We start from the raw sequence: 72089 nt of genomic DNA on the forward strand, positions 1-72089 counted from the left end.
AGAATATAGAGTCCGTTCATCAGAGGTGCACTACAATAGAACATATCGTTTAAATAGACAGAACAACATTTGTTCTTTATTATAAACGAGAATCCTTTCTTGTCCAAACAAGAAACTGATATAATGTTCTTAGTCAATGCAGGCACATATCAACAATCGTCTAACTCTAGTATAAGCCCCGAGGGCAGAGATAGAAAATAAGTCCCTACAGCAACAGCAGCAACCCGTGCTCCATTGCCTACTCGTAGGTCTATCTCGCCTTTTGTCAATGCTCTGCTATTTCTCAGTGCTTGTACATTAGTACAAATGTGCGAAGCACATCCGGTATCTAATACCCACGACGAAGAAATAGAGAGGTTGACTTCTATAACATTTATACCTGAAGTAGAAATCTTATTTCTCTTCTTCTTAAGATCTTCCAGGTATCCTGTGAAGTTCCTCTTCCAGTGCCCTGCTTGTCCTTGATATAGTTGACGAAGATGTGCAACCATGTCGTAAGCACCCATCAACTCATGTTGCTTCTGAAGCTCAGAGTTCATGGTCGCGAGCATAAGATAGGACACATCTAATGCGTCATCTTGATGCTTTTTGTAAGCATCCCGGTCAGCTCGCGTGGAAGTGGCAGGAGGAGCCTCCGGAATGGGCTGCTCCAGAACGTACAGTTTACGTTCCTGAGTGAGAACTATTCTCAGGTTCCTGTACCAGTCCAGGAAATTTGCTCCGTTGAGCTTGTCCTTCTTAAGGACAGAACGCAGGGAGAAGGAATTCGTGTTCGACGTCATGGTTATCTACAACAGAAAATTTGCAGAAATAAATATCATATTCTTTAAAAATCATTTAATTAGGCCTTTAATTAAATGATGCTCCCACTGAATTCTATAATTCTTGTGGGACAAGATCCACATCATACTAACCCTTGAGTTAGCTTTGGCTAATACGCCCAAGGCTTAGTATGATCGGTAGGTAACGATTACCAATTACATCTCTATGCAACTCTTGTTTATAGAATCAATATCCGCATTTATATTAAAACTCGAGTTAGCTTTGGCTAATACGCCCGAGAGTTAATATAAACGTGATTTTGTCCTACCTTTCCAACTATTGGAAGAATGCCTATAGTTGACTCGATCCAACCGAGTAACTAGGAATACTCAATCTAATTGAGTTTGTATTCACCCATGCGTTGATAGGTGGAACCAAGATTGTCCCTCCGTATCCTACCAAGATAATATGTATTGCTCTGCTTTGGCAGATTCAACAATACATGTGATCGAGGTAGTGATAGGTATCACGGCACGATTAGGCATTTAGAGTTGGTTCGATCTAGATCTAATCTAATCGAGAAGGATGCATCTTGTGCACGACTTAGATCTAATCTAATCGCAAGGGTGCATCATGTGCACGACTTAGATCTAATCTAATCGTTAAGGCACTAATTAATTAATTAATTATTAAACATGCATCAAATACATAACAATTAATTAATTAATCTATTTGTGATTTAGTCATGGCCCTACTACGATATTCTCAAGCCAATGAGAAGATCGAATGGTCAACCTAGGGTCAACAGCTTAAGCTCCTTGTGTTGCTCGTGCCCGCCTCGAAACTCCGTCTCGTGTGGACCCTCCACCGCTCCAATTTGTACATTACAATTTGAAACTCGAGTTACATTCGAGTCTAAATCTAATTTACAACCAGAATAAGAGAAAGACACGACGCGCAGGCCGTGGAAAAAATAAAAATACAGCACACACAATCATATGACGGCACGCAGGTCGTATTATGAATTACAACACAAATCCAATCTTATTGGGTATTTTGGGCCATGACTATCACAAATTAATATATAATTCAAAATTATATATTTTTCATAATTTTTCTGTAATTTTAAAATATTTTTTTTTACAATTTTTATGAGTAAAATTTCCCGGCGATCCCGTTTAACGGTTTCGGGCGCAATCGCGGAACGGATCCTCTTGCGGGGCCCAGGGGCAGCGCCCCTACCCGCGATCTAACCATCGCGAGAGTTCCTTTGCGATCCAACAGCGCCTAAACCCATTGTCCCAAAACGATTTGGGTCGAGACATTGCCGTTTCAGAAAAATCTTCCCGGCGAGTTCGTTTTTAGCGATTTCGGGTGCAATCGCGAAGCAAATTCCCTTGCGGGGTTAGGGGCAATGCCCCTACCCATGATCTAACCATCGTGAGTTGCTCCTTTGCGAACTAATGGCACCCGACCCCGCTGTCCCAAACGGATTTGGGGCAAAACGAAGCCGTTTAAAAGAAAACTTTCCGGTAGCCGAAGCCTACAAGTGCCGAGACACTTGTGCTTCGCTTCTACGGAAAAATTACTCATAAAAATTCTAAAAACTCAATTTTTACAGAAAATCACAGAAGGTATATTTTTCATAAAAATACAAACGAACTCGTACAAGTCTTTGCACGTGGCTCTGATACCTTTGTTGGGTTCTTGGTTGCAAAGCTTTTTCGTCATGAACCCCGAGTCACCTAAAGCCATGGATCTCGTGCAAAGATTCGTAAACAAAATTATCGAAAAACCTTTTTTTTGTACGAGTTTGTAAAAACTTTAGATCTACACTAAAGTTAAGATCATTACCCTTGTAGCGAAGCCCTTCGCGTTCCCGCTTGTCCAAGATGTCGTCGGATCTCTAGTTGTCAAAGTAGACAACCTCTATATGTATCCACACGGACACAAGTAGAAGGAGATGACCAAAACACAAGGTGTGCTAGAACCGATGGAGTGTTCGGCCAAGGAATGGGAGAAGGAGAAGAGAGAGCACCCAAGGGAGAAGAAGAGTGAAATGAAATCAATGAGAGGAAATTCAAAAAAAAACCCATTAGCCATCAAGTGGCCGGCCACTCTAGGAGGTGTAACCCCCACATTAATTCCAATTAATGTGGAGACCATTAAGAGTTGTAACCCCCATGAGGTGGCACTCTAGGATGATGTGGATCAACACTATTGGTCCACATCTTGCCACCTCACTAAATGACATGGCAACAAGTGTAACCTCCTCATTTAATGTGGGCCGGCCACATTAAATGCTATGGAGGCTTGTAACCTCCATGAGGTGGCACACATTGATGATGTGGAGCAATCCTATTGGTCCACATCTTGCCAACTCACTAGTGATGTGGCAAAAAGTCAAGTCAAACATGACTTTTTCTCTTCCTCTCAAATCAAGTCAAACTTGATCAAATCTCTCTCATGATTGATCTAATCCAACCATATGATTCAAGCCAACTTAATATAATGAATCTAATTCATTAAATTAAGTTGATTTAATGAGTCATAATCTAAATTAGACTCATTGAATACATGAATCAACTTGAGTCCAACTCAATTAGCCCAACTTGGATTACTCTTAATCCAATATGATTCATCAAATGAATCTAATCCTCTTGGTTCATCATATGAACCAAATCTCCATCTAATTGTCCTTAGTGTGTGACCCTATAGGTTCTTGTAACGTTGGCAATGCCCTAAACACATTTAGGAGCATAAGTAATGAGCGGTATCTAGCAACACATCATTACTACCCAAGTTACAAGAATATCGAGATCCGACATCACCTTGTGACTACCAATTGTGACTCCTCACAAAATATGTCAAATGTCCTTCTATCCTTGACATCTAGATTGATCAATGTGAGGCATAGACCGTGTCATCCTCTAATCAATCTAAATCTTGAACTCCAAGTAGACTCACTCGATCAAATGAGCTCAACATCTCATGTTGACTCATTTGGGCATGGCCATGCACTTCGTGGTCTAACTCTATCAAGAATATTGATGTCGCTCCCGTCATATGGGAGGGATAGATCCCATCTACATCACTCACATCCCTCTGCATAATTTATTACATACCCAGTAATCGCCTTTATAGTCCACCCTGTTACGGGTGACGTTTGATGAAACCAAAGTACATAACTCCTTATGTAGGGATCCATGGTGACTTCAGGTCAAAGGACTAATAGTCATACTAATAGCCACATGAGAAAATATATGACACTCATATAACGATCCATGATACTTTCTCATGGCGGGTCATTCAGTATACATTCTCTAATGCATACCCATGTGTCAGCTTGATATCTCTATATCCATGACTTGTGAGATCAAGTCATCGAGCTGACCTACATGCTAGTCTTATTGTATTAACATTGTCCCTGAATGTTAATACTCGACTAGGAATGATTTAGAGTAGTGTTCCCTATATCATCTCACTATCGATTCAACCAATCGATTGATATAGGTAAGAACCTTCTACTCTAGGACGTTACTATACTTATTTTATCTGGCACTAATACAAATAAGCATAATAATCAAAAACCAAATGCCTTAATATATATACATGAATATGATATACATGAGTCCATACAATCATCAAATGATTGGCTCTAGGGCTCTAACTAACAAGATTGCCTGAGGGCTACAGGGATCCGTCGATCGGGGAGTATGACGGGAGCAAAGACCCGGAAGAGCATTTATGCAAGTTTAAAAATTCAACCCTGTTGCACCAATACAGTGATGTTGTCAAGTGTCGAGTTTTCTTGAATACTCTAGCTGGTTCGGCATTAAATTGGTTTGATGGGTTACCACAAGGATCCATCACCTGTTTCTTGGACTTCAAGACGACCTTCCTGCGTCGTTTTGCCAGTAGTAAAAAATATCAAAAGACGGATCACTGTCTTTTCGCTCTTAAGCAAGGGTCGACCGATCCCTTAAGAAGTTATATCAACCGCTTCAATCAAGTGGCCCCGGATGTCCCAACTGTCACTTCAGAGATTTTGATGAGCGCTTTCTCTCATGGATTAGGAGAGGGAGAATTCTTCAGAGATCTCATCAAAAATCCTGCTCGGAATTTTGATGAGATGGTGGAAAAAGCTGCTTGCTACATCAAAGTAGAAGAAGCACAGGCGGCCCGGAGGAAAGCCGAAAGACCACCTCCCTCTACCAATAAGCCGGAAAGAAGGGTGCCTCAACCACCTCCTCAACCTCTACCGCGCGCTCGGGAAGCCCGACCTGCCTTCCATCCCGGGCCGAAGGTTAGACCAGCCCCCCGAGTCGCAGCTGTGCATGCTCCCCGACCTGGACCATGGAACACTCAGTACTGCACCTATTATCGATCTCGTACTTATGATACTAATCATTGTTTCCAGTTTGCTCGGGACTCCAAGCGGGCTGCAGAGTTAGGCTTACCGCCACCCGAGCTAGCGAAGAGCAATGAGCTGCAGTTGGACAGGCCGGGCAACCCCGCCCCGACCTAGCAGGACCCAGTACTCATCAACCTGGTCGGGGGAAAGAGCCAGAAGGAGTGCCAATTCTTCTGACTCCCCTGCTTTCCATCTCCATTTTCTTGAATGGAGTTCAGCCAATTCTGTCTGGTATGGCATCGATCTAAAACTCTGTAATTGTTTTTTTTTTATTTATGGACGATTAATGTAAAGTGTTCATGAGAATGGATTGGGTGATGCAGGAGTTGCTATTGGAAGTGGGTGGCAAGCCATAGTGGCTTATGTAAATGTGAGTGCTTATTACCTGATTGGACTCCCCATCGCCATTGTTCTTGGATTCAAGACTGGTTTAGCTGCGGCTGTAAGTGAAAACTAAAGATTTAATTTTTTTTTTTTTTTGATCTGTTTTGCTTTGGAAAAATACTGAACAGTTGTTTGTGATGCTACCCTGGCTCAGGGAATATGGTGGGGGTTGATAATTGGAGTCTTTGTTCAAACGGTCTCTCTCATCGTTTTAACTGTCAGGACAAACTGGAACAGAGAAGTACACAAACTGATGCTCATCCATGAAACACTTTTTCTCAAAAAAAAAAAAACAAAATCAAAATTTTAATTGTCTGAAAATGGAGATAGAAATTTTTTGTTTCCTTCTCTTTCAGCCTATGTGAGAATGGCTTCTTTTTGCAGGTGGACAAGGCGATCAAGCGCTTGAAGCATACTGCCGATGAAGACACTTTAGCAATAGTCGACGACATTGAGTGACTAGTAGTTAAGTTTTGTGAAGATTTAGTATTCCCAACAATTTTGATAGAACAAGAAGCATTGAGTTCTGTGGTTCTATTTCTTGAAGAGGGAGTTCTTCAGTCTACTCCAATCATTCACAGTCCTCTCTCTAAAGCTAAAGGATTTGTATGTTTGAATTTCTAAAGCATGAACTTGATCGAATTTTGGCTCGTAATGTTCATTACATGGAGAATCAAAGATACAACATATGATGAACATATATTTGAAATAAAAATAAGATTTTAGTAAACATAGAAACTAGAAAGAGGTCATCAAAACATGTTTTGAGGTTCAAGAATAAACACTAGAAAAGACTAAGACAATCATAAGCAGAGGCTACCTACCAAGACATGCCTATAAGTTTGGTATACTAGATGGTTTCATCTCTTGTTACCTTTTCTTAAGATCATAAGGTAGTAGTGCATTGCAAGGTATTCATTCAAGTCTCTTGTTGTTGATGGTGATCCAAGCCAAAATATTTTAATTCGAAACAAGTCACATAATAAGATTAAACAAAGATAGTTATACATGTCTTACCTCTATATATGCGTGTTACATATACTTTCATCATTCAATTCCTATCGACCAACCATTTCACTGATTGATACTTGGTTCACGGACACTAACTCTCGATTACTAACATCTGAACTTACAGATGATAGTCTTGCAATAAAAAAGTATATATGACATAATATGAAAAATAAAAATATTGATGATTCAAATTGTTTATGCTCACTAGGTTCCGACGACTCTTTTGGTAATTGATACGGATTCATCTCCTCCAAATGTCCTAGTCATGCCAAAATCAAATATTTTTGGATTCATATCATTGTCGAGCAGAATATTACTAGCTTTAAGGTCCCTATGAATGATCCTTAATCTTGAATCATGATGAAGATAAAGTAGACCTCGAGCGACGCCAAGAATGATGTTGTATCTTGCTCTCCAATCCAGTAATACAGTTTGAACTTCATCTGAACACGACAAGCAGTTATTTAAATCTAATTAATCTACCATTTCAGATAGTTTTAGATTATCTAAATTGACTGAGATCTAGATCAGCCAACCAAATAGGAAGGTGCCCAAGCTTCCATTGGACATGTATTCATAGATCAAGAGTCTTTCCCCTCCTCGGATGCAACAGCCAAGAAGCTTAACAAGATTTCGATGTTGCAGCTTAACAAGAATTCATCGGTATTATTTAGACAGTCCAAAGGCTTCGTCCTCATGCAGCCGGCTACTCCGTCCAGCATGTCCCAGTTATGTTGATTCCTCGGATGAAACCCACGCAAGCATGTGCACGGCGGCGAGATGTTGGAGCTGCAATAACTGTTGGGGCCGCACGGGAACATTTGATCGCAGTGGTCCTTGGGTATGTACCAACTGACACTCCAGCCCTGTTCAGCCTCGATCCACACGAGGAGTTGTAGCTGGCCGGAGGAGTTCATGGTCCACCTCACGATGGTCGAAGACTGGTGGATTGGCTGGCAGATGATCTGATTTTTATCCACGTTGAAATTGATGAATCCGGCGGCGCCGTCCTTCACCTCTGCGAGACCACTGAAAAAGCGTCCATTTCATGTGCCTCCGCGCCAGTAGGGTCGTGTGTCTGACAAGATGACAATTTGGGGGTCGCCTCGCACGTCTAATCCGAAGGTATATTGGCCTGGAGCGGGGTCCGTGGAGCTCATGCAGGCCATGATCATGATGTTGAGGATGACCCTTGTGCTAAGTTGCTTCTGTCCTTTGTTTCCGTTCCTAACCGTGGGATAACAATATGAAACTAAAATACTTCCCTTTGACAATTGTCTAATAAAGTTTTTTTTTTACTGTTTCTTTGCTTCATCTGATCCCCACTTGATCTTGATTCGGGGTAAAAGGTAACTCGCTGGGGTGCTCCTCACATCAGCCCCACGAGATAAAGGAAGTGAGTGAATCATGATGATCGAGAGGAAGGATTTATTTTCTATGTGATTTTTCCTCTAGATTGGATCCCTACTTTTACGTGGCCCACCTTGATCTTGACTCGAAGAACAACCGAGTGGAGTGTGGAGGATTAAGGTGACCTAGTAGGGGTTTAATAAGTCCAACAATCAAACCATTCGGTTAATGCTTATCATTTTGAATTAAAATAAAAAAAATCTGATTCAGTAAACTTAGCACTTTGGTGGATCCAATGACCTATCAATCATGCAAATACAGAATTTTACTGGTTTCCCTTACTGATGTACATCAACTGTAAGCAGACTTTCACCTTTCAACTTTCTTGTTATTGATGGTGATGATGGTACACTCAACAGACGCTAAGGACATGCCCTTTCTCTCAGGATTTGATGGGAAAAGCATCAACAACTTTATCGTGGTAAAAAGTGAATACATTCGCTCCAAGTGTCTCCATCAATTCGTCCCAGGATCAACATGGAGGAGGTAAATTATAGGCGACTACTAACTTTTGGAATAGTAACTAACACATAAGGGAAGTATTTATCTCGACTTTATTAAGATTCGAACCCCAGACCTCATTGTAACAACAAGTATCAACAGCTTTATGAAACTAGATATGTTGCATGTATTTTCATCACTCAATTCCTATCAACTAGCTATTTCGGTGATTGATACTTTCATGGACACTCAATTCCTAGAAATTAGCTATTTCAGTGATACTTGGTTCATGGACAGTGGCTTTGGGTCACTGTAATATAGGGTTATTGATGATAATCTTATGATTTTCATAAAATAGATCACTGAAATTTTTATCAACTAAATCTAAGCATTTCCTTCTTTCCACATGATCCACATCTGAAAAAACAATTGCAAAATGAACCTGACCAAAGAGAAATGTATGCTTTGTAAAGAAATAATTATGCTTACATCTAGGAAAGAAATGTATAATTGACGTTAAATAGAATAACGATTATCTTATAAGTTGGGAGATCCTCCAAAATTTCTCAAAAATAAGAGAAAAAATTATTTAATAATATAGTATAATTTCTCAAACAACTAATCAGATGTTTATATAACGTCTAAACCCTACGATATAGATAAAGAAAATAAATCTCAAACCATAACTCCTGAATAAAGGAAAGAAATCCTAAAAAAAAAATGAAAAAGATCTCAATCCTTAAATCCTTAAACGGAATCAAAATAAAAAAATATAATATGATAGAAATTACTAAAAATACCTTAAATACTTAAAAAAAATTAAAACTTATAAAAAAATTATCAAAAATAGTAATAAAAATGTTGGAATCCTTTTGTATCACCACCTCGGGTTAAAAAAACTTGTCCTTGAATTTAGAATAATATCATGTGCTAGTCCAAGAAGAATATCTTCTAATACTAATGATATAGTGCATGATTGTTTGGTCAGTAAGATGATGTGGTTAGGAGTCAAGACCACAAGATGGTCAGAAGTCAAGCTTAGGTGGAGGTCAGAAGTCCAGTCTCCGTGGCTGGTCAGAAGTCAAACTTATGTGGCTGGTCAGAAGTCAAGCTTACGTGGAGGTCAGAAGTCAAGCTTACGTGGCCAGGGTCAAAGTCTCAGCTGACGGGAGGGTCAAAGGAGAGGATCACAAGTCGAACAAAAACCAACCTCGATAGCAATCAAGAACTGGGCCCACAGGTCAGGCACAGCTGAGGACTGAGCCCACAAACCACGCAAAGGCTAGGCAAAGAAGGCCTCTGAAGTAGGTCAGGATACAGACCCGACGTACAGGTCGTGACGTACAAGCTATGGATAATAGTAGAACAGATACAGGTCGGGATACAGACCTGGCGTACAGGTCGGGACGTACGTGCCATGGATAATAGTAGAACAGATGCAGGTCGGGATACAGACCTGGCGTACAGGTCAGGACATACAAGCCATGGATAGCAGTAGACAAATACAGAACGGGATATGAACTTGGCGTATAGGTCGGGATGTACAAGCCATGGATAACAGTAGACAAATGCAGGTCGGGAAACAGACCTGGCGTACAGGTCGGGACATACCAGCCATGGATAACAGTAGACGAATGCAGGTCGGGAAACAGACCGGTCGTGCAGGTCGGAATGTACATGCCATGGATAACAGTGGACATAAGCAGGTCGAGGAATAGACCAGTCGTGCAGGTCGGAACGTACATGTTAGGATCTTTCGTACGGCTAGAGAGGGGGGTGTGAATAGCCGCCCCAAATCGCTCTCGTTTCTTCCTACAATTAGGTTAGTCGCAGCGGAAAATACAAAGAAACGAAAGAGAAGAAAACCAAACCTTAACACGAGGATGTAACGAGGTTCGGAGATTAGGGCTCCTACTCCTCGGCGTGTCCGTAAGGTGGACGAGTCCGGTCAATCCGTCGGTGGATGAGTCCCCGGAGAACCGGCTAATACAATATACTCCTTGTGGGTGGAGAAACCTCGCCCTGGCGTTTGCAACAAACAGAAGTACAAGAGCGATGAAAAGCAATACAATATGAACACAATCGCACTCTACCAATTGCTTGCTTTCTTGTCGATTGGAGGTGAAGCAGCAACTTCACGCGACGCCTACAACAGCGGGAACCCAGGAAGCTCACGCGAAGCTTTGGAGGAGCTCAACAAAGCTCAAGCACACTTAGAGAAGAAGGAAGAAGAGTCATCAGCGGCGACCTCGACCCTTTATACTGCGAAGAAGCGGTGAAGAAACTGGCGTTGCGTCAGCAGCTAGAACCTGATCGGTCTGGACCGATCAGGCTAACAGAAGGCTTCTGTTTGTCACCGATCGGTCCCGGACCGATCAGGTGTCCCACGACCGATCGAGGCGTGGACGCGATCAACCTCTGATCGGTCCATGGACCGATCGGGGCTTCAACTCCTCACGCCATCTATTCTCGATCGGTGCGACCGATCAGGGGTGGATCGGTCGCGACCGATCCACGGTTTTCTTCTCGCGAGGTTCCCGATCGGTCTCGGACCGATCGATGAGCCGCGATCGATTACGATCGGTCACCGCACCGATCGAGCAACGCAGATATCCGGATCGGTCACGGCATCGATCCAACTCGGTTTAGAGTGCCCTCTCTAACCTAGTTCGGAGAACGAGCTACCGAGCCCTCTCCGACTCCATATGCCAAGCTTCACTCACTTGGACTTCTCAACACCAGATGTCCGATCACCCTTGATCGATCTGGATTTTCCCTTGCCCGGCTTCACTCACCAGGACTTTCCACCTGGCTTCACTCACCAGGATTTCACACTGCCTAACATCCCAGTTAGGACTTTCTCATTCACCTAGCTTCACTCACTAGGATTTTCACCTGGCTTCACTCACCAGGATTTCCAATCTGCCTGGCTTCACTCACCAGGACTTTTCCGTCTGCCTGGCTTCACTCACCAGGACTTTCCCTTGCCTGGCTTCACTCACCAGGACTTCCCAACTGCCTAACATCCCAGTTAGGACTTTCCACTGCCTGGCTTCACTCACCAGGACTTTCCAACTGCCTAACATCCCAGTTAGGACTTTCCACTGCCTGGCTTCACTCACCAGGACTTTCCAACTGCCTAACATCCCAGTTAGGACTTTCCACTGCCTGGCTTCACTCACCAGGACTTTCCCACTGCCTGGCTTCACTCACCGGGACTTTCCCATTCACCTAGCTTCACTCACTAGGATTTTCCCGAATGCCTGGCTTCACTCACCGGGACTTTCACCTTCACCTAGCTTCACTCACTAGGATTTTCACCGTGCCAAACTCCCTGTTTGGACTTTCCCCGTGCCAACTCCTGTTTGGACTTTCCCCGTGCCAAGTCTCCATACTTGGACTTTTCACGTGCCAAGCTCCCTGCTTGGACTTTTCCAGTGCCAAGTCTCCATACTTGGACTTTTCCAGTGCCAAGCTCCCTGCTTGGACTTTTCCGTGCCAAGTCTTCATACTTGGACTTTTCCCGAATCAGATCAACCAGGTCAACCTTGACCTACGGTTGCACCAATAATCTCCCAAACATCTATTCTTGTCCCATAACAAGAATAGAACTCTCTCACAAGAGTCAAACATCAACATGCAACTCAACTAGGTCAATCTTGACCTAAAGTTGCATCAACAATCTTCCCAAGTCAAACATCAAAATACAACTCGAGTCAAGTCAACTCGAGTCGGGTCAACCTTGACCTAAGGTTGCACCAACAATCTCCCCCTTTTTGATGTTTGACAAAATCATAATCAAGTTAGGTTAACCCGATAACCTAACTTAGGTTTTCCAACCATCTTCCAATGTCCAATGTTCTTTCCTTGAACATTCTCTGGACATTTTCCCCTTAGGTTAACCCGATAACCTAACTTGGGTTCTCCAATAATTCTCCCCCTTTTTGACACACATCAAAAGGTATTCCAATGTTCTTCCTCGAACATTCCTTGACATTCTTTCCCTAGCTTAGGTTAAACCGATAACCTAACTTGGGTTCTCTAATAATTCTCCAATGAACACTCTCCCCTTTTTGACACACATCAAAAAGAAAAAGGAGGGTATCAAGGTCAAGAGTTTCTTCCTAATGAAAGTCCCATACCTTTCATTGAAACTCTTATTTTCCCTTTGATACTAAGTTCAACAATCCACTTAATGATAATCTCATATCACTAATCCTCAAGGAGTAAAAACTCCCCCTAAAAGCCAACTCCCCCTTGACCATTGCACCAACAATGTCTTGGAGAGTTTCAAACCTTTATAAATCTAAAAACCAACTGTCAGCCGAAATTTCAGACATGCAGTCGAATTTCAGCACATTGGCACGCTATCAGACCTCACTGGATCGGTCACCAGACCGATCCACACTCTGGATCGGTCCGATGACCGATCAGCTTCCCTGGATCGGTCCACGGACCGATCCAGCCACTGAAATCAGAATTTCTGATTTCCCCTTCCGGAAATTCAGAAACTCCTAGAAAATTTCAGAAAATTCGAAAAATTGTGAAATTTTGAGGATACATTCCTCATAACATACATTATCATGGAAAAATAGTTTTCTATGAAAATAGTTTCCATTTTCAAATCTTGATACAAAATTCGAAAACTTTGAAATAGTTCAAAGTTAAGTCATCTTTGTATCATCTTGCTCAATGAAGAATGCTATCACTAGGAAAGCTTCATCAAGGTTTTTCAAATCAATTTTAAAATGCTTTTAAAACCATTTGAATTTAGGACCATAATCTTAGGGCTAAATGTACATGACTTGTACACAAGCTTTCCCTATGATCCCTATTTTCTTGAATTAGGCTCATCTAGGTACAAAACCTATGCACCTTGATCCTAACTCATGATCCTAATATCTCACACACATCTAAAGTGTATCAAACACATCCAAGTCAATTTTGATGTGAGATATGGGTTAAGGTCAACTTAGGCTAAGTTCTCATGCATTTTCTAAACACCAATTTGATCTCAATATCAAATTATATGTTTGTCCTTAAATCAATTCAATTGATTATTAATGCAAGAGATGATGACATGGCATAAAATGGTATCATAAATGAAAACATGTGCCAATGTCATGATGTCATGGCATAAAGTTTGAAACTAAACTAACACATGACATATAGATAACCTAAGCATTATCATGACATTTCAAATGATAATAAGATAAATATGATGTCATGGCATGGCATATGGCAACCAATCATGGTAAGTTAGCATAGATAAATATACCTAGATTACCTATCTAAGTATCCTTAACCACTTTGCTAACTTAAAATCTAACCCTAGATTGCCCAAAGTGCTCCAAGAAAATGTCAAAACCCAAATTGGCATTTCTTGATCTCTTGTTTGATTTATACCATTTAAGATTTTACAAGAGTAGCACTTCTAAGTTAAGGCCCGGACCTTAAGAGAATATCAAAATCCCAATTCGATATTTCTCTAGGTTTTTCCAAATTGTGTCAATTTAAAGTAAGATTAATATATTCTTACTTTGGCACAACTTACTCTTCCAAGGAGTGAATGATAAAGATTATTCCATTTCATTTTCAAAGGTTCCCAAAAACCTTGAAAATGCTCCTTGAGTGTCAATTTCCTCAAAGTTGGGTTAACTACCCTTCTAATTGGAGTTGACACTCTCTAACCCATCTATGGGATAGAGAAGATGCTCTTAGGAACCCAATACCTATTTGAGCTCATTGGGTTCACTAAAAATTCACTAGGGATAACTTCCCTAGCAACCCTCCTAATGACCCTCTTAGGCTTTAAAGCCTTGGTCATTTGGGTCTCATCAAGGTCAACTATAGGGGTGACTTCCCTTGTGACCTTGGTGGTGGTCTTCCTAGCCCTAGGTTTTGTTCCATAATCGAATGGAACACTATGATAAGTGGGCTTGACCACTTGGGACTTAGGTTTGTGACCCAAACCTTTCTTGTCCTTGAACATTTGACCCTTAGGCCCTAGAGTTGACTTCTCTAAATTTTTAAGGGCCTTTTCTAGGGTATCAAGCCTTGACCTCAAGACTTGATTCTCCGTTTCTAATACCTCAATTTTTGATTTATCACTCTTCCTTGAGGTATTCCTAGGCATATGTCTAGTCTTCTTGGGATTTCTACCTAGGTTTTCCTTAACTTTAGAAGCGTTAATCCTAGGGTTGGTATTTCTAGTGTTATCCTTACCTAGACTAACATGCTTGGCACCTAAGCACATATATCGATTCCTAAGATTATCATGCTTATCATTCTTGACAATTGCAATAAAACTACTAGCATGTGTTCTATTTGAATTGCAAGAATGAGACTTAAATGTTACCTTAGGGTTTGCCTTAGCTCCCCCTATCGATGTGCCCGGTCTCTTGCCCTTGTGAGGTTGCCTCCCCCTTGGACATTGACTCCGATAGTGTCCCCGTTGCTTGCATTGAAAGCACACGATGTGCTCCTTGCCCTTGCGTTTCGGGACTCCGGCTTCCTTGACCTTTGGCGCCGGTGGAGTCTTTCTTACCCTCTTTGGACACTTACTCTTGTAATGTCCATGTTCCCTACACTCAAAGCACATAATATGTAATTTAATTGAACTTAAATTGCTTGAGTTACCTAGGGTTGAGGGTGGATGCGAGCTCTCTTCTTCATCCCTCCCGGAGGTAGAAGCTTCTTCTTCTTGCTCCGAACTTGAAGAAGAACTCTCCTCCTCTTCTTCCTTGGATGTTGAGTAGCCCTCAACTCCCAATTCGCTTCTTCCATGATGTGAGCTACTTGACTCACTAGGCTCCTCTTCATGGCTTGAAGTGGAGCTCTCCTCATGGAGTTTGGCCAAGTTGTTCCACAACTCCTTGGCATTGTTGTACCTATCTATCTTGCACAAAACATTATTAGGTAAAGCAAATTCAATAATTTTTGTTACCTCGTCATTGATTTCGGATTGTCGGATTTGCTCTTTCGTCCACTCCTTCTTCTTGATAGGTTTTCCTTCCTCATCCATCGGAGGGGAAAACCCTTCTTGTACACAAAACCAATTTAACATATTAGTTCTAAGAAAATACATCATCCTTACCTTCCAATATGTGAAGTTGTCGTGAGACTCGTAGAAGGGTTGAATGGTGATGTCTTCTCCATAGAGATCCATCTCTAGCCCGTGCTCCCCCGGGTGTTGATCCGTCGAAGAGCGGCCTCGCTCTGATACCACTTGTTAGGATCTTTCGTACGGCTAGAGAGGGGGGTGTGAATAGCCGCCCCAAATCGCTCTCGTTTCTTCCTACAATTAGGTTAGTCGCAGCGGAAAATACAAAGAAACGAAAGAGAAGAAAACCAAACCTTAACACGAGGATGTAACGAGGTTCGGAGATTAGGGCTCCTACTCCTCGGCGTGTCCGTAAGGTGGACGAGTCCGGTCAATCCGTCGGTGGATGAGTCCCCGGAGAACCGGCTAATACAATATACTCCTTGTGGGTGGAGAAACCTCGCCACAAACGTTTGCAACAGCAAACAAAGAGTACAAGAGCAGTAAGAAAAGCAATACAATATGAACACAATCGCACTCTACCAATTGCTTGCTTTCTTGTCGATTGGAGGTGAAGCGGCAACTTCACGGCCCAACGAAAAAGATAGGAAGCTCACGCGAAGCTTTGGAGGAGCTCAACAAAGCTCAAGCACGACACTTAGAACAGCAAGAAGGAAGAAGAGTCATCGCGCAGCCTCGACCCCTTTATACTGCGAAGAAGATAAGCGAAGAAACTAGCCGTTGCGTCGCAGCTAGAACCTGATCGGTCAGGGACCGATCGGCCTAAGCGCATGAGGCTTCGTTTGTCACTGATCGGTCCCGGACCGATCAGGTGTCGCTGATCACGCCCGATCGGTCGTGGACCGATCGGGAACCTCTCTGATCGGTCCATAGACCGATCGAACTCCCTTCCCTTCCGCGATATTCTGTGCGCGCCGATCGCAAATGGATCGGTCGGCGGACCGATCCACGGCTTTCTCCGGAGGTTCTGATCGGTCTCCGGACCGATCAGATTATAGCAATCAGCACGCCCGATCGGTCACCGGACCGATCGAGGGAAGATCGATCGGTCTGGATGGTCACCGGACCGATCCAACTCCTCGGTTTAGAGTGCCCTCTAACCTAGTTCGGAGAACGAGCTCACCGAGCCCTCTCCGACTCCATATGCCAAGCTTCACTCACTTGGACTTCTCAACACGGATGTCCGATCACCCTTGATCGATCTGGATTTTCCCTGCCGGCTTCACTCACCAGGGACTTTCCACGCTTCACTCACCAGTCACACTGCCTAACATCCCGGTTAGGACTTTCTCATTCACCTAGCTTCACTCACTAGGATTTTCACCGGCTTCACTCACCAGATCTGTCTGCCTTCACTCACGGGACTTTTACATGGCTTCACTCACGGGACTTTCCTTCCAGCTTCACTCACCAGGACTTCCAACCGCCTAACATCCAGTTAGGACTTTCCTTTGCTTCACTCACGGGACTTTCCAACCCTAACATCCAGTTAGGACTTTCTCCTCGCTTCACTCACCAGGACTTCCACACGCCTAACATCCAGTTAGGACTTTCTCCTGCTTCACTCACCGGGACTTCTCTTCTGCCTTCACTCACGGGACTTTCCATTCACCTAGCTTCACTCACTAGGATTTTCCCAATCCCGGCTTCACTCACGGGACTTTCACCTTCACCTAGCTTCACTCACTAGGATTTTCACTGAATTCACTCACCGAGATTTCCACCGCCTAGCTTCACTCACGGGACTTTTCCCGTGCAAACTCCCTGTTTGGACTTTCCCGTGCAAGTCTCCATACTTGGACTTTTCACGTGCCAAGCTCCCTGCTTGGACTTTTCCAGTGCCAAGTCTCCATACTTGGACTTTTCCAGTGCCAAGCTCCCTGCTTGGACTTTTCCGTGCCAAGTCTTCATACTTGGACTTTTCCCGAATCAGATCAACCAGGTCAACCTTGACCTACGGTTGCACCAATAATCTCCCAAACATCTATTCTTGTCCCATAACAAGAATAGAACTCTCTCACAAGAGTCAAACATCAACATGCAACTCAACTAGGTCAATCTTGACCTAAAGTTGCATCAACAATCTTCCCAAGTCAAACATCAAAATACAACTCGAGTCAAGTCAACTCGAGTCGGGTCAACCTTGACCTAAGGTTGCACCAACAGTACATGCCATGGATAATAGCGGACATAAGCAGGTCGGGGAACAAACCGGTCTTGCAGGTCATGATGTACAAGCCATAGATAACAGTAGATAAATGCAGGTTGGAGAACAGACCTGGCGTATAGGTCGGGACATACCAGCCATGGATAACAGTAGACGAATGCAGGTTGGGAAACAGACTGGTCGTGCAGGTCGGAACGTACATGCCATGGATAACAGCGGACATAAGCAGGTCGGGGAACAAACCGGTCGTGCAGGTCGGAACGTACATGTCATGGATAACAGCGGACATAAGCAGGTCGGGGAACAGACCGGTTGTGCAAGTCATAACGTACAATCCATGGATAACAGTACACAGATGTAGGTCGGGATACGAACCGGTCATGTAGGTCGTAACGTACAATCTATGGATAACAGTAAACAGATGCAGGTCGGGATACGGACCGATCGTGCAGGTCGGAACGTACAGGCCAGGGATAATAACGGACATAAGCAGGTGGATACAGACCGGTCGTGCAGGTCGGAACGTACAAGCCAGGGATATCAGCGGATCGAAGCAGGTCGGGATGCAGACCTAGCGTCCAGGCACTACAGGACAAACAAGCCAGGGAATCGTAATTGCTCGTCAGAGAATGTCAGAGAATAATTAGTGTGTCAGGAAATATACTAACAGTCGGGGCTCATTCCCCCTTTGGTTCTGTCGCCAGCCTATCAGGAGAAGTCACGTGTCATTCACCGTCATACAAAGCCTGACAGCCGACATTCCCTGACACCTGCCAGGTCCCAAAAATATCCGTTGCAATATAAAAAAGGATGCTTTGTCCCTTATACAGGTACACTCACTCGTCATTTCTCACTAGTCTTTACTTTTCGTCCTTTCTCTGTGCTTTCTAGGGAAAAGTACCTGACTTGAGCGTCGGAGGGCCTGACCCGGGGACTTTTTTCTTGGTTTCTGGTCTCTAACAACTCGTGGGCTCGTCTGAGTGTGCACAGAGCCGCAGTGTCATTGTCCCGGTCATCTTCCTTCGTCAGCCGCCCGTGCGAACCTTTCCGCGGGGTGCCAGGTAGATTCGACGCTGCAGCGACTTTCCGTCAACTTCCAGTACATCAAGGCCCGCCTTCATCCGACTCAGCTTCCGGACGGGATCAAATTTGGCGCTGTCTGTGGGAACACAATCACCTGTTCCAGAACGTGAAGATGGAGGAGTCTGGTCGCATCAATGTCACCATGACTGCCAGAGAATACGAACTCTTCAAGGAGGCCAAGAGGCGAGTAGCCTCCGAGAAGCAAGCAACTGTCTCGCGACCCCGTCAAGCTCCTATTGAAGCTTCTAAGGAACCCGTCCCTGTTTCGGATCGAGGTTATAAGAGAAAACAGCCCGAGGGGTTTCCTCAGGTTCTTAGATGGGGTATTATCAGCCAGGACCCCATGACCTCAGCCTTAAGAAAGAGCAGCCTCAGGCCTCCATGGCTGAGAGTTTCTTGCCCCGAGACTCAAAGAAAGGGAAGACTCTCATCATACTAGAAGTATTCCCGGAAGATCCGGACGAGAGAGTACCTTTCTCGGCCAGGATCTTGAATGAAAGATTGCCTAAGGGCTACAGGGCTCCGTCGATCGGGGAGTATGACGGGAGCAAAGACCCGGAAGAGCATTTATGCAAGTTTAAAAATGCAACCATGTTGCACCAATACAGTGATGTTGTCAAGTGTCGACTTTTCTTGAATACTCTAGCTGGTTCGGCATTAAAGTGGTTTGATGGGTTACCACAAGGATCCATCACCTGTTTCTTGGACTTCAAGATGGCCTTCCTGCGTCATTTTGCCAGCAGTAAAAAATATCAAAAGACGGATCACTGTCTTTTCGCTCTTAAGCAAGGGTCGACCGAGCCCTTAAGAAGTTATATCAACCGCTTCAATCAAGTGGTCCCGGATGCCCCCACTGTCACTTCAGAGATTCTGATGAGCGCTTTCTCTCATGGATTAGGAGAGGGAGAATTTTTCAGAGATCTCATCAAAAATCCCGCTCGAAATTTTGATGAGATGGTGGAAAAAGCTGCTTGCTACATCAAAGTAGAAGAAGCACAGGCGGCCCGGAGGAAAGCCGAAAGACCACCTCCCTCTACCAATAAACCGGAAAGAAGGGTGCCTCAACCACCTCCTCAACCTCTACCGCACACTCGGGAAGCCCGACCTGCCTTCCATCCCGGGCCGAAGGTTAGACCAGCCCCCCGAGTCGCAGCTGTGCATGCTCCCCGACCTGGACCATGGAACACTCAGTACTGCACCTATTATCGATCTCGTACTTATGATACTAATCATTGTTTCCAGTTTGCTCGGGACTCCAAGCGGGCTGCAGAGTTAGGCTTACCGCCACCCGAGCTAGCGAAGAGCAATGAGCTGCAATTGGACAGGGCGGGCAACCCCGCCCCGACCTAGCAGGACCCAGTACTCATCAACTTGGTCGGGAGAAAGAGCCAGAAGGAGAGCCAATTCTTCTGACTCCCTTGCTTTCCATCTCCATTTTCTTGAATGGAGTTCAGCCAATTCTGTCTGGTATGGCATCGATCTAAAACTTCGTAATTGTTTTTTTATTTTTATTTATGGACGATTAATGTAAAGTGTTCATGAGAATGGATTGGGTGATGCAGGAGTTGCTATTGGAAGTGGGTGGCAAGCCATAGTGGCTTATGTAAATGTGGGTGCTTATCACCTGATTGGACTCCCCATCGCCATTGTTCTTGGATTCAAGACTGGTTTAGCTGCGGCTGTAAGTGAAAACTAAAGATTTTTTTTTTTTGATCTGTTTTGCTTTGGAAAAATACTGAACAGTTGTTTGTGATGCTACCCTGGCTCAGGGAATATGGTGGGGGTTGATAATTGGAGTCTTTGTTCAAACGGTCTCTCTCATCGTTTTAACTGCCAGGACAAACTGGAACAGAGAAGTACACAAACTGATGCTCATCCATGAAACACTTTTTCTCCAAAAAAAAAAAAACAAAATCAAAATTTTAATTGTCTGAAAATGGAGATAGAAATTTTTTGTTTCCTTCTCTTTCAGCCTATGTGAGAATGGCTTCTTTTTGCAGGTGGACAAGGCGATCAAGCGCTTGAAGCATACTGCCGATGAAGACACTTTAGCGATAGTCGACGACATTGAGTGACTAGTCAGCAAAGTTAAGTTTTGTGAAGATTTAGTGTAGTATTTCCAATAATTTTGATAGAACAAGAAGCATTGAGTTCTGTGGTTTTATTTCAATTGAAGAGGGTGTTCTTCAGTCTACTCCAATCATTCACAGTCCTCTGAATTCAACAGTTTGAATCTCTAAAGCTAAAGGATTTGTATGTTTGAATTTCTAAAGCATGAACTTGATCGAATTTTGGCTCGTAATGTTCATTACATGGAGAATCAAAGATACAACATATAATGAACATATATTTTAAATAAAAATAAGATTTTAGTAAACATAGAAACTAGAAAGAGGTCATCAAAACATGTTTTGAGGTTCAAGAATAAACACTAGAAAAGACTAAGACAATCATAAGCAGAGGCTACCTACCAAGACATGCCTATAAGTTTGGTATACTAGAGAACCCAATGCGAGATGGTTTCATCTCTTGTTACCTTTTCTTAAGATCATAAGGTAGTAGTGCATTGCAAGGAATTCATTCAAGTGTCTTGTTGTTGATGGTGATCCAAGCTAAAATATTTTAATTCGAAACAAGTCACATAATAAGATTAAACAAAGATAGTTATACATGTTTTACCTTTATATATTCGTGTTACATATACTTTAATCATTCAATTCCTATCGACCAACCATTTCAGTGATTGATACTTGGTTCACGGACACTAACTCTCGATTACTAACATCTGAGCTTACAGATGATAGTCTTGCAATAAAAAAGCCTGGTTGTTTAGGTTCTGGTAGGAGAGAAATATTATCGACACTCACCAACATTGCTAACACCGAAGACATTGTAGGTCTATCTTCTGGATGCTTTTGGACACATAAAAGGCCAACTTTTACACACCTTAGCACTTGATTTTTGGATAAAGGATAGCTGAAATTTTTATCGACTAAATCTAAGCATTTGTCTTCTTTCCACATGATCCACATCTGAAAAAACAATTGCAAAATGGATCATGATCTAAAAGAGAACCATATAACATGTGAAATGAGAATGACCGAATAGATAATTATGCTTACGTTTCCTAGAAGGTTCAATTGTTCCATCGACTGGTCAACATCTCTGTTCCTTTTACCACTTATTATCTCAAGTACCAGTACTCCAAAACTAAATACATCAGATTTTATTGAAAAAATACCATTTATGATATATTCAGGAGACATATAGCCACTGTCATATTCGTAGAAATATAAAATAAGTATATATGACATAATATGAAAAATAAAAATATTGATGATTCAAATTGTTTATGCTCACTAGGTTCCGACGACTCTTTTGGTAATTGATACGGATTCATCTCCTCCAAATATCCTAGCCATGCCAAAATCAGATATTTTGGGATTCATATCTTTGTCAAGCAAAATATTGCTTGCCTTAAGATCCCTATGAACAATCCTTAATCTTGAATCATGATGAAGATAAAGTAGACCTCGAGCGACACCGAGAATGATGTTGTACCTTGCTCTCCAATCCAGGATTACAGTTTGAGCTTCACCTAAACACAACAAGCATTCATTTAAATCTGATCTATCCTTTCAGATAGTTTCAGAGTATGTAAATTGACAGAGATCTAGATCAGCTAACCAAATAGGAAGGTGTCCAAGCTTCCATTAGACATGTATTCATAGATCAAGAGTCTTTCCCCTCCTTGGATGCAACAGCCAAGAAGCTTAACGAGATTTCGATGTTGCAGCTTCGCGATCAATGTGATCTCATTTTTGAATTCATCCACTCCTTGTGACGATGTCTTAGATAATCTTTTCACTGCTATCTCTTGATCGTCTCCCAATTTACCCTGCAGACATTCAAATGTCTCAAACAATTATGTGCTAGTTAGTATTAAACCCAAAATACACTATTCTGTACCTTGTATACAGGGCCAAAGCCCCCTTGACCTAGCTTGTTGTCTGGTGAGAAGTCATCGGTGGCATCTTTAATCGTATTCAAGTCAAACAATGGCAATTCCATGTCCTTTTCTTCTGCTTCATAGTCAATATGAGAACCTACATGTGCCACAAATTAATGACTTTTAGAATATATACAAGCCAATTAAAAGTAGATAGGCTGAGAATGAATGATACTTCTCTTCTTCCTCCTCCAAATCGAATAAACAACACAAGCAACGAACAGAATTGCCAGAGGAAGAACCACAATCATTAAGATATTACGATTAGAATGACTGCGTAAAGCTTCAGATACTGCTGATGCTGAAAGATTACAACAGATTATAACTGAGTAAATATATAAAAAGGTTCCAACATGTATAAATTTTGATATATTCAGTTTTGGTTAGTTGCTCACGAATATTTGCAGTTCCATATTTGACATAAAGATCTTGTCCTAGCCCGCTCCCATACACGGTGATATCAGTGAGATCGTCTGTCCATATCAAGCAGCCACTGCCACTGCCACTCCCACTTATGTTCAATGCAGCATATGCTCTGCATGCGCAGTTGCTCAAGCACAAAGCCCTGCACTCCCCAAAGCTCCAGTTTGCATTGAGTACTGTCGATTTGGACGTGTCGGGCAACTTTGTGTCACTCTGTGTGAAGAATCTATCGGTATCATCTTGACAGTCCAGAGGCGTCGTCCTCATGCAGCCGTCTGACCAGTCCAGCAAATCCCAATTACGTTGGTTCCTTGGATGAAACGCCGGCAAGCATGTGCACGGTGGCCAGACGTTGGAGCTGCAGTAACTGTTGGGACCGCACGAGGACATGTGATCGCAGTGGTCCTTGGGTAGGGACCAACTGAGAATCCAGAATTGTTCAGCCTCGATCCACACGAGTAGTTGTAGGTAGCCTGAGGGGTCCAATTTCCACATTACGATGGTCCAAGACTGGTTTATTGGCCGGTAGCTGATCTGATTTTTATCCACCTTGAAATCTATGACGCTGTCGGATCTGTTCATCATCTCCGCGAGACCACTGAACAAGCGGCCATTCCATGGGCCTCCGCGCCAGTAGGGTTGTGTATCTGACCAGATGAATATTTGGGGGTCGCCTTGCACGTCGAATCCGAAGGCATATCGGCTTGGAGCCGGATCCGTGGAGCTATTCCAGGCCGTGATGTTGATGTTGAGGATGGCCCCTGTGCTGAGCTCCTTCTTCCCCAGCCCCATGCCGGGCAAGAACGTGTCCGTCGGGAAGTCGAAGCTCTGCCATGCGAAGCTGTTTGGGTCGACGTTGCCGTTGCTGCTTGCCTCTTGGACCACAAAGTTGCCATCGTCGAGTAGCCGTGCGACTGGATTCCTGAGGGCCGAGGCCGACGACGACTCGGAAGACCAAATGAGGGCGGAGGTGTTTTCGCCGGTGAGGATAAGTGTGCCGTTTCTGGTCAAAGAGAGGTTGCCAGAGCGGGCGGTGATTGGCTGCCGACGGTTGGCGACCCACACGACGGTTTGGTGGGGGATGTTGTTGTACCATATTCCGACGTAGCGGTTGGTGGAACCGTTGGGGCTGAAGAAGCCCAGCCGGAAGCTGCCGCCGGAGGAGACCAAAGCGGTTACTCCGTCATCGAGGAGAGGCCCATCAGGCGATAAGGTGTCTGCCCCACTGGAGACGGAGAAGGCAGGCCGGCTGAAGATAAGGAGGAAGAGGAGAGCGGAGGAAGAACAGCAGATCCTTCTCCCCATTGTCGATTAATCAATAACAACAAAGGCAATTAAATGAAGGCAACACGTTGACTTGAGTCATACATCTTAAATATGTTTTCTGGAAAAGAAGAAGAAGAAGTTGAAGAAATCATGCACCTTGAATTTTCTCTTCTCGTTAGAACATTTGCGGGCACCCAACGAACTGTACACTGCCGTGTTGAGAATTCAGCGTAAACTATGCGTTATATTGACTTATTTAGAAACACAATTATAGTTTACTATTTTTTTTTGTCCTTTGTTTCCGTTCCTAACCGTGGGATAACAATATGAAAGTTCTTAATTTCCATAAAAGACAAAAAGTGTCTAGCTTTATCAAACTAAAATACTTCCCTTTGACTTCTCTAATAAAGTTTTTTTTTTTACTGTTTCTTTGCTTCATCTGATCCCCACTTGATCTTGATTCGGGGTAAAAGGTAACTCGCTGGGGTGCTCCTCACATCAGCCCCACGAGATAAAGGAAGTGAGTGAATCATGATGATCGAGCCGAAGGATTTTATTTTCTATGTGATTTTTCCTCTGGATTGGATCCCTACTTTTATGTGGCCCACCTTGATCTTGACTCGAAGAACAACGGAGTGGAGTGTGGAGGATTAAGGTGACCTAGTAGGGGTTTAATAAGTCCAACAATCAAACCATTCGGTCAATGCTTATCATTTTGAATTAAAATAAAATCTGATTCAGTAAACTTAGCACTTTGGTGGATCCAATGACCATCAATCATGCAAATACAGAATGTTACTGGTTTCCCTTACTGATGTACTTCAACTGTAAGCTGACTTTCACCTTTCAACTATCAATAATGATGGTACACTCACAACCTGAGGATTTCAACAGACGCTCAGGATATGCCCTTTCTCTCAGGATTTGATGGGAAAAGTATCAACAGCTTTATCTGTTCCAAAAAGTGAAATCTCTCGTCTCTAGTATTCCCATCGCACATAATCTTAAATCATCACGAGGGAGGTAAATTACAATAACTGAGAGGACAAGTGGTGGGTGAGGTGAGATACATAGGATCCGAAGATTTACATCTTGAAATCCCTATGATTTGACCCTGTGTTCTCAATTATAAACGTAATCATTACTTACCATCTCCGTGGGATTAAGTATCAACAGCTTTATGCAACTAGATATGTTGCGTGTATTTTCATCACTCAATTCCTATCAACTAGCTATTTCGGTGATTGATACTTGATTCATGGACACTCGATTCCTATAAACTAGCTATTTCAGTGATTGATACTCGATTCATCCACAGTGGCTTTGGGTCACTGTAATCTAGGGTTATGGATGATAATCATATATGATTCTGTTTGAAATCTGAGTCAGATGAAGACCTGGTGAGCTGGTGCGGATGCTGACACGAGGAGGGGGGGGGTTGCGCCTGAGACACTCTTCTTGTATCTTCTTCCAAAAAGGGACTCTCACATGGTACTGACGGGCGAGGACGCTGGAGCCGACGGTACCTGAGCTCTGCGCACACTCAGATAAACACACGGGCGTTAGAGGCCAGAAACTAGGGGGAAAGTCCCCGGAGTAGACTCTCCGACGCTCAAGTCAGGTACTTTTTCCCCAGAAGAACAGTGTACGAAGTGAAAAGGAAGTAGAAAATAAGTACGAATATGCGAGAGAGCATACCTGCATGTGGGAGAGGACCTCCCTTTTATATGACAGTGCGTACCTTCTAGAGTCTGACCGATGTCAGAAAATGTCGGGTGTCAAGCCTTGTCGAGTGATAAAGGACACGTGGCATCCTCCTATAGCTTGAAGGAAGATTCCATTCGTAGGTGACTGCAGACCATTGGAATATTTCCTGACACTTGACAGTTATTCTCTGACAGGTAGTTACGATTCTCTGACCTTGTTATCCTGTAGCGCTCTTTGTCTCGACCAAGAAGGGGTAGAATAGCATGAGATGATCAGTCGTGTATAACACCTGGTCTACACCTTGGGAGGCCGAGGTTGTGGAGGGCTAGTCCCGGAGCTGGTCGAGAGTTGGCTGACCGAGAACTTTAACTTACTAGGAGCATCGGGTTTACGTACTGCCAGGCCATGAGAGCCTAACCCGTTAAATCCTGGTCAGGTGTCATCCGACTATCTTCCCGGGTGTCTCAGATTTGGAATATTGGTCTATCGGAACCTGACCGGGAATCAGGTTGCTGACCTCGTTCTCTATCTATTGATTGTCCTGCCCCCTTGACTTCTGATTGTCACGTCCTCTTGATTTCTGATTGCCACGTCCTCTTGACTTCTGATTGCCATGTCCTCTTGACTTCTGATCGTCATGTCCTCTTGACTTTTGACTATTATATCTCCTTGACTTCTGACTATTCCATTTTTATCGGACCCTATCATCATGCACCATATTAATATAGAAACGAAAGCTGGTTTTTTAGGCTATGCTAGGATAAAAATATCATTAACACTCACCAACATTGCTAGCACTAAGGACATTGTTGGTTTTCTCCTGGCTACCCTTGGACACACAAAAGTCCAACCTTTACTAACGTGAACACTTGATTTGCATAAAAACAGATCACTGAAATTTTTATCAACTAAATCTAAGCATTTCCTTCTTTCCACGTGATCCACGTCTGGAAAAACAATTGCAAAATGAAACTGACCAAAGAGACATGTATACATTACAAAGAAATAATTATGCTTACATCTAACAAAGAAATGTATAATTGACGTCAAATAGAATAATGATTACCTTACAAATTGAGAGAAATTGAGGAAAAAAAAAATTCACTGTTCTCCAAAATTTCTCAAAAAAAAAAGAGAAAATTTTATTTAAGAATATAATATAATTTTTCAAACAACTAAATGTTTATATAAAGTCTAAATCCTAAGATATACATAAATAAAATAAATCCTAAATCATAATTTTTAACTCTTAAATAAAGAAAAGAAATCCTAAAAAAAAAACTCACAATCCTGAAATCTCTAAACGAAATCAAAATCAAAAAATATAATAAGATAGAAATTACTAAAAAAATCCTAAATACTTAAAAAAAATTAAAAATTATAAAAAAAATAATAAAAATGTTCTAATCCTTCTCCTTGAATTTAGAATAATATCATATGTTAGTCCAAGAAGAAGATCTTCTAATACTAAACTGGGACTATTAGACTTTGGAAATCCTAGGCAATCTAAATGCAACTTTATTTTCAAACTTGAGAAACTCTTAAACTGTTCTCTCTTTATGTCCAATAAAGCTGTGTCTGAATATGTGGATTTCAGCCAGTTAGCATCATCACGTAAGTAATTTGTGAAGTTCATGCAAGCCTCCATGTATGAGTTTAGATCCATGTTTAATTGAACATACTGATTTATATAGTTGTCATGTTACTGCAGTTGAGAAATTTGAGTTTGTTGTGGCTGTAATAAGTTGTAACGATCAACCTCTCTGTGATAACATTGCTGCTTTCACTGTTTTCCTCCGTCTCATTGCCACACAGATGTAGATCATCATCTTCTTTTGAGACCTCTGCAGAAGGTGCAGCAACTGAGACTGCATTTTGGCTTCCAATTTTAACTCCAAGAGCTTCACCTGGAAATCTTGGTGAAAGAACTTCAGAAACGCTCGCATACTAGATGGGAATCCTTTGAGAGTTCTAAGATCGGTTTCGGTGTGCAGATCTATGAAGGAGATCGCCATCTCAACCGCTAGTATGTCAACTTCATTCTCCGACCTCAATCTTTCTTCATCACAGCAAATCACAGCCTCCAATGAGGACATGTACGAAGCTTCAATTTCCCTCAAAGGTGTTATATATCCATATGCTCAGGAATAGGAAACTCCTTGCATCCATTAGCTGTAAGAAAAGTCGGCTTCCCACAACCATCTTCTGATTCATGGTTACTTTACTTCTGCTTTGTAGCTTGTGTTGTGGCACCTACTGGAACAAATGCCATCTGGTACTAAGTATGTCTGGAATTTTCAGAAAGGCTTTGTAAAATGACATGATTCTTCGTGTTCTATTTCTGTTGTACTTTGTTGATAGAGTAGTTGCTTATTACCTTGACCTTTAAGTTTAAATACAACCAATTTTACTTTCTCTAATCAGGTACTTCCAATGGATCCCTTGGTCTGTGATGGACTAAAAAATTTAGGCAGATCAACTGGAACCGATATCTCCGTCTATTCCTCTCACCACAATTTTCCCAACACTAAGCATGACTGTAATGTGAAAGCGGAACCAGAAACAGGACAATAGAACTTATGATCTTTAAGATCTCAGGCACTTGCCTCCGGGGTGCAGTGCAGACGGTGAGCACATGATATTTCTGGTGTAATGGTCAGAAGTCGATTCTCATGAACTGACGACCTGAGGTTTACCCCGTCATACGTCTATGACCTGTGTACCTGCATGAACTTTCCTCCATATCCGTGAGGCCGACACTAGAGGGACCGTTCAAGTAACGGATCTATCTTTTTTTTAGATCTCAGACACTACTATTACAGTGTGATGCTTCCTTAGCCGAAACCTGCTTCTCACAACCTCAACCACGTATCTCATGATTTTCAAGGTCTTACATCATTAGATATTGAGTTAAATCTGTAATTTGCCTCTGTAAATTCTTAATATGATCTTAGGTGTTACAACCACGATGTGAGGTTTTCTCAGTTGGAACTTGCTTGGCACAACCACAATCACGACCACGATGATCTTCCATTGCATTCAATGCTTGGTTTCCTCAACTGGAATATGTCGGCTCTGATACCAATTGACGCTGGACAAGATAACAATTATCATGCGAGCTAATGAGAAGGGGGGAATTGAAGGGGAGCCTTGGCGCAACGGTAAAGTTATTGCCATGTGACTAAAAGGTCACAGATTCGAATCCTGGAAACAGCCTCTTGCAAAAAACAGGGTAAGGCTGCATAAAATGAATCTTCCTCGGGACCCCGCATGACGGGAGCTTCGTGCACTGGGTTGCTCTTAATGAGAAGCGGGGAATTGACGAGGAGATAAGAACAGAACCCGTCGTCCTCCAATTTTTTTCAAAAAAACTATTATTTAATAATTGAGGATAATTTCTCAAACAACTAAATAAATGTTTATATAGAATTTAAGCATTAAAAAAAAGAAAGGAAAGAAATGCTAACCTATAAACCTCAATTTCTAACTATGAAGAAGGTAAATCATATAACTCAGGAATCCAGTGGATGGGGGTGAGTTATTCTAGGGTACATGGATTTAAGTAGAACTAAAGTGTTCGTAAACAAGTTTGGTGTTCATCTTGGTACGAGCTTATTTATGTTCATTTAATATACATAAGATTAATTAAACAAACAAGCTTGAACAACTCGTTAAGTTAAATAAACAAGTTTGAATACATATGTGTTTAGCTCGTTAACGTTCGTGAACAACGTTCATGAATAATATTCGTGAACAACGTTCATGAATAATGTTCGTGAACAACGTTCATGAACAATGTTCACAAACTGTAACGCCCACCCTTCTTACCTAAGGGCGGCGCTACGTTCTTATACTACTTACGTACATGTTTTACTATAACAGCGGAAGAATAAAAACTTTAAAGAATTTAATTTATTCCTTTACTTTAAATAAGCATGATATCACATATTCTGATTAGTTCGAATGTGCATATATCGATCATATAACTAAAAATATTAATTTGTCCGAATCGTTCTTGCCGAGCCACCACCACACACATCACTATCTGCTCCTCCTACTGCTCCGTCGTTCCGAATACCCGTCCCCCATATCTGCGGTACAAGGAAAGTAAGCTATGAGCACTCATGGCTCAGTAAGTTCCTTTCCTACTCACTAAAACCGAATTCATATCATTGCATATCAATATCATGCGAGGTATCATAAGTATACGACATACAAGGGTATTATATTCATATTCATATCATAATATCACATGACATTATATCTAATCATCAGATAATTCAAGCACATATGTAGGCAATGCATCATGAATTTGAAAACTTATATTTATAAGTACTTGAAATTAATATCATCATCATTTGGGATCCCGGTTTGTACCACATACTTAATGCGTAGGTCCAAGGTAGCAAGTCTTGAGCCCTACCATGCATACATACTAGGCCCGAGTCTTACTCCATCGACCTAGGGCACTCAAAGGCCCATTACTGACGAGGCCCGAGTCTTACTCGACCTCGGGGCGTTTACGGAGCCCACCCTTGGTACAAACCATAAAATAACTTATCATGCATAACTATCATATCATGTCCTTAACAATCTTTCATGCATTTATTCTTTTCATTTCTTTTCATTATGTATAGCATTTTCTATGCTATCACATATCATAACATAACTTCATTTCTTTTCATTATGTATAGCATTTTCTATGCTATCACATATCATAACATAACTTCATTTCTTTTCATTATGTATAGCATTTTCTATGCTATAACACATCATGGCATATTTCATAATATAACTTCATTATGCATATCATTTCGTAACTAAAGCAATCATGCATTCTAACTTATTATCATATCATTTTCATACAGCATGGCATAGACATATTTAATTTTTGTTCTAGGGTTTCTAGGGCATCTATCCCTTCATGGCCGAACACATAATGATTCATTTAGGTCATACAAACATGTATCACATTCACACATTATCAAGTTTTCATAAGAAGTACTTTTAACCCCTTAGGTTTCATTTCCAAGGCCTCTAGGTCCTTTAAACCTTACTTGGCCGAAATTCATAGAATATAAACTTTCTTTAAGTAGCCTAAAGCATGGGAAACCTAAGTAAATTTCATAGCAAGATTTACTAAGAACATCATACACAAAGTTGGATCATAAACAAGGTAGGACTCTTGTGATCTTACATGTCATAAATCATGTAACTAATTTTCTACATTCCAATTAAACATGAGAGCATTAATCATCTTTCATAACATAATATCACAGAGGTCATTGAGCATATTAGAATTTTGTTTAAGCTTCTCTAAACCATCACCTTACCATGGCCGAAATATTAAGAGTAAGGTTCATGAGTTTCTTTCAACATACAAGTATACAACTCTTAAGAACTTTATATCATGTCATATAAGCATAGTTATTTTAAATTCAAGGTCCTCCTAACCCTAAATTCTTTCTTGGCCGAAACATGAGAGTGGGGTTCTTTTGGTTCCAATCAACTTCCAAGCAAGAAAACCATAGGAAGGTCCTTAGCATTTCATAGAGGGAACCTTGCACTAGTTTGGTTAGACAATAATTTTCCTAACCTATTTACAATATTTTTGATTGAAATTCTAGGGTTATATACACCTCTGATCATGCATCATATATGTATAAAAACATAGGGGAAAACTTTCTTTCAAGGCATAGAAAAAGAATCCGAAAATCACATGAAAGCCTTGTACCGCAGGTGAGGGGAAGCTTACCTTCTTTGCTTAAGTTTCCTAGGTTGAGAACTTGCTTGTGGACCTTTCTTCCTTGCTTGCTTTGCTCGGCACCAATGGAGGAAGAAGTGGCTAGGTCTTTTGGTGGAGAGGAGGAGGAAGAAGAGGAGGCTTCTTCCTCTTGTGTTGCTCGGCAACAAAAAGAAAGAAAGAAGGGGGAGAGTTGTTGCTCTCGGCAACAAGAGGAAAGAGGGAGGGAGAGTGCTCGGCACAAATGGAGGAGAGGAGGAGAGTGAGTTGAGGATGAAGCCCCCCCCCCCCCATGCCTATTTATACTAAAGTGAGGGGAGGAAAACTTGTCTTGATTCATCCTCCTCATTTACTTCTCCTCTTAATGAGAAAGAATATGCTAGAGAAATGCTTCTTGAGTTTCTCTCTTTTCTTTCTCTTAATTTCTCTCCTTTCTTTCCTTTAATTATAATTCCCATCTCTCCTCTTACAATATTCACTCCTATCACACTTGGTTAACACATGCATGCATCCATAAGAGAACCAAGGATCAAATCCTTCTCCTAACATATTTTTGTACAAAATAATTCATGTATATGCATTATGCATAAATATTTCATACATGCATATATAATATCTCATATTTCTTTTGTTTACATTAATTCCTTGCATTATAAATCATGTATAGAACTTTATATTCTCAACTTTATTTTCTTTCATAAAGTTTTTAATCATCTAAATCCTTCCCATCGTAACATTCAACGTAGACTATCTACACATTCTTTTCATTACATTCGTACTCTCATTGCCCTTACTTTATCTAGGCTTTCTAGGGGTGTTACACAAACCATATTCATTAATAAAACTCTTTTCAATATGCTAAATAAACAATAAAATAAAATAAAATAAATAAATAAATTTAAATTATCAAGCTTAATAACCAATTAAACAAGTTTGAATTGAGAGCTTGATAACATCTGAATGAACCAAGCTCGAACCAAGCTTAAGCCAAGCTTGAATTGAGAGCTTGATAACATCTAAACAAACCAAGCTCAAGCTCATAAAAAATAAATCAAACCAAGTTTGAACACTCATTTCAAAAGCTTGGTTCATTTTAAGCTCGGCTCGACTCGACTTGGTTACACAATCTAATTCATTCCAAGGTCAATAACTGGGACTTCTGATCATGCTCGCCCTGAATAGTGTAGCAAGGTTCAAGGATTTTTGTACTAGCTAATCGCATCAATCTCCATGAATCATCCACTAACAACTAGAGGATGTTTGTTGCAGTGTCAGGATAGGGAACAAGTTGGAGGCTGCTCATCCCCGAGTCTCCAAGTTTGCAATCCTTGTCGTGGTGACGATCAGCTTGATCTGTCAGTAGAAGAATAGGAAGAGCAAGAAATAATATGAGAGCAATAAAATTTATTGTTCATTGATATTTGTCCTAAAGATAGTACAATATATAATGTTCATTGAAGCGCGTCTGCGCATGCGATCGGTGGCGACAGTGACGGATGGCTTGCGCAATGTGGATTCAGCCCCTCTTAAAAAAAATTTCTAGTTCCGCCCTTGATCATCGGAGTTTTTGTTCAAACAACATCTCTCATCATTTTAACTGCCAGAACAACTTGGAATAGAAAAGTACACAAACTGCTGCTCATCCATGAAACACTTTTTCTCATTAAAAAATAAAATCAAAATTTTCTGTCTGAAGATGGAGATAGTATTTTTTTTTTCCAGGCGAACACTTGAAGCATAGTACTGCTGATGAAGATACTTTAGGGATAGTCGACGACATTGAGTGGCTAGTCAACAAAGTTACGTTTTGTGAAGATTTAGTGTAGTATTTCCAATAATTTTGATAAAACAAGATCCATTGAGTTCTGTGGTTCTATTTCAATTGAAGAGGGAGTTCTACAGTCTACTACAATCGTTAACAGTCCTATGAATCCAACAATTTGAATCTCTAAGGCTGAAGGATTTGTATGCTTGAATTCAGAATTCAACAGTTTGAACTTCTAAAGCATCAACTTGATCGAATTTTGGCTCGTAATGCTCATTAAATGGAGAATCAAAGATACAACATATAATGAACATATATTTGAAATAAAAAATAAGATTTTAGTGAACATAGAAAGAGGTCATCAAAACATATTTAGAGGTTTGCCATTTAGATGAAAACTAGTGAAGGCCAAAGGGAAACCTAAAGTTTGCAAGGTATTCATTCAAGTTTCTCGTTGTCAACAGATATCCTTGTCAAAATATTTGCACTTGAAACAAGTCAAATAATAAGATTAACAAGGATAGTTATACATATTTTGTCTCTACATACATATGTTACATGCGCTTTCATCACTCAATTCCTATCGACCAGCTATTTCAGTGATTGAAACGTGATTCACAGACACTAACTCTTGATTACTAAAATCTGAGCTTAAAGATGATAGTCCTGGATTAAAAAAACCTGGTTGTTTAGGTTCTGGTAGCAAAGATATATTATCGACACTCACCAACATTGCTAACACCGAAGACATTGTTGGTCTATCTTCAGGTTGCTTTTGGACACATAAAAGTCCAACTTTTACACACCTTAGCACTTCATTTTCGGATAACAGATGGCCGAATTTTGTATCGACTAAATCTAAGCATTTTCCTTCTTTCGACATGATCCACATCTGAAAAAAAAACAATTGCAAACTGAATTATTATATGGAAGAAAATCATGTAGTATGTAACCAAAAGAGAAATGTATAATTTGCAAAGAAATAATTGTGCTTACATTTCCTAGAAGATTTGATTGTTCCATCGATTGTCCAACATTTCTATTCCTTTTACCACTTATTATCTCAAGTACTAGTACTCCAAAACTAAATACATCGGACTTTATTGAAAAAATTCCATCCATGACATATTCGGGAGACATATAGCCACTGTCATTATCATGGAAATATAAAATAAGTGTAAATTAAAAATAATAATAATGATGATTAAAATTGTTTATGCTCACTAGGTTCCGACGACTCTCTTGGTAATTGATTCAGATTCATCTCCTCCAAATATCCTGGCCATGCCAAAATCAGATATTTTGGGATTCATATCTTTGTCAAGCAAAATATTGCTTGCCTTAAGATCCCTATGAACGATCCTTAATCTTGAATCATGGTGAAGATAAAGTAGACCTCGAGCGACACCGAGAATGATGTTGTACCTCGCTCTCCAATCCAGGAATACAGTTTGAGCTTCACCTGAATACAACAAGCATTCATTTAAATCTGATCTATCCTTTCAGATATATAGTTTCAGATTATGTAAATTGACAGAGAAGATCAACTAACCAAACAGAAAGTTGTCCAAGCTTCCATTGGACATGTATTCGTAGATCAAGAGTCTTTCCTCTCCTTGGATGCAACAGCCTAGAAGCTTAACAAGATTTCGATGTTGCAGTTTCGCGATCAATGTGATCTCATTTTTGAACTCATCGACTCCCTGTGTGGATGTCTTTGATAATCTTTTCACTGCTATCTCTTGTTCCTCACCCAATTTACCCTGCACACAATCAAGCGCGCGTCAAACTTGCTCAAACAATTATGTGCCACTAGTATTATAAACTCCCGAGACAGTATGTTGTACCTTGTACACAGGGCCAAAGCCTCCTTCACCAAGCTTGTTGTCAGGCGAGAAGTCATCGGTGGCGTCTTTAATTGTATTCAAGTCAAACAATGGCAATTCCATGTCCTTGTCTTCTGCTTCATAGTGAATCTGAGAAACTATAATTGCAACAAATTAATGAGTTTAGAATATAATTGCAACAAGCAAAGTAAAAGTAAAAGTAGTGAGGATGAGGATAGGATGAACAATACATCTCTTCTTCCACCTCCAAATCGAGTAAGCAACACAAGCAAGGAACAGAAGAATTGCCAGAGGAAGAACCACAGTCAGTAAGATATTCCGGCCAGAATGATGGTGCGAAGATTCAGATGCTGAAGCTGATGCTGAAAGATTAGAACAACATTTATAAATGTTGATGATCGATATATTCAGTTTTGATTAACTAGCTGCATGCTCACCTAAATCTGCCGCTGCCAATCTGACATAAAGATCTTGTCCTAGCCCACGCTGATACACAGTCATATCAGTGAGATCCTCTGTCCAGATCAAGCAGCCACTCGCAGTTCTTATGTCCAGTTCAGCATACGCTCTGCAGGAGCAGTTGCTCAAGCACAAAGCCCTGCACCCCTCCAAGCTCAAGTTTGCAACTACTGTCGATCTGGACGTGTCGGGCAACTTGGTGTCACTCTGTGTGAAGAATCCATCGGTGTTGTTCAGGCAGTCCAGAGGCGTCGTCCTCGTGCAGCCGTCTGACCCATCCAACATATTCCAATTACGTTGGTTCCTTGGATGAAACGCCGGCAAACATGTGCACGGCGGCGAGATGTTGGATCTGCAGTAACTGTTGGGGCCGCACAGGAAAATTTGATCGCAGCGGTCCTTGGGTATGTACCAACTGACAATCCAGCTCTGTTCAGCCCACACGAGGAGTTGTAGCTGGCCGGAGGAGTTCATGGTCCACCTCACGATGGTCGAAGACTGGGAGACAGGCCTGTAGCTGAGATGATCTTTGTTAAAGTTGAAACTGATGACTCCGTCGGCGCCGTCCCTCACCTCTGGGACGCCACTGAACCAGCGGCCGTTCCATGGGCCTCCGCGCCAGTAGGGTCGTGTATCGGACCAGATGAATAGTTGGGGGTCGCCTCGCACGTCTAATCCGAAGACATATTGGCCTGGAGCGGGGTCCGTGGAGCTCATCCAGGCCGTGAGGTTGATGTTGAGGATGGCCCCTGTGCGTAGCTGCTTTTGCCCCAACGCCATGCCCGGCAAGAGCGTGTCCGTCGGGAAGTCGAAGCTCTGCCATGCGAAGCTGTTAGAGTCGTTGCCGTTGCTGCCAGCTTCTTGGACCACGAAGTTGCCATCGTCGAGGATCCGCGCGACTGGATTCCTGAGGCCTGAGGCTGGCGACCCCGAAGACCAGATGGCGGTGGTATTGTCTTCGCCGGTGATAGTGAGTGTGCCGTTGGTGGTCAAAGAGAGGTTGCCGGAGAGGGTGGTGAGTGGGTGTCGACGGTTGGCGACCCACACGACGGTTTGGTCGGGGATGTTGTTGTACCATATGCCGACGTAGCGGTTGGTGGAACCGTTGGGGCCGAAGAATCCCAGCCGGAAGCGGCCGCCGGAGGAAACCAAGGCGGTTACTCCGTCATCGAGGAGAGGTCGATCAGGAGATAAGGTATCCGCCCCACTGGAGACGGAGCAGGCAGGCCAGCTGAGGAGGAGGAAGACGAAGAAGAGAGCTGAGGAGGAAGAGCAGCTGATCCTTCTCTCCATTGTTGATCGATTAATAACAACAAAAATATGGATCTCAAAGAACAATGGGATGGTGATATGCTGCGCGGCCATGAGCGGCGGCCCCCATGCGGTGTTGACTTGGATCATGCATTTTAAATATAGTTTGACTTTCTTTCCTTTGACTTTCAATGCAACTAAGGGCTCGTATAATAAATTTTAATATAGTCTGACTCCAGCTAAGGCGGCGTATAATAATAGATTTTAATATAGTCTAGGTCCAACTCTTCCTCCCATCTGGAAACATTGGCCGAAGTTTTGTCAAATGTCTTAACATTTTGAATTAATTTAAGATATGATTAAGTCATTATTTAACGATAGAATTATAATTTTATTAATAATTTAGTCGTTAAGTCATAATTTTCTTACAATACACTTAGAAATAAATCGATCTCTACAATATTTATCTTTATTAAAATTCAACCTCATCTTAGTATTTATCCTTCTAAATTCTTTACTACTCCATCACTCTTGTGAAAGTCCAACTTTTATACATCTTAGCACTATTTTTAAAAAACAGATGACTAAAATTTGCAGAGACTAAGGAGGTATTTGGTTGGATGATGGAATAAGAATGGGGAATAAAAAAGGAATTGAAAGTAGGTTTTTGATTTGGGAGATTAGTAGTAGGTTATACGGATTTATTATCCTAAATATCAGAATGAACTATTACCTAGTAAAAGGAGGAGAATGAAAAAAAATATACTATTCAGGTTCCAATCATACCTATATCTATTCTCCACTTCTATTAATCTCATTCCCTTTTACGAATCAAGCGCCCCCCTAAATCTAAGCATTCCCTTCTTTCCCCATGATCCCCATCTGGAAAAACAATTGCAAAATAAATAAAATGAAAGTGACAAGAAATTTACCAATTGTAAACAAATAATCATGTTTATATTTTATAAAAGGTTCAATTGTATCATAAGTGTGTCTATTCATTTTACTATTTATTATCCCCAAATTAAATATATCAACTTAATTGAAAAGATACCATCCATGCAAGGCTGTCTCAATTATTTGTGAGGTCCTAAAAAAAATATTTAGATCTTTAATAATTTTTTTAAAAAATAATATAAATTTTTTATATAAAATTTAATTTTGAAATGAAAAATTACTAAATAAATTTTTATATTCAATGTTTTGATAATAATTATTTTTTCAATGTATAAAATTGTTAAATTATTTAAATCTTTCTTGACAAATATTGAAGTTAAATAAAATTTTATTAATTTTAATTTTAAAAAACTTATGGAAGCTATTCTATCCATTTATTAGGAAAAAGTTTAATTTTTTAAAATAAGATTTAGTATTTCAAATTTTGTTTTTAATTTTGGATTTAATATTTCTTTTAAAACTTTTATTTTTGAAAATAAATCTAAACCGTCAATATCATATAACATTTCGACTAAGTTGGGTGTAATGTAATCGAGCTTGTAATGTAATCAAATTTGTAATGTAATGTAATGTAATCTTGATTACATTACTACGTTTGTTAATATAATATATGTAATCTTTGATTACAAGGGTAATTATATTCTTTTGTTTGTTATCCATTATTTTTTTTATAAGAAATGTAATTCATATTATTATAAAATGATAAAAATATCCTGCGATTTCTATTGACGGCCGTCGTACCTCTGTCGGAGCTTGCGCCCGGTGACCGATGACGGTCGGCCGGCGACCGGTGACGAGGACGGTGGTCGGCGACGGCGGCGGCTGCCGACAACCGGTGACGAGGACGGCGGTCGGCAACGGTGGCGGCGGCGGCGACCGCCGGCCGGTGACCAGCGAAGGCGGGCGACGGACGACGACCAGAGGTGGCGGCCGGCGACGGCCGACGACCGGTGACCGGCGGTGGCGGCCAGTGGGCGGGCGGCGGCCGACAGGCGATCGACTAACTAGGGGTATATTCAGTATTCAAATTTTGGTTAAACAGTGACCTCGTAATGTAATCGGATTACGTAGTATTTGCTTTGTAATCCAGATTACAAAACTTCTCTATCTTTTGTAATCGAAATTACATTACAGGTTTAAAGTTAAAACAAACAAAATATTCAGCCTTGTAATGTAATCCTGATTACATTACAAGGCAGATTACACCGTACCAACGTAACCTTCATGTTGTAAAAAACTTTTAAATAAATATTTTTCTTTTAGAAAATTATCATTGAAATAATTTTAACATTTCTATATATATAAAAAAAAAAATTAGGACCCTAGATATAGACCTATGCCTTAGTTGGCACTACATTCATTATATATTCCGAAAATATGAATCGATGGTGAAAGAAATATCAAATAAGTATGTATGCAATAATATGAAACAATAATAATAATGATGATTGAATTGTTGAATTTATTTATGCTTAGTTTTGACTAGTCCTGACCATGGTTTGGAACTGTCAGTTTGATGATTCTGATAGGTCGATCCTTAACCTTAACTGCTTAAGATCGTTATAGTTCATGGTTCATAACTTAGTTCATGGTTTGGAACATGGTTTACAGTTCACCACGGTTCAAGATTATTAATTAAAAAATATAAAATATATTTTAAAAAAATGGTATGTAGTTATTTAAGTTGCCTACATATCCCTTAGGGTGCGTTTGGTTCAAGTCATCATGTATAACCTTGGTTATGTGATTACCAGGTAATCACATAACCAAGGTTATAAGGAATAAAACATAACCAAATGTTGTTTGGTTCAACTTAGGTAATGCAACAAAAACTTGTTTGTTTGAAGGTTTTAATGAATACCCTAGTTTAATATTTTACCGTATTACCCTCAGTTACAAAACCAACTATACATAATATTATTATTATTATTATTATTATTATTATTTATTTATTTTTTAATGTTTTTTTACTTTTCTTTTTCCTTGTATATTTTTTTTACTTTTTTATGTGTTTTTTTATTTTTTAATGTTTTTATATTTTTATATTATTTATATTTATATTTTTTTATTTTTTTACATTTTTTAAATTTTAATTTTAATTTATTTATTTTATTTTTATTTTTTTAAAATTTTTAAAATTTGTAATTTAATTTTTTTAAATTTTTAAAAAAATTTTAAATTTTTAAATTTTTTAAAAAAATTTAACATTTTTAAAATTTTTATTTAAATTTTTTTTTTAATTTTTATTTCTTTAAATTATTTTTTAAAAAAAATTTAAATTTTTTAAAACATTTTTTTTATTTTTTAATATTTTTTTCATGTTTTTTCTTATCGGAGGGTATTTTTGGTAAAAAAAATTCGTTAACCCCGGAATTAACAAAAACCTTAGTTTTTTGAGGTTTTCCGATTCCGGACTGCATGACCCTTTTGCTGACGTGTCGGGCATGGAACATTACTTGGGAATCATGAAATACCTAAACCAAACAAGGTTTTTGTTGATAACCTTGGATGGATAACCAAGGTTATCAAGAATAACCCCGAACCAAACACACCCTTAGGGTATAGGGAAATCAAAACCCACGTAATTATTTTACATTTGAAAGTGACCTTTGTTATTCACTTCTATTTCCTATTCATGTTGTATTAGTTCTTTCAGTATCAAAATCTTCAGCTTTGTTATCTGAAACTTGTATTCCTTGGATTCTTTTTTATGCTCTAGTCCAATTATTGAGTAATGCTTGAGCTTTCAATGAGTCGGGAGACAAAGTTGATTGTCGTTCATCTAATATGTTGCCATCGATATTAAGCGTCTATTCTACAACAACAGTTGACACCATACCAGCTAAAATTTCTTTGGCAATTATGGAGAGAACAGGAAAGCTTTGAGTCTTTTATGACCTCCACTTTTGGATATAAAAATTTTTGTTATCTTTTTTATTAAAATCAAAAGTAGTAAAATAATTCTCAAATTTCTATGTGGAACTTGAGGATCCTTGTGGACTTTTTTTAATAAATATCATATTATTACAAATATTTTATTATGTTTCAGAAATATTAGTTTGTATTCTATATTTTACATAATATTAATTATAAATATTATATAAATAAATTCTAATATATAATATTAATTTTTACATAGAATTAAAGCATCCTAATACAAATTTAACATTTATGGTAAAACTTCTAATTTAAATCTAGGATTTAAAGCAAATGTAATTAATAAATTTCAAGAATAAAATAAAAATATTTTTTCTCATTTATTTTTCATAGCTAATATATAAGAAGATAAAGATTCATTATTAATATGTTCATTTAAAACTAATACTATACTAGAAAATTCTCTAAAACTAAACAAGCAGTGAGATAATAAATACCGAAAAGTTATTCGATTGCATCATTAAATATTTTTTAAATTTCACAAATACTATTAGAAATATTTCATTGTTATGAAAATAAATATATATTAGTATTAGTATTTTATATAAAAAAATGAATATAATAATTCTTTATATTGCAATGAATCTTCTAATAATTGATATATATTACCTAAAATTTTTTTAGGTCTTATTCTATTAGTTTTACAAAACCTATCTCATTATTTCATTATTGATGGATACGACCATAAATAAGAAATAGCAGTTCTAATTTGTTTAATATGATTTTATAAAATTTTTAATTTATCATGAACCAATATATTTAAAACATGACATACACAACAAATATTAAAAAATAAACCACCAATAACATGTTGACAAATAAATTTTAGGTCTTCTATACAAGCGGTATTAAAACTAGCATTATCTAATGATATTAAAAATATTTTATGAGTTAATTCATATTCTTCTAAAATTAATAATATTAATTGTGCGATGTTATGAGCAATATGTGATTCATCAAAAACTCTATAAGCTAACAATCTTTTATGGAGGTTTTAAGAGTTATCATTCCAATGGCAATTTATACCCATATACAAACGTGTTTGCCAATGATCATTTCAAATATTGGAACATAAAGAAACTTTATTATTTAACTTACTAAATTCATCAATTTATTCTTTTTTTTCTTGTTTTATTAATTTCTTAATTGTACGAGTAAGTGTAAGTGTAGTCCTAAGAACGCATTTAACACATGGATTAAGAGATTCTTTACAAAAATATTTTAAATGTGCATTTAGATCTAAAACTAAAAGAAAGATGTTTTACAGAAACAAATTTAGCTAATGATTTTCTTAATTTATTATCAGAATATAAAAATAATCTGGAATTAATACTATCGCTAGTTGAAGAAAATCCATATAATTGTATTTGAGAACGGTCGAGTCCGTATTCTGTCGGATGCTTTGTTTCTAAAGTGTTGTCTCAACGACCCATAGTTGCCACCAAGCTAAAATTTGTAGGAAGCATTGCAGTGCTTATATTTTGCACATAATTCGCTTGATCAAAGAGTGACATTCTCAAAATATTTAGTGAAAATAGAAAATTTTAGAGGAGAAATTTTCCTAACTTTAGAAAAAATGGCATAAGTACTTTCTTATGTTTCAGTTGTCGGAACATGCTCGATCTCATCATCAGTGGATTGAATATTGGGTTCTTGTGCGGATTTACTATTTTCTTTTCCTTCTGAGATCGAGATGATGAACCTCCACGACCTCTTTCCATTGTAGTTGAAAGTTAGAAATGAAAGTGCATAAAAATGGAGACTTGGAGTTGAAAATGTGTAGAGAAATTGAAATTGAGAATGAGAGTAGAGAATATGTGTGTGAAAATGATGAAATAAACTCTCTATTTATAGAGTTTGGATAGTAACAGAGTAATTTATAGTCATTGATAAAAAATAGTCAAATGATCTTAATCGTTGAAAAGAATCCAAAACAATCATTCCCCCCTGGCTAAGAACCGCTGGTTAACCGATAGTTCCAACGGATACAAAAAAAAAACAGTTTGAAACAGAGGGCTGAACCAGCTATTAACCAACAATCTACCAGTTTTTGGGGGCTTGGAATTGCAACCAACCTGGCATTCTACCAGGTCAGTTACGGTTCAACCCAGTGACCCGGGTCAACAGGCAACTGACCCATTGACCTGGCCCGGGGTCAGGCCTAGTTTCGAAAACTCTCTTGGTAGTCGATTATGATTCATCTCTTCTAAATATCTTATGAAAGCATTATAGATACCTCGAATATAATCCTTATAATTCATCTAAGGAGCTAGTTATCATCATTAATAAAGTTAAAATTGAAAACCAAATGCAACGATAAACGAATGGACTGCCTTGAATTCATAGCTAAAATCATTGATTCTTACTTGTCGTTGAAGTTCCTTTAAGCGCAGTGGATGATCTTCTACATGAGTGGGTGACAACCATATCTATAAGTACTTTGGGATAGTTTTGATGTAATTAACTGAGTTAAGTTAGGTCATGCTTGTGTCTGATGTCTTGTGTCTAAGTGTATAGGGACTTAGGAATACAAAAAGTCAAGCGGAAGATGCAGCGAGAAAGAAACATGGCACGGGAAGCGAGTTGGCAGACTTAGTTTATCCGAGGGACGAGGAGCTGTGGAAGAGTACACCAGTGGAGTGATAAGGATGCATGCGGAGCATTTGAGGGATGAGAAGGCGCGGGGGAAGCCTGCTCGAGGAGAAAATGAGAGTTGGGTTCAGGTGAACTCAACTCTGGACGACCGGAATATCACCCAAGTAAGCGGAATGAAGAATGGTTAATGCTGAAATTGACCATTCAGATGAACAATACTTAAGGCGCCTCAGATGGGACTGGAGGTGTCTCGGATGAATAATTTTGGAGACACCTTAGATGAACAGTAACCAAGACACCTCAGATCACATTGAAGGCGCCTCCAACGCGACAGAGCCGTTGAAGAGTTGTTGCCTACGTGGATAAAACTTTATCCATTGAGGGTGCCCTGGATGACATCGGAGGCACCTCCAAGTCATGTCATCATAACAGTAACTTTGTTCAGAATGCTAAAAAAACACCATGAAGTTAGGAGTTTAATAATACAAAAAGTATTCACTTCTCTACTTCTTTTCTTGAACTTCTAATCCATGTAAGGGGCTTCTCAACCTCTGATCTTGATCGAAGAAGGAGATTTTTATAGTAAGCTTTTTATGTCTTGGATTAACAACTACCTAGGTTGTCATCATAAAAATTTATGGAGTCCCTATCTTTTTGTTATTTATTTTAATTAATTAAATTATGTATCCTTGCTAAAATAGAAAGCAAGAAAAATTTTCTAACTTATTTTCCAAGTTATTCATCCCTCTAGTCAGCTCACGATAGACCAACAATTGGTATGAGAGCCCAGACACCTTAGAAGGACTAACTGCCGACTAAAACAACAAGACGATTACTGGATAGAGTATTCACCCACCAATATTTGAGGGGAAGTTCGTGCTATGGAAGTGTCGTATGAAGGTATTCTTTAAAATTAACTTCGATATACTTTTAACAATAAAATATAGTTTTGAAGCACCCCGGTATGAGAACAGAGAGGAAAAATAAGAGCTCTAATGGAACAAGAAGTAGTAGACTGACTTATGGCAAAACAGAGTTTCATCTGCTGAGCGTACTACCACTCTAAGAAGTCAATCAGATCGGGGCCTATGACTCTACCAAAGAACTCTGGAAGAAGTTCCTAGAGCTTCAAGAAAGAACATCAGAGGCCAATCTAGCAAGATGGTACATCCTCCGAAATCAACTAATGAACCTCTTGATAGAAAAGGAGAGAAGGTGGCTCAATTGCATGCGAAACTAAAGGAGCTGATAACTGGACTTAACAACTTCGGAGAAATGATAACGAATCGAGACTCACTCAGATACACGCTCAATGCTTTTCCGAGAACCCAAGAGTGGACATCAATAGTCGAAGGAGCATGCCGCCAACACATTAGTAGTTGGCCAATCCTTTCTTCCTCTATATCTAGGTGCATCTACATCGGATACCTTAACACATATATGAATTCCATCTAATGCACCAACACAATACTACAAGTAGGAGACAATAAGCATATTTAGCTACAAGTATGAGTTTCATCTAATCAGAGTTTTCTAATCAACATTGCTCCACTGTTGAAAATTAAAATGAAATAGAAATTAAATTGAAGATAGAAATTCAAGTTATAGAAATTAGGAAAATTATATTTCATCTTCTAATCAGCGTTGCTCTACTATTGAAAATTAAAATGAAGATACAAATCAGTAAGATCCAAAGTTACTGCAATCACAAAGCAGGTAAACTCAATGTGTAGTTGCTTAGCAATCGTAGAAGAAGAGTAGTAGCTTACAACAGTTGTAAATCAATTGTGAGAGTAGCAATCTTGGAGCAGTTGTAGCAGTCGTGGAAGAGAAAAAGAGGGATCGGTGAAGGAATCGATGGGGTTAGGAGGAAGATGTTAGTATTAGCCCTAGTACCAATTATGAGATGATAAACAAGGATAATTTTGTATCATATTTCATTAATTAATAAAAGACAAAGTTGATTATTATATTTACTTCAGTTTAGTGCCGAATGAATAAGTCTAATAATGTCCTAGGGTAGTAGGTTCTAGTCTACAGCATATCAATTGGTTGAATTGATAGTGGGAGCCTGCAGATATATATAGATACTATTCTTAATTATTCTTAGTCAAGCATTAATATGCAAGGACAATATTAATGCATTGAGACTAATATGTAGGTCAAAATGATTTAATCTCATAAGTCATTAATATGAGATATCACATTGGCACATGAGTATATATTAGAGAATATATATTGAATTGACCCGCTATGAGAATATTTCATCGATCGTTATATGAGTGTCATAAACCTTCTCATGTGACTATTAGTATGAATAGTCATTAAACCTGAAGTCACTACGGCTCCTTACATAAGGAGTTGTGTACTTTGGTATCAGCAAACATCACCTATAACAAGGTGGACTATAAAGTCATGTTGGGGTTTTAAGGTTGCAAACATAGTCCCACATTGAAAATACATGAAAAAGATCACGAGTTTATAAGAAAAAGATATCTCCATTGGCATGAGGCTTTTTGGGTAGAGCCTAAAAGCAAAACCATGAGGGCTTAGGGCCAAAGTGGACAATATCATATCATTATGGAGATATCTAAATTCTTTTGGATCCTACAATTGAGATTAGAGTGAGGTCGCTCTTCACCAGACTAACCGCCAGAAGAAGCACGAACTAGAGCCATGATCCAAGATCGAACCATGTGGGTGAAACCTTGAATGAAGTAGGGGAAGTCTTGAGCAGGTCAAGAGTGACTCTATCCTCGAGGGGAGGCCCTCAGCAGGTAAAGAGTGACTCCATCCTCGAGGGGAGGCCCTAAGTAGGTCAAAAGTGACTCGATGCTTGAGGGGGGCCCTATGGTCCTTTGTTGGAGGGGAGAATTGTTGGGATTGCAAGGTTGTAAACATAGTTCCACATTGAAAACACATGGAAAATATCATAGATTTATATGAAAAACATATTTCCATTGACATGAGGCCTTTTGGGTAGAGCCCAAGGGTAAAATCATGAGGGCTTAGGCCCAAAGTAGACAATATCATATCATTGTGGAGATATCTAAATTCTTTTAGATTCTACAATTCGATCACTGGATATACAATAAATTATGTGGAGGGATGTGAGTGATATATATGAGATCTATCCCTTCCATTTAACGGAAGTAATATCTATGCGCTCCTTGATTAGTAGGACACAAGAATGTATGATCATGCTTAAATGAATCAATATGCGATATTTAGCTTATTTGATCGAGTATGTCTACTTAGAGATCAAAAAACACAAAGATAGATAAGAGGAAGACATGATCTATGCCTCATTGATCAATTTATATATCAATGATAGAAGGGTTGAGTCATACAAGATAATAGACACGGAAAGGTTAGGTCAAATCTTGACATTCTCGTTACTTGGGTAGCAATGATGCATTGCTATATGTCACTCATTGTTTATATATCTAAAATGGTTTTAGATACATTGCCAATGTTATGAGAGTTTATTAGGTCACACACAAAGAACATATTGATTTGAAGATGGATTATAGGGTTAAGTCTAATCCAAATTATATACATTGAGTTAGACTCGAATGAATTCGAATTAGACTCATTAAGTAATGAGTTAGACTCATTGATTTATTAGGTTAATGGCTTATTGGGTTAATGGTTAATCCAATATACTAAATCCAATCCATTAAGATTAATGAATATTAATAGAGATTAATACATCATTAATCAAAGGAAGATCAAGAGACAAAAATGTTTTGTATTCATTGGATGAGTACAAAAGTCATTTATAAAAGTAACCTTTAGGTGAAGTAACCTTTTCGGTAAAGTAAACTTTTGGTGAAGTAATCTTTTGGTAAAGTAACCCTTTTTGTAAAGTCACCTTATATAGGTGAAGTAACCTTTTGGGTGAAGGTGATCTTCTTTCTCTTAGTCTCTTGGCCAAAAATAACCTTGTGTAGTTACTAGTACAACAAAGGTTGTTTCTTCTCCAAGTCGTGAGTTAGTGAGACAGACTAAGAATGTGTTCGTGTGGATACCGTAGAGGCGCGGACGTGCTGATCACGCTGAGATCTATATCAGAATCAAAGTTACTGTTGGGAGTACCAATTCATGTAACAAAGGTAACTATTCTATTTGATAGAATAAGAAAACATAGTGATACGGATATAGGCTGAGGATAGAGGTGGAATTGGAGAGAGGAGGAGGGGAAAATTCGTCATTGCACTGTCTAGGGTTTTAATAGGGAGGAAACACTGTAGCGGAGGAGGTTCTGGGTTCGTGGCTTGTTTTCCGCCGCCAAGGGAGATCATCTCCTTCCTCTCCCTCTCACGCTCTTCGCCGGCACCCACTCCGACACCGGCCACCACCTCAGTTCCTCCCCTTCTCTTCCTCTCACCGCGTCCGCTACGACTAGGAGGAGGGGAAGCTTAGTGCTTCCTCACGATGCCGCCGTCGGGTGAACTCGGCGCTGCCCTCCCAGCCACCTGAGCCCACCTGCCGGCACCGGTAGCCACCCCCTTTTCCTAGCCACGCCACCATCACACGCTGGAAAGAGCTGTCACCACTGGACCGACCTCTCTGCCCCCGAGCGCTTCTCACCGGAGCTGGCTCAAAGCAGTCCCTCTCTCTCTCCCCTTCTTATCGCCGGAGCTGTCGCAAAGATGTCCTCCTTCCTCTCGCCGGAGTCGCCTCAGAGCCATCCCCTTCTCCACCTCTTCTCCTCCCCTTCTCCCCCTCGTGCTCAACTCCTCGCCGGAGAGACCGACCCACCTTTCTTCTTCTTCCTCCTCGCGACATAGCCACCGGAGAGATCGACCCTTGCTCTCTTCCTCCCCGCGATGCCTCCGCCGGATAGCCTCGCAACACCGCTCCTCGACAGTCCCTTCGCACTAGTAGCTGCCACACACCAGCAGCCCCTTCGTCGGCAGTTTCCATGCATGACAGCTCCGTAGCCAGCAGTTACCACACACCGGCAGTCCCTACGTCAGCGGTCCATGCGGCGACTCTGCCTCGGTTCCGATTTTGTATCGCTATTGTATGATGACCCCTGTGCCGATCTAGCCGTGCGTCATATCCCGAGCTACAATCGTAGCGCACATCGCTCTTACGTTTCGGCCTTTGATATGTGGTTGAATCCCGATCTGTGTGTGGCCGTCTTGGTATCCCGGTCTGTGAGCCGTGGTTGTCTTCTGGACTATGTGTGTTGCGTCTAACCTTGGGGTTGCCATTATTTCCCGGCCTGCGCGCCAATCTCGTTTCCCGGCATGTGTGCCGATCTCGGGTCCCGGCCTGCGTGACAGTATCATATCTTGGTCTGCGTAATGGTGCCTTATCCCGGTCTGCGTGCCGTCACCTTATCTCGGTCTACGTGTCAGTGCCTTATCCCGGTCAGTGTGCCGATATTATATCCCAACCTGCAGCTCGTCTTTCGGGTCCGTGCCTCATTCAGCTTCTCGTCGTCAGATCCAGCTCTCCATTTTGATCGGATGTTGCCTACTCTTCCGGGCCCCAACAACTCGCACTGCGTCCCATCCGAGGACGCCCCCTGGGCCAGGGTACGTTCTCCGTTTATATTCTATGCATATTTCATTATTTTATGGCTTAATCTTGTACTCATATATTCGTTGGATCTGCCTCGAGTATCAGGGTACCAGAGGCCGGGTCAACCCGGTCGCTGGCTGCAGGTAGCGTTGACCAGAAGACTTTCAAAGACTTGGTCAATACGGGAGCCATCTCAGTGTTGATACAGTCTGACCTGGATGTTGTTTTGCTGTTGACACTGATTTAAGTTTGTATCAGATATTTAACTCAGATTAATTACTAATCTAGGTTGACTTGGTTAACCTGATTGACCTGATTGGGAAAAGTCCAAGCAAGGAGCTTGGCACGGGAAAGTCCTGGTGAGTGAAGCCAGGCAGTGGGAAAGTCCTAACTGGGATGTTAGGCAGTTGGAAAGTCCTGGTGAGTGAAGCCAGGCAATTGGAAAGTCCTGGTGAGTGAAACCAGGCAATTGGAAAGTCCAAGTGTGGAAGCTTGGCAAGTATGGTCGGAGAGGGTTCGGTAGCACGCTCTCTGGACCGTCAGGGGTGAGGGCAGCAAGCTTGGAAGCTTGACTCGAGACTCACAGCTTTGGATCGGTCTGCAGACCAATCCAGTGGCACAGTGGCACGGCTGATCGGTCTGCAGACCGATCGAATATCGATCGGCCGATCGATCTGATGAGTCCCAGCGAACAGAACCCCGGGCTGCACCCTGATCGATCCGGGACCGATCAGGCCCTATGCTGATCGATCGGTCCGCGGACCGACCAGGATAACACTGATGCTCGCAGTGGATATCTGATCGGTCCGGGACCGATCGATGATCTCGATCGCTGAGTGGATACCGATCGGTCCTACGGACCGATCCAGCTGAGTCCTGATCGGTCCTCGGTGCCAGATTCGCGTGAAGGGTGGATCGGTCTTGGGACCGATCAGACAAGCACTGATCGGTCACCGAACCGATCGATGACGATAAATAGAAGCATGGATCGGTCTGGCGGCCGATCCACAAGTATGGCTTGTTTTGCATGCGCTTTCTCTTATTGTTTCTGATTCGCAATTGCTTTTACCTATTTCGTTTCTAACCATCTGCTGTAAGCTTTTTCGAAGTTACAGGTTACAGATTACTTGATGTTGGGTGAATTCAAATTGAGGATCATTAGTAGAAGGCGACGAAAAAGCTTTTGCTGTGTCTCGCTGCGGACAAACCAGTTTTGGTGGCAACGTCTCGTTTGCGATCTGCTGGCAGCCGTTTGGTCGAAATCAGCTTGACTTGTGCTGATAGGTTCAAGCTCAGAGGTACCAGTGGAAACGAGGATGCCATTGGTGGGAGCTGAGACAATCAGACAAGGAAGAAGCGTGATTGGCGACGTCGTGGACGGTTGCAGGGATTTGCAGGGATTTGCTGCAGGTTTGGCAGAGATCCGTTACAGAGCAGAGAGGCATATGAAGGTGGAGAGGAGAGGCTCTCGTGGCAATGCTTTTTGTGCTCTTGCTGTGAAAAACACTGTGGAGAAAAACTCTCTGGAAGATTGAAGCAGTGTGCTTGTTCTTCGCTGATTGTGGCTGTGAGCTTCCTTTGATCATTTCACTTGAGCCACTACTGTAAGTCTTGTGCTTAATTTCTTACTGCTGTTAAAGACTTTGTGGAGGGGTTACTCCACCGAGAAGGAGAATCCTTTAGCCGGATAGCTTCCGGGGTGTGATCTACCGAAAGATCAAGAGGATTCGTCCACCTTACGGACACGCCGAGGAGTAGGGGCAAGTTATCCCCGAACCTCGTAAATCTCTGAGTTAGTGTGCTGTGCTTTCTTGTTTTAGTTTTCTAATTCCGCTGTGCTAACAAAGTTCTTGAAGAAATTTGTGTTTAGTGTTTTTCAAAGAGGCTATTCACCCCCCTCTAGCCATCTAAGGTCCCAACAAGTGGTATCAAAGCCTGGTGCTCTTCATCTGGACTAACATTCCAAGGAGCAACAAGATGGCCATGAAGGAAGGATTCAGCACCAACAGACCACCGTTCTTCGATGGAGCAGATTTCCAGTATTGGAAGAGTCGCATGGAGTATTACCTCAAGACTGATATCTCCATGTGGTTCTCGGTCAAGGAGGGATTCTCACCTCCAAAGGACGAAGAAGGTAAGGAACTTGACTCATCGAGATGGTCAACCGAGCAAACTCGCAAGGGACAAGCCGATGCCAAGGCGGTTGTCACTTTGCAATGTGGGATAGCCAAGGATCAACTTGTCAAGGTTGGTCCTTTCACAAGTGCGAAGGATCTATGGAACAAGCTCATCGAGCTCCAAGAAGGGACTCGAGACTCTCGGATCGCCAAGAGGGATTTGTTCCTAAACCAACTCCAGAACCTTGTCATGAAGGAAAATGAAACTGTAAGTGAGATACATGGAAGGTTCAAGGAGATCATCAATGGTCTCCATTCGGTGGATGAACGAGTAGAAAACCGTGACCTCGTAAGGTATGCTCTAAAAGCTTTTCCTAGGAATGCCTTGTGGTCATCCATGGTGGATGCCTACAAGGTATCCAAGGATCTTTCCATTGTTAAGTTAGATGAATTTTTTTGTGAAATGGAATTACATGAACTTGCTAACAAAGGGCAAAAAGAGAAAGGTATTGCTTTGGTTGCAGAAGAAAAGAGCAAGGAGGGAAGAAGGAAGAAAGAAAAGAAGAAGGAGAAAGAAATTGTTTCATCTTCATCCTCCTCCGAGTTCGATGATGAAGGTGAATCATCATCAAGCGAGATGGCCAACTTCGTGAGAAGAATCATGAGAAGGAGCAGAAGATACAAAGGGAAAGGTAAACCTAGTGAACAAAATATAGACAAAACTAATGTTACATGTTATGAGTGCAGCAAAAAGGGACACTATCGGAGCGAGTGTCCGAAATTAAAAAGGAAGGAGGAACGAGCCAAAAAGAAGGAGGAAAGAGTCAAGAAGAAGAAGGCTCTAAAAGCTACATGGGATGAGTCTCCTTCAAGTTCATCTGAGGAAGAGAAGAGGGAGAAGAGTACACGGCAGTTAGCCCTCATGGCAAGAGAGGAGTCCGAGTCCGAGAGTGAGGACTCAAGCTCTTCAGCCGCGACTTCATCATCTTCGGATGATGAAGAGGTAACATCTCCCCATTTAGAAAAGTGTTATAAAACAATTGCACATTTGTCTACTTCCCTTAAAAAATCAAAAACAGAAACTAAACTGCTAAAAGATGAAATAGAGAAATTAAGGGTCCTTAGGGAAGATGAGGTCGATGACCTTTATCAAGAGGCCCTAGAGGATGAAAACAAAACCTTGAAGGGTGAAATTGAGAAGCTCAAGAAAATGCTTGAGAAATTCTCAACCAGCTCTAAGACCTTAGACATGATTCTAAATGCCCAAAGGGCGGTTTACAACAAGGCTGGATTAGGATACCAACCTAAGGAGTCTAGCTTTATTTCTTTAGTGTCAAGAACCCAATTTCATAGAACACATGTTTCTAGGGTTCATGAGACTACGAAGAAGGTGACTAAGGCATGGGTGCCTAAGTCTCTCATTGTAGATGCATTAGGTCCCAGAATTTGGGTACCTAAAACATCCGTCTTTCGTGTCTTGTAGGCATTGGTCGAGGGGGAGCGTCTATCAACTTGGTTTGTTGATAGTGGATGCTCCAAGCACATGACAGGGGACAAGTCACTATTCTCTACCATACAAAATAAAAATAGAGGTAATGTGTCTTTTGGCAATAATGGTAGTCTTAAGGTTATAGGGGTTGGAGACATTCATATATCCGAATGTCTCCACATCAAGAATGTTCTTCTAGTCAAGGGGATGACTTTTAATCTCCTAAGTGTCAGTCAATTGTGTGATACGGGTTACACAATTGAATTTCATTCAAGTCAATGTTTGGTTAAACACATTGACACACTTGACACGGTACTAGTAGGCACAAGGGTTGATAATATTTATCAAGTATCATTTAAAAGTGCTACTAATGCTTTGATTAAGTGTTTCATGTCAAAAGAAGAAGAGTCTTGGCTTTGGCATAGAAGGTTGGCACATGTCAATATGAAGAACATCCGGAAGTTGGCCAACCAAGGACTAGTACGAGGCTTACCAAGCATCAAGTACCAAAAGAACAAACTATGTGATGCATGTCAAATGGGTAAGCAAACAAAAGGTGTTCATAAAGGTAAAAGCATTGTAAGTACATCTACTGCCTTAGATTTATTGCACATGGACCTATTTGATTGCAGTAGTGTAATATCATTGAATGGAAGTAGATATTGCTTGGTAATCGTTGATGATTTTACTAGATACACATGGACTTTCTTTTTGAAGCATAAGGACCAAACTATAGATATTTTTATTTCCTTTTGTAGAAGAACTGAAAATGAAAAATCAACAACAATTAAAACCATTAGAAGTGATCATGGTGGTGAATTTCAAAACCATAGGTTTTTAGAATTTTGTCAAGAAAAAGGGTATAGACATGAGTTCTCAACTCCAAGGACCCCACAACAAAATGGGGTTGTGGAGAGAAAGAACCGAGTCTTACAAGAGGCTGCACGAAGCATGCTCAATGAGTACTCACTACCGAGTTACTTGTGGGCTGAAGCTGTGAATACAGCTTGCTATGTGCAAAACCGAATCCTGATACATAGGTTTTTAGGAAAGACTCCCCATGAACTTTGGTTTGGGAAACCACCTACAATTAAACATCTTAGGGTGTTTGGTTGTAAGGTGTTTATTTTAAATACCAAGGACCATCTTGGAAAATTTTCGGCCAAGGCTGATGAGGGGATACTAGTCGGGTATTCTCTTACCAGCAAAGCCTATCGAGTCTACAACAATAGGACCAAATTGATTGAAGAGTCCTCTGATGTAGCCTTTGAAGAAATCCCTAACTTAAATGATCAACCAAGGGATGTAGGAGAAATTCAATTTGAACTTAGAAATCTAAGTTTGAATGATCAAAATGAAGAACGAGTCGAAGTTGACTCTGATGTTGATGAGCAAAGGCAACAAAGAACTCAATCTGATCCTTTGCCAGATATTGAGTCCTTGCCTGTGCCTAGTGAGACCATTCATGAGGCACCATCAACACCAAGACAATCTAGGATAGCCTCTAGTCATCCCCAAGACCAAATTGTGGGAGACATTCAACAAGGGGTTAGGACTAGGTCATTCTTCAGAAATGAGTCTAATGAAGTCGCATTGATCTCAGAGATTGAACCAAAATTAGTTGATGAGGCATTGCACGATCCTGATTGGATCATAGCTATGCAAGACGAATTAGGTCAATTTGAAAGGAGCCAAGTGTGGGACTTAGTTCCTAGACTTAAGAAGACCACCATTATTGGAACTAAATGGGTCTTCAAAAATAAGTTAAATCAAAAGGGAGAAGTTGTAAGAAACAAGGCAAGACTTGTAGCCAAGGGCTATAGTCAAGTCGAAGGTCTCGATTATGATGAGACTTATGCTCCCGTGGCACGATTAGAGTCCATTCGTTTGATGCTAGCTTTTGCTGCACATAGAGGTTTCAAACTCTATCAAATGGATGTTAAATCTGCCTTCTTAAATGGCTTCATTAAAGAAGAGGTCTATGTTGAACAACCCCCGGGGTTTGTGAGTACCGAAGCTCCAAACCACGTATACAAGCTCAAGAAAGCTCTCTATGGGCTTAAACAAGCACCTCGAGCTTGGTACGAAAGGTTGTCAACATATTTACTAGAAAAGGGTTTTGTGAGAGGCCAAATAGACCCAACACTATTTCTGCGTAGAGATGGTGAAAATATTTTTGTAGCCCAAGTATATGTCGATGACATAATTTGTGGCTCAAATAACAAGGGCTATTTGAATGAATTTATTTCTCACATGGAAAGTGAGTTTGAGATGAGTCTAGTAGGAGAATTGACATTCTTCCTTGGACTTGAAATCAAACAAACTCGAGATGGCATTTATGTCCATCAGACGAAATACACTCAAGAGATGCTTAGAAAATTCAATATGAGTGACTCTAAGGAAATGTCCACTCCAATGGCGACAAGCACTCGCCTTGACAATGATGAGAGTGGAAAACCAATTGATCTAACGCAATATAGAAGCATGATTGGTAGTCTTCTATATCTCACAGCTAGTCGACCAGACATACTTTTTGCTGTGGGCATGTGTGCTAGATATCAAGTCTGTGCCAAGGAATCTCATTTAATTGCAGTTAAGAGAATATTGAGATACCTTAAGGGCACAATTCGAGTAGGTCTATGGTACCCTCGTACAGAGTCTTTTGACTTGATAGGCTATACCGATTCCGATTATGCTGGGTGCAAACTGGATCGGAAAAGTACTAGTGGGGGTTGCCAATTTTTAGGTTCATCATTAGTTAGTTGGTCAAGTCGGAAGCAACATTGTGTGGCTCTCTCCATGACCGAGGCTGAATACATTGCCATGGGAGAGAGTGTATCACAATTGTTGTGGATGATTCACACTCTAGAGGATTATGGACTTTCCTATAAGGGTGTACAAGTGCTATGTGACAACATTAGCACGATCAACCTAACTAAAAATCCAGTCCATCATTCTAGGACCAAGCACATTGAAGTGCGTCATCACTTCATTAGAGATCACGTAGCTAGGGGTGACATTGTGCTCACATATGTGGAGTCAAAGTCAAACCTAGCCGACATTTTCACCAAACCCCTTCCGGAAAATGAATTTAGTCATTTAAGGAGGGAGTTGGGGATGTGTTTGGCTCCTTAGGTCATTAGAACCTCACCATGATCAATAAGGACTATTAAAATGACAAGAGTAATTGGGACAATATTTTGGGCAACTTGGGAACATCTCACACAAACTATAAGGTTTAACAAAATATTTTTGTTTGCTAGAAATGGGGTGAGATGCTAGGAACAACCAAATTATTCAAAATGTATCATGCATCCTTGAATAATTAGGTTGAAGAGACATTAATTGAGTATGGGGAAGACCATTACATAATTCATGTGTATTTGGTTCCTAGATCTTACTCATATATTCCAACCAAGGAAACTTGGTTGGACTTTTCTCTATAAATCATGTAATCTTGATTGTTGGAATGTTTGATACCTTTGATCGATACCTTTCGTGATTTTGATTGAAACTAGGATAAGTCATTGAAATAATGATAGAAATTTGGACATATTTTGCCAAATTTGGGACTGAACATAGCAAGGTTGAAGATTTCAGTTTTTAACCTTGAGTTGTCTATTTTGACAAACTTGAAACTTGTCTGAAATATCAGTGTTTGTAGTCGAATTTGAAAGTCTCAAATTATAAACTAATTCACACCATAAGAGCCCATCGTTAGGACATAGTTATGCTTGTAGATTCTCAGGGTTCTAGATATTGATTTTGAAAGTTTTACTGGAGAAACTTCTACGAACTATCAAACATATCTAAGGATTTCGATTACTGAAATCACTGAAAATTTCAGTATCAGACATCGAACTCTGCATCGATCAGAGAAGATGGATCGGTCGGCACCGATCCAAAAACTTCCCAACCTTTCTGTCATTCTGATCGGTCCAGGACCGATCAGGATATTCCGTGGCTCGATCGGTCCGAGGACCGATCGAGATACTGACACGCAAGGCCTCCCGATCGGTCCATAGACCGATCGGTGGTTCCATTGGTTAATCGGACTGGGGGCCTCATCGATCCTGATCGGTCCCACGGACCGATCGGAAGTTCACGATCGGTGCCGTGATCGATCGAAGTTCCTGATCGGTGCGGTGACCGATCGTGGGGCTTGATCGCCATCGACCTTGATCGGTCGGTGACCGATCGGGGCTCGGATACCTTCTGATCGGACAACCGTCCGATCCTTTCTTCACTGTACACTCATCTAATCCCTTAAAACCTCCCGATCCCTCCTTTTCTTCATTCACGCGAAACCCTAGCCGACTCTTCCCACCAGTTCACCCTTTCTCTTCTCTTTGCACGCCGACGCTCCAGCCCTCGGAAGCCCTAGCCTAAAAGTTCAAATGGCACCAAGGTAACTTCTTAACTCTCTAAAACTTGGCATTGTGTTTTCATTTCTCACTGGATCTTCTGTTATTATTGTCTCGGTTCTTATTTGTTGGTGGCTCCGGTGCTCACTCATTGCCTCATTTTACCCCATTGTATCCCCTTAGGAAGAAACCCACTGATGGTGAGGGAACCTCTAAGGAACCAACCAAGACATCCAAATCCAAAACTCCTGCTGCTTCTTCCAGACCCCAACCAGCTAGTTCCAGTAGATTCCCAAACCGCCAGTCTGAGCAAGCTTTTCAACAAAGGACTTTTAAATTACTCCCTTGTAGGTCCGTGGATAGAAAATTCATGGACGAATTTTGCCCACAAGTGTCCGAAATCATAGCATACTACAAACTCGATTCACTAGTCTACTTGGAAAGAGATATCAACTATGACCTGGTCTCTGAGTTCTATAATAACCTTCATGAGACTAGTGATCAAGGTTTTAAAACAAGAGTTGCTAAGCGGACTCTTGATTTCAGTATCTCATCTTTCTTTGAGTATCTTGATTGTCGCAGGTGTTCCGGTGATGTTTTCTCGATATTTCCTGACTTACCAGAACAATTACTTCCACCGTTTGATATCTCACCTGACGACATATATGAGTACTTCTTCAGACAGCCTAGACAAGGGCTAGATGAGCTAGATGTTGACTTCCCTACTTTTGCTGCCTTGAGATTATCTCCTCAAGATTACATTCTTTTTAAAATTGTCACGAACTGCCTTCTACCTATCACATCTAAACCATTATCAGAGATTCGACCGTATCATTGTCTGATGCTTTACGGGTTGCGTAGGCGTCTTGATTTTGATATCACGTCGAGCATCTACTCCTCGATCATATCTTATTCTCAGCCTAGCGGCTTCACTATTTATATGCCTTATGGGCATATAATTACTGATTGGCTTGAGACCCTTCAGGTTGATGTCTCTAAGGGTAGAACAATCAAAATGGTCAGGCAGGATTGCCGACTTGGGAAAAGGGCATTTTCCAAGTCTGGAATCATAGGGCGAAATGGGGATGTTCAGTGGAAGGATGGGAGAGCTTTAGGTGAGTTACCACGGGGACCTCCATGACAGGGTGCAGCTGCTCCTCCTGCTGACATTGGCGAGGCGGATCCTGATCTGCGCTGGCAGATCGCTGAGTTGGAGAGCCGATTTGATCGTCACGAGGAGATGGTGACTGCTGAGTTCGATGGACTACGCTTACGGATTGACCAGCGCTACGATGACCTGCGCGGGCATATTGACCAGCGCTTCGATGATATGCGCAGTCATCAGGTGGTGACACAGCAGTTGCTACTCGGATGGATGGCACGATACCCGCCTCCGCAGTCTTACCCAGGCTATTCATCCTCCAGCATGCCGCCTCGGGATTTCACCCCTCCTGCCGATGATGATGATGCTCCTCATGTTGATTGATGTAGTCTGTGTGTCACCTAGTCTGTATGTATTTTGGATGCTATGTGTTAGTCTGACCTGGATATTTGTACTTCTGATGCTACTCATATATTTATGCTCCTCGGTTTTATATTTGCTTGCTTCTTATTATGCTTCATTTTCTGTATTTTTTATGCTGTTCCTATGCCATGATTTGATTGTATCTTTTGTCTTTCTTACTGTCATATTGAGACCTAAGAGGGAACTCTGGGTCGGTTAAGAGAAGGCAGTATGGTTTAAGGGGGAGCCTTTTGAGTTTTTGTCACCTCATTTGCACCTTTTCGGTGTTTGACAAAGGGGGAGAGGATACCTAAGTTTCCTAAGTTTAGAAATGTATGAAAGCTTGATTTTAGGGGAGAGGATAAAGGGAAGGATCTTGATTCCCGTCATTGACTTGGTAGTGTATCCGTCTTAGGGGGAGGATCCCGATTTCCCTAAAATTATGGGTAAATGAGCATTTCTGATCTAAACTTAAATCGTGTTGTCAAACAACAAAAAGGGGGAGATTGTTGATACAGTCTGACCTGGATGTTGTTTTGCTGTTGACACTGATTTAAGTTTGTATCAGATATTTAACTCAGATTAATTACTAATCTAGGTTGACTTGGTTAACCTGATTGACCTGATTGGGAAAAGTCCAAGCAAGGAGCTTGGCACGGGAAAGTCCTGGTGAGTGAAGCCAGGCAGTGGGAAAGTCCTAACTGGGATGTTAGGCAGTTGGAAAGTCCTGGTGAGTGAAGCCAGGCAATTGGAAAGTCCTGGTGAGTGAAACCAGGCAATTGGGAAGTCCAAGTGTGGAAGCTTGGCAAGTATGGTCGGAGAGGGTTCGGTAGCACGCTCTCTGGACCGTCAGGGGTGAGGGCAGCAAGCTTGGAAGCTTGACTCGAGACTCACAGCTTTGGATCGGTCTGCAGACCGATCCAGCGATATGACCGATCGGTCCGCAGACCGATCCAAAGGTGCATGGCTTGCCGATCGATCGATCCGGTTACTGATCGATCTGCGCAGATCGACAGCAACACTCAGCACATCGAGTGTATCGATCGGTCCGGGACCGATCGAAAACCCGCAGCACATCGAGTGTATGCGATCGGTCCGGGACCGATCGATAACACTCGAGCACATCGAGGATACCGATCGGTCCGGGACCGATCGGATGATCCTCGATGGCCGGTGGATCTTGATCGGTCCTACGGACCGATCGGTGAGTCTGATCGGTCCACGCACCGATCGAGCTCGATTCGCGTGAAGGGGTGGATCGGTCTTGGGACCGATCAGACAAGCACCTGATCGGTCACCAGACCGATCAGTGACGATAAATAGAAGCATGGATCGGTCTGCTGACCGATCCACAGTATGGCTTGTTTTGCATGCGCTTTCTCTTATTGTTTCTGATTCGCAATTGCTTTTACCTATTTCGTTTCTAACCATCTGCTGTAAGCTTTTTCGAAGTTACAGGTTACAGATTACTTGATGTTGGGTGAATTCAAATTGAGGATCATTAGTAGAAGGCGACGAAAAAGCTTTTGCTGTGTCTCGCTGCGGACAAACCAGTTTTGGTAGCAACGTCTCGTTTGCGATCTGCTGGCAGCCGTTTGGTCGAAATCAGCTTGACTTGTGCTGATAGGTTCAAGCTCAGAGGTACCAGTGGAAACGAGGATGCCATTGGTGGGAGCTGAGACAATCAGACAAGGAAGAAGCGTGATTGGCGACGTCGTGGACGGTTGCAGGGATTTGCAGGGATTTGCTGCAGGTTTGGCAGAGATCCGTTACAGAGCAGAGAGGCATATGAAGGTGGAGAGGAGAGGCTCTCGGGACAATGCTTTTTGTGCTCTTGCTGTGAAAAACACTGTGGAGAAAAACTCTCTGGAAGATTGAAGCAGTGTGCTTGTTCTTCGCTGATTGTGGCTGTGAGCTTCCTTTGATCATTTCACTTGAGCCACTACTGTAAGTCTTGTGCTTAATTTCTTACTGCTGTTAAAGACTTTGTGGAGAGGTTACTCCACCGAGAAGGAGAATCCTTTAGCCGGATAGCTTCCGGGGTGTGATCTACCGAAAGATCAAGAGGATTCGTCCACCTTACGGACACGCCGAGGAGTAGGGGCAAGTTATCCCCGAACCTCGTAAATCTCTGAGTTAGTGTGCTGTGCTTTCTTGTTTTAGTTTTCTAATTCCGCTGTGCTAACAAAGTTCTTGAAGAAATTTGTGTTTAGTGTTTTTCAAAGAGGCTATTCACCCCCCTCTAGCCATCTAAGGTCCCAACACTCAGCACACCCCCCCTTCGGGACGTTGCGATTCAGTCAACATTCTCACTACCTCATCCGGCGGTCCGTCTGACTCAGCTTCTGGACGGGATCAAATTTGGCGTCGTCTGTGGGAACACATGCACCTGTTCTGGAACGTGAAGATGGACCACGTCGAGAGGTTCTCTGCTATTATCACAATCCCGGAGGATCTCGATGGACATATTATCTTTTATCCTCACTCCATCGGTATTCGGGAGTCGAGGGATAGAGTGGAGCTTCAGCTGGCTGACAGGTTAGTTTTTCCGTTATGTTTTTTTCCTTGACTCCACGAGTATTCGGGAGTTAAGGGATCAAGACAAACCCTTAGCCGGTTGGCACGACTCCCCGATCAGGTACGTTACAAGCTCTGCTCGCTTTTTATGGTTATAGGAGCTGCTATAGCTCCCTGATAAGAGAGTAAGATCTTAGTACTTGATCAAAGACTAGGGCCTTCGATTTTTGATCGGACACTAGGGGCACAGTTCCCCACTCATACACTTGGGACACAGCTCCCCGCTCATACACTTGGACACAGCTCCCCGCTCATGCACTAGGGACACAACTCCCCAATCATTGACTCATAGTACGACTTCTCGATCAGGATCTAAGGGCCTCGCTCTTTGATTACAGGCTAGGGGCCTTACTCTCTAATCAGGGACCAAGGGCCTAGCTCCCCGATCAGGTGTATTATAGGCTCTGCGCCCTTCACCATGAGGCTCTGCATCCTCTTACTACTACCGGCTCTGCACTATTGGCTCTGCACCATTCTCCATGAGGCTCTGTATCCTCTTACTGTTACAGGCTCTGTACCCTTTACCATGAGACTCTGCATCCTCTTATTGCTACAGGCTCTGCACCCTTCGCCAGGAGGCTCTGCATCCTCTTACTACTATAGGCGCTTCACTCTATTATTATTATATGCTCTGCATCCTTCACCTGTTTTGCAGTCTCTTACATCTACAGGTGCTGGTACCTGCATCCACAGCGCCCTGCTTCCTTCTATGGTTATGGACTCTGTTCCCTTATATCGGCTTCACGCTTTTTATCCTCCCCCCTCGCTCCACGGGTATTCAGGAGTTGAGGGACCGAGATAGATCCTCAGTCGGCTGACACCACTCCGCGATCAGGTATGACAAAGGCTTTATTCCCTCATGTTGCTACAGGCTTCGCTTCTAGGGGCTTCAAGGCTTATCCTCCCCCTTTCGGGGTCAAGATATCACCACTGGTCTCGGACTAGAGTATCACCTCCAGTCTCGGATCGGAGTATCGCTAACGATCTCTCGGTCTGGCGGTCAAACCAATTCTCGATCGGGCTTCCAGACCAATTCCCAATCGGGCTTCCAGACCAATTCCCGGTCGGGCCTCCAGATCAATTCCGGGTCAAGCCTTCAGATTACTTTTTTGTTAGGCCTTAAGATTCTTTCCCGATCAGGTCTCCAAATCAAGTCCTGGTCAGATCTCCAGATTAATTTTGGGGCAGGCCTTCAGATTGCTTTTTTATCAGGCCTTAAGATTGTTTCCCGATCAGGTCTCCAGATCAAGTCCTGGTCAGATCTCCAGATCAATTCCGGGTCAGGCCTTTAGATTGCTTTTTTGTCAGGCTTTAAGAATGTTTCCCAGTCAGGTCTCAGAATGTTTCCCGGCCAGGTCTCCAGATCAGGTTCTGGTCAGACCTTCAGATCAATTCTTGGCCAGGTCTCCAGATCAAGTGCTGGTCAGGCCTCCAGATCACCTCCCTGTCGGGATTCCAGACTCTCGCACCAGTGCGAGTTATAAGTGAGCATGGCTCTCACGCCCAACGACCTTCCAGGTCGGCTGTCCCAGACTCTTACCCGAGTGCGAGTTATAAGTGAGCACTGCTCTCACGCCCAACGACCTTCCCGGTCGGCTGTCCCAGACTCTCGCCTCAGTGCGAGTTATAAGTGAGCTCTGCTCTCACGCCTCCAGACTCTCGTCCCTGTGCGAATTATAAGTGAGTAAGGCTCTCACGCCCAACGACCTTCCCGGTCGGTTGTCCCAGACTCTCACCCCAGTGCGAGTTATAAGTGAGCAAGGCTCTCACGCCCAACGACCTTCCCGGTCGGCTGTCCCAGACTCTCGCCTCAGTGCGAGTTATAAGTGAGCTCTGCTCTCACGCCTCCAGACTCTCGCCCCTGTGCGAGTTATAAGTGAGTAAGGCTCTCACGCCCAACGACCTTCCCGGTCTGTTGTCCTAGACTCTCACCCCAGTGCGAGTTATAAGTGAGCAAGGCTCTCACGCCCAACGACCTTTCCGGTCGACTGTCCCAGACTCTCGCCCCAGTGCGAGTTATAAGTGAGCAAGGCTCTCACGCCCAACGACCTTCTCGGTCGGTTGTCCCAGACTCTCGCCCCAGTGCGAGTTATAAGTGAGCAAAGCTCTCATGCCCAACGACCTTCCCGATCGGCTGTCCCAGACTCTCGCCTCAGTGCGAGTTATAAGTGAGCTCTGCTCTCACGCCTCCAGACTCTCGCCCCTGTGCGAGTTATAAGTGAACAAGGCTCTCACGCCCAACGACCTTCCCGGTCGGCTGTCCCAGACTCTCGCCCCATTGCGAGTTATAAGTGAGCAAGGCTCTCACGCCCAACGACCTTCCCGGTTGGCTGTCCCAGACTCTCGCTCTAGTGCGAGTTATAAGTGAGCAAGACTTTTACGCCCAACGACCTTCTCAGTCGGCACTCATCACTCCACTCACTTGCCGTTCTGCCGGACACTCATTATACTCACCGCTCACTTGTCGTTCTACTCGGCACTCATCATACTCACCGCTCTGCTCAGCACTTATCATCCGCGTTTCGCTCATCGCTGTTGTTCGGTCGTCGCTCACCGCTTCACTCACCGCTTTACTCGGTATTTATCATTCGCGTTCCGCTGTTGCTCGGTCAGCACTCGCTCGGTCGCGCTCACGACTTTGCGCATCCATCATTCTCTTTATTGCCCGGTCGCGATTTACGGTCGCTCGATCTGCACCCGCTCGGTCGACACTCGCTCGGTAGCACTCACGACTTTGCGTATCCATCATTATCTTTATTGCCCGGTCGCGATTTATGGTCGCTCGGTCTGCACCCGCTCGGTCTGCACTCGCTCGGTCGCGCTCACGACTTTGTACATCCATCATTCTCTTTATTGCTCGGTCGTGATTTACGGTCGCTCGGTCTGCACCCGCTTGGTCGGTATTTTTCTCGGTTGTGCTCATGGCTTCACTCGTTCATCACTCTCTATATTGCCTGGTCACGATTTATTGACGCTCGGTCGGTATTTTTCTCGGTTGCGCTCATGACTTCACTCGTTCATCACTCTCTGTATTGCCCGGTCATGATTTATTGACGCTCGGTCAGTATTTTTCTTGGTCACGCTCACGGCTCTGCTCGTCCATCATTTTCTCTATTGTCCGGTCACGATTTATTATCACTCGGTTGACACTTTTTCAATCGCCCGGTATTGATTTATTGTCGCTAAATCGGTTTACTCAGCATCTCTCGACCATCTGCTTGATATCGCTCGACATTCGCCAAATCGCTCTTTCGACACTCGCTCGATATGTCTTTTGTTGCTCTGTCGGCTCTTATTCTTTTCATCACTCTGCCAAGTACCCGTCGTCCACAGCTACTCGTTCAACATTATGTGACAGACCCGCTATATGACTCGGCATTCAGTAGTGATTTTGTGTTTCATTTGGATGAGTCTAGTCAGTCGGACTTGCGCCTCCTTCGACTAGACTTGAGGGGGAGGCTTGTGATACGGATATAGGCTGAGGATAGAGGTGGAATTGGAGAGAGGAGGAGGGGCAAATTCGTCATTGCACTGTCTAGAGTTTTAATAGGGAGGAAACACTGTAGCAAAGAAGGTTCTGGGTTCGTGGCTTGTTTTCCGCCGCTAAGGGAGATCATCTCCTTCCTCTCCCTCTCACGCTCTTCGCCGGCGCCCACTCCGACGCCGGCCACCACCTCGGTTCCTCTCCTTCTCTTCCTCTCACCGCGTCAGCCACGACCAGGAGGAGGGGAAGCTTAGTGCTTCCTCACGATGCCCCCGTCAGGCGAACTCGGCGCCGCCCTCCCAGCCACCTGAGCCCACCTGCCAGCACCGGTAGCCACCCCCTTTTCCTAGCCACGCCACCATCACACGCCGGAAAGAGCTGTCACCACTGGACCGACCTCTCTGCCCCCGAGCGCTTCTCGCCGGAGTTGGCTCAAAGCAGTCCCTCTCTATCTCCCCTTCTTCTCATCGAAGCTGCCGCAAAGATGTCCTCCTTCCTCTCGCCGGAGTTGCCTCAAAGCCATCCCCTTCTCCACCTCTTCTCCTCCCCTTCTCCTCCTCGTGCTCAACTCCTCGCCGGAGAGACCGACCCACCTTTCTTCTTCTTCCTCCTCGCGACATAGCCGCCGGAGACCCCGACCCTTGCTCTCTTCCTCCCCGTGATGCCTCCACCGGATAGCCTCGCAACACCGCTCCTCGATAGTCCCTTCGCGCCAGCAGCTACCACACACCGGCAGCCCCTTCACCGGCAGTTTCCACGCACGACAGCTCTGTAGCTAGCAACTGCCACACACCGGCAGTCCCTACGTCGGCGGTCCATGCGACGACTCCGCCTCGGTTCCGATTCTATATCGCTATTGTATGATGACCCCTGTGCCGATCTAGCCGTGCGTCATATCCCGAGCTACAATCATAGTGCACATTGCTCTTACGTTTCGGCCTTCGAATATGTGGTTGAATCCCGATCTGTGTGTGGCCGTCTTGGTATCCCGATCAGTGAGCCGTGGTTGTCTTCTGGACTATGTGTGTTGCGTCTAGTCTTGGGGTTGCCATTATTTCTCAGCCTGCGTACCGATCTTATTTCCCGGCCTGGGCGCCGATCTCGTTTCTCGGCCTGTATGCCGATCTTGGGTCCCGGCCTACGTGCCGGTATCATATCCTGATCTGCGTGCTAGTGCCTTATCCCGGTCTGCATGCCGATGTTTTATTCAGGGTTGTGTGCCGGTATTATATCCCGACCTACAGCTCGTCTTCCGGGTTCGTGCCTCGTTCAGCTTCTCGTCGTCAGATCCAGCTCTCCATCTTGATCGGACGTCGCCTACTCTTCCGGGCCCTAACAACTCGCACCGCATCCCATCCGAGGGCGCCCCCTGGGCCAGGGTACGTTCTCCGTTTATATTCTATGCATATTTCATTATTTTATGGCTTAATCTTGTACTCATATATTCGTTGGATCTGCCTCGAGCATCGGGGTACCGGAGGTCGGGTCAACCTGGTCGCTAGCTGCAGGTAGCGTTGACCAGAAGACTTTCGAAGACTTGGTCAACACGGGAGCCATCTTAGCACACCCCCCTCTGGGACGTCGCGATTCAGTCAACATTCTCATCACCTCATCCGGCGGTCAGTCTGACTCAACTTCCGGACGGAATCACATAGTATATAGTATTCATAAAAATTTCTGAAGGGATCCTTTTTCCGTTGCATAATGTGTTGTTTATATATAAGATCCCTATAAAAGAAATCGACCATTCAACAGAAGAGAAAAAGAAGTGTTGAGATATTTACGTGATTTCCTTTTATTTATTCGTCTTATTTAGTTTTCTTACCTCCAAGTAATCAGCGGCCAATCATAAGAAGAAACTACCTACCCAGACTTGCCTATATATTTGACATTCAAAGTTCAAACTAAACAAAACTGACGCATGGTGAATATGAAGTCGTGGAAGAGAGTTTTTTTTTTGTTTGGCTCAATTTCCACAGCCCCTTTTTCTTTTGGGTTGGGGTTTGGCCTAAGGCGGGGGACTCCCCATGTGAACGCCGCCACCACAGACCCTCCTCATGCCATCGCCTCTTCACCCTCTCCGCCGGCTACACACCGTCTCCTCTCTCCCTATGCCGCTAGATATCCCTTACTCACGCCACCATTCCTTCCTCCTCTCCTTCGTTCTCCTCCACACCCTCATCATCGCCCCCATCATCTTCGATTGCGCTGCCACGGCCAGCCCCTCCCTCCGCCTGCTGGCACGGTGCCCACATGGCGGCCACCGTGCGCAATGCCATCTCCTAGGGCGGCGCCGGTGCCGCAGGCTTGCCGAGCATGATCCCCTTCGTTGCCGCCCGCCACACTGCCTCCTCCCCTTCATCGTCGCCAGCCACGTTGCCTCCTCTCCTGTTAAAGTTAATGTGTTGACCATCATTATGAGGAAGTTGGACCATCACTCTTCCATCGTGCATGCAATTGTTGTATGAATCAAAGAGTCACCTTGATAAGCTAAACGGTTACTTAGCATTTAAGCTTACTTACCCTCTAAGTTTCTTTCAAGTCTATATAAAGGCTTTGTAATCAAAAGTTTATTATACAAAAAACAAAATATCTCTTTCTCCTCAAGAGTTCTACCAAAATTCTTCAATATTTGGTATCAGAGCCTCCAGGTTCTACCAATCAAAATCCATGGCCAGCTCGAGCTTAACAAACATCAACCATCTCATTCCAGAGTTTAATGGCGAAGACTATGATTTCTGGTATGTAAAGATGAAGACCATCTTTCGATCTCTTAACCAATGGGAGATTGTGGAGAATGGAGTACAAGAGCCCGAGGAAACCACTGCCCTCAACGAAGCCGGTCTGAAGAAATTAGAGAAGTCTCGACAAGCCGATGCAAGTGCTCTCTCAATCCTTCAAAGAGCAGTCACTAAGGCTATATTTCCCAGAATCATGCGTGCCGACACTGCTAAAGAAGCATGAGAGATCTTGCAGAGCGAATTTCAAGGAGATGTGAAAGTGAGAGCGATTAAGCTCCAATCACTACTCAAGGAATTCGAAAATGCCAAGATGCAGGAGAAAGATACACTCATGGAATTCTCAACCAGAATATTTGATTTGGTCAACATAATGAAATCTCATGGTGAAGATATTACAGATCAGAGACTGGTACGAAAGATTCTCATCTGTCTTCCTGAGAAATATGATCCCATTGTTGCCGTCATTGAAGAAACAAAGGACCTAACAACACTCACAGTTCAAGAAGTGATGGCGTCCCTAAAATCGTTCGAGCAAAGATTGTCCAGACATTCTGAAAAGCCAATAGAGGGTGCATTCCAATCAAAGCTCAAAATTGGTAACAACGAACGAGAGGGCCAATCACGAGGTGGATGGAAATCAAGAGGACGAGGTGGACGTAACTCAAAAGGAAGAGGAAAAGATAACTCATTGAATTGCAGCAACTGCAATAAGTCAAATCACTCCGAGAAGGACTGTTGGTTCAAAGGCCAATCGAGATGCAAAATATGCAATCGATTTGGTCACCTCACCAAAGATTGCCGAAGTAGGAACTCTTATCAGGCAAATCAGGTTGGAGAAAATCAAACAGCTGAGGAGACACATGGAACATTCTATGTATGTCACATAGCCACCAACAAGGAGCAAGGAAAATGGTTGCTAGACAGCGGATGTAGCAACCATATGACGCCGATCTCAGAAATTTTCTCTGAGATCGACAATAGCATCAATGCTCCTGTTCAGTTTGGAAACGGAGAGCAAACAAAGTCAAAAGGACTTGGGAGAATCGCCATCGAGACGAAGGAAGGTCCGAGCTGCATCAACAATGTCTTGTGTGTGCCGAGCTTGAGTCAAAATTTACTCAGCCTTGGACAATTGGTGGAAAATGGGTACAAGCTCTGCTTCGATAACAATGAATGTGTTATATTTGACAGGAGAGATAAGTCAAAGGTGTTCACAAAGATCAAAATGGTCAATCGAAGCTTCGCTCTCAACATCAATTATGCCGATCTAAAATCTCATCGAGCTTCTACCTCGGACTACCTGACATCAACCTTATGGCATCGACGACTTGGTCATCTTAATTTTCAAAGCCTCAAAGAATTATCTGGCAAGAGTATGGTGCAAGGACTTCCTCACATAGAAGGAAAGCAACATATATGCGAAGGATGCGCGTTTGGAAAGCAACATCGACTTCCTTTCCCGAAAGGAGTATCATGGAGAGCTAAAGAAAAGTTGGAACTTATCCACACCGACGTCTGCGGGCCGATGGACACCCTTTCTCATGCTCAGAATAGGTATTTCATTCTTTTCATCGATGATCACACTCGCATGACTTGGGTCTATTTCATGAGACAGAAGTCGGAAGTATTTATGATATTCAAGAAGTTTAAGAGTCTCGTCGAAAAACAGAGTGGATGCTTCATCAAAACCTTAAGAAGTGACAGAGGCAAAGAATACACTTCTAAAGAATTTCATAATTTTTGTGAAGATGAAGGAGTAGAAAGGCAACTAACGGTAAGGTACACCCCTCAACAAAATGGTGTTACCGAGAGGAAAAACCAGACAATCGTTGAAATGGCAAAATCAATGATGCACGAGAAAGGTTTACCCAAAATCTTCTGGGCTGAAGCAGTCTACACAGCCGTTTACTTATCCAATCGATGCCCAACCACGGCCATACCAAACAAGACTCCGTTTGAAGCATGGAGTGGTAGAAGACCATCGGTGAACCATCTCAAGGTATTCGGAAGCATTTGCTATTCTCAAATTCCAAAAGAGAAACGAAGCAAACTTGACGAATCTAGCGAAAGATGTATTTTTGTCGGCTACAGTACCATGAGCAAAGGTTATAGACTATTTAACCTACAGTTGGGTCAAGTTATTATTAGCCGAGATGTTCAAGTTGATGAAAATGCTTTATGGAATTGGGAAGAAAACAAAGTTGAGAAGAAAGACATTTTGATCAGTACTGACAAAGAAGATGAAATTGAGCCAAGCACACCAGATTCAAGCTCATCTCAACCCAATGACGAAAGCTCAACTGATCCAACTTCATCAAACTCCTCATCCCCGAGCACAACTCCAAAAAGGTACAGATCATTAGATGATATATATGCTACATGCAATTATTGCTCCATTGAGCCTGAGAACTTTGATGAAGCAATCAAAGAAGAATTGTGGAAAAAAGCAATGGAGGAGGAAGTCCGTGTGATTGAAAAAAATCAGACATGGGAGCATGTTGATAAACCGACAAATAAAGAAGTCATACGTGTTAAATGGATCTACAAAGTCAAGCACAACCCAGACGGATCCATTCAAAAACACAAAGCAAGACTAGTTGCCAAAGGTTATTCTCAACAGCCTGGAATTGACTATGGGGAGACATTTGCCCCAGTAGCTCGGCTTGACACAATCCGAGCTATAATTGCATTCGCCGCCAGCAAAGGGTGGAAACTTTATCAGCTTGATGTCAAGTCAGCGTTTCTCAATGGTGAATTGAAGGAAGAAGTGTATGTAGATCAACCTCAGGGTTTCATCCTAAAAGGAAAAGAAGGAAAAGTCTACAAACTTAAGAAAGCGCTATATGGACTTAAACAATCTCCTCGCGCTTGGTACAGTGAGATCGACAACTATTTCAACCAAACAAAATTCGAGAAGAGCAAGAGTGAACCAACTTTGTATGTCAAGCAGCAAGGTAATGATGTTCTTATAGTCACTCTTTATGTTGATGATCTAATTTTCACTGGAAGCAACAAGAAGATGATCGAAGAGTTCAAAAATGACATGACTCAAAAGTATGAAATGAGCGATATGGGTCTACTTCGACATTTCTTGGGCATGGAGATCTACCAAGAAGAAGAGATAGTATTTATTTGCCAAAAGATATATGCAGAAAAGATTCTGAAGAAATTCAACATGCTGGGATGCAATCCTGTCTCTACACCACTTATTATGGGGGAGAAATTGAAAAAGGAAGATGGAGGAAAAGCAGCGGATGTCACTCATTACCGTAGCCTCATTGGTAATTTGTTATACCTCACAGCAACTAGACCTGATCTCATGTATGCTGCAAGTCTACTCTCAAGATTTATGCAGAGTCCGAGCCATTTTCATCTCGGTGCAGCAAAGCGCGTCTTACGATATGTTCAAGGGACAACCGACCTCGGTCTAAGCTTTCAAAAGAATCACGCACTTAACCTTGTCGGTTATTGTGACAGTGATCTTGGTGGATCCTTAGACGACATGAAAAGCACCTCGGGGTACTGTTTCTCTTTTGGTTCAGCAATATTCTCATGGTTGTCCAAGAAACAACAAAGTGTTGCACAATCGTCTGCGGAAGCCGAGTACATCTCAGCATCAGTAGCCACTTCACAAGCAATTTGGCTTCGAAGAATCTTAGCTGATCTCGGTCATCATCAAATTGAAGGAACCGTGCTATACTGCGATAACAAATCTGCAATCGCTATGGCTAAGAACCCAGTTCACCACAGCCGAACTCGACATATAGCACTCAAGCATCATTTCATTCGACAGACAATTGAAGATAAAGAAATTCAACTTGAGTTCTGTCGATCTGAGGAGCAATTGTCTGACATCTTCATAAAAGCACTTCCGAGAGAAAGATTTGAACAGCTCTGAGCCAAACTTGGAATCCGACAACACATTAAGGGGGAGTGTTAAAGTTAATGTGTTGACCATCATTATGAGGAAGTTGGACCATCACTCTTCCATCGTGCATGCAATTGTTGTATGAATCAAAGAGTCACCTTGATAAGCTAAACGGTTACTTAGCATTTAAGCTTACTTACCCTCTAAGTTTCTTTCAAGTCTATATAAAGGCTTTGTAATCAAAAGTTTATTATACAAAAAACAAAATATCTCTTTCTCCTCAAGAGTCCTACCAAAATTCTTCAATATCTCCTTCCTCACTACGGCCAAGCCTTCTCGACCTTCTTCTCCTATAGTACAGCCAATCACCGACGTTGCTCCGCAGTCCACACAAGCCGACAACAAACCCGACCTTATAGTCATCACTACATCGCGCCCTTTGCTGTGCCGGCCAGGCCTCCTCCACCTTCTTCTCCTACAGTACATGCAGCCAACCACCAACGTTGCTCCGTAGTCCACGCAAGCCGGCAACAAACCCGACCTTCTAGCCCTCACTGCATCGTGCCCTTTGCTGTGCTCTACCTCCATAGCCGATCCAACCTCTGAGCCCTCGCTGTCGCGCACCCTCCATTATGCTCTGCATCTCCAGCCGATTCGGACTTGGAGCTCTCACTACTACATGCCCTCTGTCATGTTCCACCTCTCGGAGCCTTCTG

At 42.2% G+C, this 72089-nt stretch overlaps 4 protein-coding genes across 4 annotated transcripts; 2 read left to right on the plus strand and 2 right to left on the minus strand.

Annotated features, from left to right (window-relative positions):
- Positions 1-5246: 5246 nt before the first annotated feature.
- On the plus strand, positions 5247-6201 carry LOC121980200. The gene is made up of 4 exons (XM_042532156.1): positions 5247-5407; positions 5500-5618; positions 5715-5801; positions 5945-6201. Exons 1-4 carry the CDS (start codon positions 5247-5249, stop codon positions 5983-5985), a joined length of 408 nt encoding a protein of 135 aa, XP_042388090.1. The 3' UTR covers positions 5986-6201.
- A 12646-nt stretch (positions 6202-18847) lies between these two features.
- LOC121980201 (protein DETOXIFICATION 13-like) lies at positions 18848-20694 on the plus strand. Its single transcript, XM_042532157.1, has 4 exons — positions 18848-19045; positions 20061-20202; positions 20298-20416; positions 20505-20694. Exons 1-4 carry the CDS (start codon positions 18848-18850, stop codon positions 20667-20669), a joined length of 624 nt encoding a protein of 207 aa, XP_042388091.1. The 3' UTR covers positions 20670-20694.
- A 708-nt stretch (positions 20695-21402) lies between these two features.
- Positions 21403-24646, minus strand: LOC121982521 (G-type lectin S-receptor-like serine/threonine-protein kinase At4g27290). The gene is made up of 7 exons (XM_042535649.1): positions 23140-24646; positions 22920-23045; positions 22705-22841; positions 22423-22633; positions 22096-22333; positions 21858-22008; positions 21403-21767 (listed from the first exon to the last, which is right to left on the minus strand). The coding sequence occupies exons 1-7, from the start codon at positions 24470-24472 to the stop codon at positions 21456-21458; spliced, it is 2508 nt and encodes an 835-aa protein (XP_042391583.1). The 5' UTR covers positions 24473-24646; the 3' UTR covers positions 21403-21455.
- Positions 24647-34866: 10220 nt separating this feature from the next.
- LOC121980202 (receptor-like serine/threonine-protein kinase SD1-8) lies at positions 34867-37247 on the minus strand. The gene is made up of 5 exons (XM_042532158.1): positions 35933-37247; positions 35726-35857; positions 35496-35632; positions 35201-35411; positions 34867-35110 (listed from the first exon to the last, which is right to left on the minus strand). The coding sequence occupies exons 1-5, from the start codon at positions 37245-37247 to the stop codon at positions 34872-34874; spliced, it is 2034 nt and encodes a 677-aa protein (XP_042388092.1). The 3' UTR covers positions 34867-34871.
- Positions 37248-72089: the final 34842 nt, after the last annotated feature.

This window comes from Zingiber officinale, chromosome 5A, assembly GCF_018446385.1.
Source record: "Zingiber officinale cultivar Zhangliang chromosome 5A, Zo_v1.1, whole genome shotgun sequence".
Classification (NCBI taxonomy): Eukaryota; Viridiplantae; Streptophyta; class Magnoliopsida; order Zingiberales; family Zingiberaceae; genus Zingiber; species Zingiber officinale.

Coding starts and splice junctions, on each gene's coding strand:
- LOC121980201 (XM_042532157.1), top strand. CDS start 18,848: ATGGAGGAGTCTGGTCGCATCAATGTCACCATGACTGCCAGAGAATAC. Junction 20,203..20,297: donor AGTTCAGCCAATTCTGTCTG/GTATGGCATCGA, acceptor TGGGTGATGCAG/GAGTTGCTATTGGAAGTGGG. Junction 20,417..20,504: donor AGACTGGTTTAGCTGCGGCT/GTAAGTGAAAAC, acceptor ACCCTGGCTCAG/GGAATATGGTGGGGGTTGAT.
- LOC121980200 (XM_042532156.1), top strand. CDS start 5,247: ATGAGCTGCAGTTGGACAGGCCGGGCAACCCCGCCCCGACCTAGCAGG. Junction 5,619..5,714: donor AGACTGGTTTAGCTGCGGCT/GTAAGTGAAAAC, acceptor ACCCTGGCTCAG/GGAATATGGTGGGGGTTGAT. Junction 5,802..5,944: donor GGACAAACTGGAACAGAGAA/GTACACAAACTG, acceptor TTCTTTTTGCAG/GTGGACAAGGCGATCAAGCG.
- LOC121982521 (XM_042535649.1), bottom strand. CDS start 24,472: ATGGGGAGAAGGATCTGCTGTTCTTCCTCCGCTCTCCTCTTCCTCCTT. Junction 22,842..22,919: donor TTGGAGGAGGAAGAAGAGAA/GTATCATTCATT, acceptor TGGCACATGTAG/GTTCTCATATTGACTATGAA. Junction 22,634..22,704: donor GCTTTGGCCCTGTATACAAG/GTACAGAATAGT, acceptor GAATGTCTGCAG/GGTAAATTGGGAGACGATCA.
- LOC121980202 (XM_042532158.1), bottom strand. CDS start 37,247: ATGGAGAGAAGGATCAGCTGCTCTTCCTCCTCAGCTCTCTTCTTCGTC. Junction 35,858..35,932: donor ATTGGCAGCGGCAGATTTAG/GTGAGCATGCAG, acceptor CTAATCTTTCAG/CATCAGCTTCAGCATCTGAA. Junction 35,633..35,725: donor TTGGAGGTGGAAGAAGAGAT/GTATTGTTCATC, acceptor TTGCAATTATAG/TTTCTCAGATTCACTATGAA.